At 41.4% G+C, this 72,089-nt stretch overlaps 1 protein-coding gene and 2 pseudogenes across 1 annotated transcript; 2 read left to right on the forward strand and 1 right to left on the reverse strand.

Moving 5' to 3' along the window:
- The first annotated feature begins 15,151 nt into the window (after positions 1-15,151).
- Positions 15,152-27,093, forward strand: LOC122449315 (annotated as a pseudogene).
- A 15,876-nt stretch (positions 27,094-42,969) lies between these two features.
- LOC122450220 lies at positions 42,970-43,895 on the reverse strand (annotated as a pseudogene).
- Positions 43,896-61,364: 17,469 nt separating this feature from the next.
- On the forward strand, positions 61,365-62,312 carry LOC122449412 (putative olfactory receptor 52P1). Its single transcript, XM_043480922.1, has one exon. The coding sequence runs from the start codon at positions 61,365-61,367 to the stop codon at positions 62,310-62,312; it is 948 nt and encodes a 315-aa protein (XP_043336857.1).
- The last annotated feature ends 9,777 nt before the right edge of the window (positions 62,313-72,089 follow it).

Here is a 72,089-nt window from a genome sequence, read left to right on the forward strand (position 1 = left end):
CATGGGGCCTGAAGCATGTGAGGACTCCATGGAAAGGAAATCCTTGCCCTTGCCACAAAAACTCTTATTAACCCTGATCCATCTGTAGGATCCCTGATCAAAATATGTTGTTTAGAAAGATCACAAAATAAAGGGATGTGTGCTAGCATTTCTAGAAGCATTGACTTTACCCTCCAGATTAAGTAGCAGCTCAATATCTAGAAAATGGCTGATATATAGCACTTAGCTATCAATTGAAAAAGTCACTAATGTAATTCTTACAACCACACTGTAAAGGCAGAAATTACTATACCTTGCAAGTGAGGAAACATGCTCCCAGAAGTGACATAAACCAAGTGAACTTGGGGAATTGAGATGTTTGTTTCTAATGTTAAAGCTTTTAGCCTTTTTGATCCTCCTTTACTTCAATTGGGAAGGAGCTGAAGACTACCTTCCAACATCAGATGTACATGTGCTCAGTCACTCAGTTATGTCTGACTCTGACTCCATGGACTGTAGCCTGCCAGGCTCCTCTGTTCATGGGATTCTCCAGGTGAGAATACTGGAGCGAGTTGCCATTTCTCCCCCAGGGGATCTTCCCAACCCAGGGCCCTTGTCTCTTGGGCTTCCTGCATCGGTAGGCAGATTTTTTACCACATTCTTCAATGGTTTTCCAAGGTCAGATGATTATGCATTTAACATTCCTAACACAACAGCTATTAACTATAACCATTATTCTCAGAAACTGGAGAGCACAGATCACCAAAGTAGTCTCCTCTCAGAGCAGAGGGTAGAACTGGATTCTATCAATGTCCAATGACAAGCTCCACAATTCCATAAAATAAAATAGGCAAGAAGATATTGAATATACTAAGCTTCATGTATACAAACTATCACTGGGCCTGATATAAATGGAAGTAGTCAGATGCAAAGAAAAGATCACTTCATGAGAATCAGAAAATATGACCTTTCAGTTTTGCTTTGGCTATCCCAATTAATTGGAATAATTCCACTTAATTTGAATAAGTGGAGTATTAGCTATCTACTGAGATATCTAGAATATGTTCTAATTAAGAGTTTGAATTACATTCATATTTCCTCTAGCATCTCTAACTTCCATTCCATCACTCCATCATGGCATTTATTGTTCCTGAGTCTTATGTCTGAGTTTGGAGTCAAATGCTCTTAACTATAAATGAAAAAGTAATCATAAGCAAAGTTCTGTTTTACTCATTCCCACCATGATTGGGAGCCAGGGGAAAATGTTTATAGGGCCAAGTATATGTTCACAGGCTCCCAGGGACATTTCTGTGGAGCACAAGAAAGGGCAAGACTCAGAACTCAGAACCACCTCTAAAACTAGTTTTAATATATCATCATACCACCAAGTTAACCTTAGGAGAAAAGTTAGAAACATTCTCCTTCAGTGCAGAACATTTTCTGAGAGTATCCTCAAGGGAGTTAGACAATTTGAACCCAACTTATGGCATTCTTCCTCTGGAATTCAGGCTAGGAAGCGAGTTGGTGGCCATTGACAATGATACATACTTATTCTGGGTGTGGATTTGCCTTTCTTGCCAACAGAGCCTTGGCCAGCACTTCTATTTGAAGGCTTCCTGAGTGTGATTCACAAGCAGGACATACCCCATGACATAGTACACAAAGAATAGACACTTCAGACAAGCAGGATAGGGCTCATGACCATGGGACCTACTGGAAGTATTACATTTCCTCACCAGCCAGAAGCAGCTGGCCTCACAAAATGCCAGAGCCATCTTAAAACACAGCTAAAAAGCAGTTCAACAGGCAACACTTCACAGGGCACTTTGCAGAAGTAGAGTCCCAATCTTTAGGACACAGCCTATGAACTGAACCAGACATCTACATGGTGCTAGCTCCCCAGTAGGAAGAATACAGGAGTCTAGGAACAAAGGGGTAGATGCAGAAGTATTCCATGTATCACTCCCAATGATCCATTATGGGAGTTTTTCTTCCTTTCCCTACAAATCTTGGTCCTACAGGATTAGAAGTCCTGGTTCTCAAAAGGTAGAGACTATTGCCAAGGGACACAGCAAGGGTTCTCCTGAGCTACAAGTTACAGCTTACCATCGGGCTCCTCTGGACCCCTATGTCCAGGAACAAACCGCTGAGAATGGGAATTAACATACTGGCAGGAGTAACTGAATTGACGAGAGAGGACTGCTCATATAGCGTGTGCCAGAAAAAATTTGTATGTGCAGAAGTCAGGTCATCCCCTGAGGCATTTTGTCATGCTCCCTCACTTAATTGTAACCATGAGTGTACATATGCAATAATCCCCAAATAAGAACCTGAATAAGGATTCTGCCCCCTCAGGAATGAAGGTTTGGATCACTCTGCAGGCAAGCCATCAAAATTCATGATGTTGACAACTAAGGGTGAAGGAATTCCAAATAGGAGAGAATGAGTTAACAGTTGTGGCTCTGAGCAGAATTTTAAGAAATGGGAGCTACAGAGTTCATCCATAGCAAGAAAGGCCTATGGAAACTATGGTGAAACTTCTCCTAAAATCTGAAGTAGATCTGTGCAATGTAAGAATGCATTGCAGTGGCCGTAAAACAAATGCATTTCAGATTTGACTGCAAGGAGCATATCTAATTGACAGCCTCAGTCATTGTGCTCTGGAGTTTATGGCATTGCCTAACCTCTGGTTATGAGCTGCTTCCAACCATTGGATAAGCACAGCGCTAATAAGGCACAGGTCTATTGTAGTGTGATACTGGATTCTTCATGAGCTCTATTGGCTCAAGACTTACACGCAGCTTTGCCAAAGTGGTCTTAGAAATGATAGCTTATGGTGAACGATGTCAGATTCATGATCTCTGAAGAAGATTTAGCTTCGGGACCAGAGACCAGGCTTGACCACTCAGGTCTCTTGTATGGCAAAAGTTTTATTACAGTGAAGAGAGACAGAGAAAGCCTCTGACATAGACACCAGGAGGTCGATGGAGTATGTCCCTTGGCATTGGCAGGTCTGTATAAACCCCCGCCAAGTCTCCCCTTTATGGGGCTGCCTTCAGTCATTACAAATCACCATGAAACCGCAGAGCAGGGCTCATCACTTGCTTCACACAGAGTATGTCACTCATTCACACAAGGACACTATAGAGTTAATAAAGTGGAAAATGTATACTGAAAAAGCAGAGGCTAGAGCTCCAAGTGTTCTTACCATGTCCTGAAGATCCCAGACAAGCCCCCAAGATGATAGCTTATGGTGAATGGCATCGGATTCATGATCTCTGAAGAAGATTTAGCTTCCGGACCAGGGACCAGGCTTGATCACTTAAGAGCTTTTGTGTAGCAGAGTTTTATTAAAGTGAAAAGGGACAGAAAGCTTCTGACACAGACATCAGACATCAGAAGGGGAATGGAGAGTGCCCCCCTCATTAGCCTTAGCAAGGGAATTATATACTTTAGTTATTACAATAAATCAAAAGAATGTCTCAAGGTTGTAGAGATCTTACCAGACCCACTCCCACAATTTACATTTTACGATATCAGAATTAGTCAGAAGGTTTTCAAGAAAGAGAAACTGTCCTCAAGAAGGATACATTGTTTTTATATAATCCTTAGGAATGAATGTAGGGGAAAAAAAGTTTGTCCTTTCCTCCTCCTCAAGAATTCCAGACTCCTGTCTCCTCCTTGTGAGCCCCAGGCCCCTTTCTCCTTCAGGGACCCCAGACTTATCAACCTGCCTAGGAATTGACTCTCATTAATACACTCAAGTCTAAGACTTTTCTTCTATTCTTTCCTCCTTCCCTCTGCATTGTGATTTCATGGTTCCTCCAGCCTCAGGATCCCTCTATCTTACTTCATGGGCATTTAGATGTGTCTACTTCTGACACATCAAATTAATTTAATGTACCCTCAGAGGGCAAATTCTAATGCAATTATGGTAACTCCAACTGAAAAATCAACTTGTTAGTCCTGTGGGGAAAGCTAATGCCTCTGACTATACACCTGATGGAGAAAATGTTTACATATTGAAGTATAGGGAAGTTTTTTTGGCTTATACATGGTTCAGCTTGAATACAGTGTGAACTAAGACAACCTCATTCATGACCTATGAAACACACAGCACATGACCTTTAACCATTAAGGGAAAGAATGTCCATTTCAAAGCAAAGGATGATTCCCTTCCTGTGGTTTTCATGTTAACTGTCCTTCAAAGGTAAGGTTTCCTTCCCAGACACCAGGATTCTGCTATCTCACTGTATACATACTGTCTCTTTTGAAACTTTGAAGAAATATTTGCATGTCACATTTAAACCTTATCAGATCAGAAAAAGGAACATGAAACTATGTGGAAACACACAAACTGAGCAGTTTCTCATATGGAGATGAGAGGCTATCTCCTAGGCTACAGTCCTCAGTTTGGCTCAAGAAACTCTTTCCTGTTTTAGGTTATTTATTGATTACATCCATCAATAAGCTCCTGATGAGATCCTTCTCAAAGACTCCTCTCAGACCTTGGAAAATGAAAGCTGTGTGACTGTCATGATCCTCAATACATAGATTACCAATGTTTTTTTTCCTTACCCTGAAACAGAAAATATGAGGGATATTCTAGTGCAGATAAATCTTAAGGATTTTGTGTCAAAAGTGTCCTCAATGTCCTCAGGCATTCAAATTCAATGTATAACCGAAGCAGAGCAGCTACCTTGAACTTAACAGGCATTTTCACCACTCACCTGGTGACTCAGATGGTAAAGAATCTGCCTGCAATGTGGAAGACCTGGGTTCAATCCCTGGGTTGGGAAGATCCCCTGGAGAAGGAACAGCTACCCACTCCAGTATTTTGGCTGGAGAATTCCATGGGGTCACAAAGAGTCAGACACCACTGAGCAACTTTCACTTTCACTATTCACAGTGCCTTATAACAGGGGTCCCCAACCTCTGGGATCTAATGCCTCATGATCTGAGGTGAAGCTGATGTAATAACAGAAATAAAGTGCACAATAAATGTAATGCTCTTGAATCATCCCAAATCATCCCCCACCCTGTCCATAGAAAAATTGTCTTCCAGGAAACTGGTCAATGGTGCCCAAAAGTTGGGGATCACTGCCTTATTAGAAGGGAGGCAGTGACAAGAATAGCTTGAGACTGCTCTAGATTAGCAGACTGAGGAAACTGAGCTGAGACAATGTCAGTTTTCCCCATAACAACTTATTTTTAAGTGTCTGGTTACTACCATTGAGTTACCACTTTGAGTTTTCATTCATAAGTTGCTCCTCCCTCTCACTCCCATCTCTTGTATGCAGAACATATGGGAAGAGAGTATAAAGGATATATTACTAACTGCTTGGCCCTTGTTGGGACAAGACTTCTGAACAGCTCTGGGTCTTTTAGTGAGGCAGACTAAAATACTGCTGGAGGCACCTCAGCAAGTTGTGTGGATGACCAGTGTGAGTTGTTTGGACTTTCTTCTGACATGGAGGCCTCTTTCTCCATCTGTTCTCAGAGCTTTGCCCTGTCCTCATCTCTACTGAGCCTATTCTGAAAGTGCCTGTTACTTATTTAATAGCTATTACCTAAAGGAACACTCAGCCCCAAACTTACACTTAGATATTAGAACATTTATAACTCATAGAATGATCTTCATCCATTTTGGTTCACAACCACAAGTATTAGTGCCCCCAGCCTTCTTATACTCTTTAGGACTGACAAGTTACACAAGGACATTTCTGTCCCCAAGTCTGCTTTCTATTAGACCTAGGGTTTATTTTGTTTTGTGGGGAAAGGGAAGATTTACTGTGTTTTTGGTGCCTCACTCTTCATCCTAGCTTGACAGCTGCAGCTTTAGAATTCTCAGCCTCAATAATTGCATAAACCAGTTCCTTGTAATAGCTTTCATATGCTTACTTTATTGAACCTGTTCCCTGGGGAGTAATCCACACTATGGTAATTATAATAATTTAAATTGCATGCCCACACAGAGCCCTTTCTATTTTCTGTTGTTGAACTTCTTTCAATCCAGATAAGTCCCTATGACCCCAAATACCCTATTCTGGTCTTTTAGGATGAGCAACTTTTGATTCCCCTTTTTCCTCTCTTGGTTGAGGACCAGTTTGATGGAGAGAAAACTAGGAAGAGGACTCCTAATTTTCTGAGACTCAAGTTTAGTTTGTTTTCAATTAAAAGTGTAGGAATTTTAAGTTTATACCTTTAACACACTGTATGTTAACAACTGGGTTTGTTCTTTGGTTTCTAGACCTCACTTCCTTTGATCTTGCAGGTTCAGACTTATATGTAAGGAAGTCACCCATTGACTTCAAGCACCAGTCAAAAGATGGAGTCTGTTATCCCTGGTCAGGGTTTTCATTCAACACAGGTTTCTCAATGAGGACACTGAGTTCAACTTCAGATCTCAATGAGGACATTGAGATCAACTTAAGCCCAACAAGATTACCCAGCTATTGAGACAGATGTCTACATGGTAGAAAGTTCTTTTCCTTTTTTAAAGAAATTTTTATAACTATTTTGTATTGAGGTATAGCCGATTAACAATGTCATGATAGTTGCAGGTAAACAGCGAAGGGACTCAGTCATACATATACATGTATCCCTTCTCCCCCAAACTCCCCTCCCATCCAGCCTGGCACATAATATTGAGCAGAGTTCCAGGTGCCATATAGTAAGTAGGTCCTTGTTGGTTATCCACTTTAAATACAGCAGTGTGTATATGCTCATCCCAAACTCCCTAACTACCCCTTCCCCATGCACTTTCCCCTGGAAACAATTAGCTCTTTCTTGAAATCTGTGAGTCTGTTTCTGTTTTGTAAGTCCATTTGTATCATATTTCTTTTTAGATTTCACATATAAGGGGTGTCATATAATATTTCTCCTTCTCAGACTGATATTTCTGAGTCTCCACATTTATAGTGAGGCAGTGGTTTCAGAAATAGTTCATTTCATGAACTTCATTGAAAAAATTGGAATCCCTTATTGCTGAATGAGGACTCACGATCAGGTGTGAAGGCTGAGCAGAACGGCAATCGGGTACATAACTAGATTCCTTAACCATGTCATTCCCCAAATGCAGTCTATCCTATGAGTCTGTCAACCAAATTCCCTGAGCTGGTTCAATTTTCCTTCTAACTGGCAGAGTAACTACCACGTTGCCAGTGTTAATTTGGCATTGCTTCCTAGGGTAGAATTCTTGGACATAGAGGCTTTTTCTAAACCCCCACTATATCAAGAAACTCCAGACTCAAAACTAAAACCTTCCTGCATCTGAATGCCAGCTCAAACTCAGTGCTGCCTTTGCTCTCACCTGGAACATGGTTACTTTCATCCTTGATTCTCAACCCTCTCTGTTCAGGGGATCCCACATTCTCTATTTTTTCTATGAGTTGTTCTTTAGCTCAACACACTGAGGTATGTTCTGCTACTAGAATGTTTTAGCTATTGTTCATACAAAGGTGAACACATTTCTCAATATAACTTAGCAGTCTAGCAGAAGAAAGGACCACAAAGATATCCATTCAAGCATGAATCATGAATTCAATCATGAATTCAAGCATGAATCACTAAGACGAAGTTGAGCTGATAGTTAAGTGATAAAGGACATAACTGCACCTAAAGAACATAACTGAAACCTAAAGAGAAGTCTAAGTTGAAAAAACTGGAAATGGAAAGATATTGAGACAGAGAGGAGAGTTTGGTATTATCCAGGAAAGAAAGGTGGTGTAGATGGTCTGTAGGAGTTAAGAACTGTGGTTTCTAAGCTCTAGTTATGTTCACTTCTCCTATAGGTATTAAATAAAGCCTTGGAGCTAAGTAAATATTTTAGTGCCTGACAACCATTTAACACTTCTAAGCTCTTTAGATTTGTTTGCTTCCTTAGTTTTCATAACCACCTTACAATATAAGTACTGTTACCCTCGTTTAGGGGCTTCCCAAGTGGTGCTAGTGATAAAGAAGCCCCCTGATGATGCAGGAGATGCAAGAGATGCAGGTTCAATCCCTGGGTGGGGAAGATCCCCTGGAGAAGGAAATGCCAACCCACTCAAGTATTCTTGCCTGGAAAATCCCATGGCCAGAGGAGCTTGGTGGGCTCTAGTCTATGGGGTCACAAAGAGTCAAACAACTGAGCACTCACACACGCACCCTCATTTTACAGGCAAGGAAATACTGAGGAATATAGAGGTTAAGTATTGATAGATTCAGAGGACACACAGGTACTAAGTGGTAGGGCCATGTGTTAAACACAGATTTATCTCATCACGGCAGAAGTTGAAATATTGATTTGGTTGATTAAACTGAATTGGAATATAGGACCAAGATTTAAAACTGTCATTACTTGCTCCGTCTCAATCCGAAGTGGTATACTGATAGACTGAGTATAGACATTTGCTGCGGCCAGCACAGCAGGTAGGGATTGAAAGTGGTCAACACACAGTTTGGCAGAAAGAAACTAGAGACAGAATTTAAGTTTTAAAGATGGAAATGGGGGACTCAAGACCTCTTGGACCAACAGCCCTGTCCCTTGGAGCCACATCACTTTTATTTAGTGCCTTGGCACACAGAAAGTATCTGTTGTGCTACGATAAAATCAGCCTCCTCTGTCCCCAGTCACATCTCTTATTTTATTGATTACTTGGAACCATCTGTTATTTTCTTGTACAAGAGGTATCACCCAGCTATAGGTCGTAGACCCACATATGCCTTGGGAAAATATCTTGGTGTGTGCACAAGCAGTGTTCTGAACTTGCATTGACCCAGTGTTCCAAGGTCCACATTATGTTTTTCCATAGCTTAACAGGGCATGATGACCCCAATTAATAACCTGATGTACTTTTGCTTAGATTATACTGTATTGCTATGTTTTGCTTTTATTATTTTTCCATGGTGTTTTTCTCATGGCTTAGCCAGAGCAACAGGTGGCTGATTATTAACCTTTATGAAGAAAAATCCATTTTTCACCTGCAGGCTACAGAAAGCCACAGGATTAAAGACAACTACTCAGTAAAAAGAATGGGCAAGTAGTATTTGCTGTTCCTAATCTCCATTAAAGAGATGGGTCATTATGCATCGCTTGAGAAGGGACTATTAAGATATGGAGAGAGGAGTCAGAAGTGTTTCTTCTAATTCTGCCCCCTTCAGGGGAGTAGCCAAGTCCTTGCATGAAAACAGGGAAGTTAAGCTGCTCCCTTCACACTGATCAAGCAGTAGAAACCAGCAGAAACAGAAGCTACAACACAAGAAGTGTTGGTCAGGAACTAAAACGCAAGATTTTAAAGCTATCTGGGTAAGTTGGAAAATGGCTTTGAGGGCAAGGACAAGAAACCTTTTTCAATGTTAGGCAGACATTAGTGGGGAAGGTGACTGCTCCCAAAAGCTACTTTGTCTGAGAGATCGATGTTTATGGCTTGTTATTTGACAGCCAAGTTGAAAAATGATTCTCTACAAACATGTATTAGTTGGTGGTCATTGCCAAAGAGAAATATTAGTGCTGACCAAGAGATAAAAAGTAACAGCAGCTAGAAGGGGAAAACGCATGTACTGACTTTGAATTAACCGCTCCAACATCCCCATTTTTTGGCTATTGATGCCACCACCTCTATAAAGAACATGGAGTAAGGCAGCCAAGAAGAAGTCTGCTTATAGGAAAAAGGAAGATAATAGCTTGTACCCTGTTACATGCATCCTTAACTCATGTACAGTAAATCCAGACTTAACTGTTCACAGAAGGATTGCTTCCTACCTAGATCTACCCCCAGAGAATTCTTGATAACATAGGACAGGCAAATCCAGGAGAAGCCCCACATGGGGGCCCAGACTCCTGAGTGACAGAACACAGTAATGCAAAGAAACAGAAGATGCAGTTACCCTGTCGTGTGCTTTTCCGAGGAATGACAACTATCCCTGCTCTGACCTGGACAGCTTCCACAATACCAGACAGCCTAAGTGTAAGATTGCTTAAAATCATTTCACATTGAACCCAGCTCCAGAGCTGTCCTGTAACCATAAACAAGAAGTTCCCAGGTGATCCGAGTAGTCTTCAGTTAGAAGAACAATTAGGCTCACAAATCATGTGGACAGCTGTGAGCCATCAACCTGTAGTTCCTTTGGGACAAAAGTCCTAAAACGAGCCCAAAGAAATACTGCTAGTGAAGCCAGGATATATGAAGCTCTCCACTAGGATTTAATGTTGTGTCTAGACACCAGATTCTGAAAAGTAGTAACTTCTGACTTAGGGCTGAGCTCAACATGTTAGGTTGAGCAGCAACTCCTGTACCCATAGGATTACTGCAAACACCTGAGTCACTTTGGGGCTTATTATATTCTTTGCAGCCAAAGATGGAGAAGCTCTATACAGTCAGCAAAAACAAGACCAGGAGCTGACTGTGGCTCAGATCATGAACTCCTTATTGCCAAATTCAGACTTAAACTGAAGAAAGTAGGGAAAACCACTAGACCATTCAGGTATGACGTAATCAAATCCCTTATGACTATACAGTGGAAGTGAGAAATAGATTTAAGGGACTAGATCTGATAGACAGAGAGCCTGATGAACTATGGACAGAGGTTTGTGACATTGTACAGGAGACAGGGATCAAGACCATCCCCATGGAAAAGAAATGCAAAAAGGCAAAATGGTTGTCTGAGGAGGCTTTACAAATAGCTGTGAAAAGAGAAGCGAAAAGCAAAGGAGAAAAGGAAAGATATTCCCATTTGAATGCAGAGTTCCAAAGAATAGCCAGGAGAGATAAGAAAGCCTTCCTCAGTGATCAGTGCAAAGAAATAGAGGAAAGCAACAGAATGGGAAAGACTAGAGATCTCTTCAAGAAAATTAGAGATACCAATGGAACATTTCATGCAAAGATGGGTTCAATAAAGGACAGAAATGGTATGGACCTAACAGAAGCAGAAGATATTAAGACAACGTGGAAAGAATACACAGAAGAACTGTACAAAAAAGATCTTCATGACCCAGATAATCACGATGGTGTGAGCACTTACCTAGAGCCAGACATCCTGGAATGTGAAGTCAAGTGGGCCTTAGAAAGTATCACTGCAAACAAAGCTAGTGGAGGTGATGGAATTCCAGTTGAGCTATTTCAAATCTTGAAAGATAATGCTGTGAAAGTGCTGCACTCAATATGCCAGCAAATTTGGAAACTCAGCAGTGGCCACAGGACTGGAAGAGGTCAGTTTTCATTCCAATCCCAAATAAAGGCAATCCCCAAAAATGCTCAAACTACTGTACAATTGCACTCATCTCACACGCTAGTAAAGTAATGTTCAAAATTCTCCAAGCCAGGCTTCAGCAATACATGAACCATGAACTTCCAGATGTTCAAGCTGGTTTTAGAAAAGGCAGAGGAATCAGAGGTCAAATTGCCAATATCCGCTGGATCATCGAAAAAGCAAGAGAGTTCCAGAAAAACATCTGTTTCTGCTTTATTGACTATGCCAAAGCCTTTGACTGTGTTGATCACAATAAACTGTGGAAAATTCTGAAGGAGATGGGCATACCAGACCATCTGACCTCCCTCTTGAGAAACCTATATTCAGGTCAGGAAGCAACAGTTAGAACTGGACATGGAATAGCAGACTAGTCCTAATAGGAAAAGGAGGACATCAAGGCTGTATTTGTCACCCTACTTATTTAACTTATATGCAGAGTACATCATGAGAAACACTGGGCTAGATGAAGCACAAGCTGGAATCAAGATTGCCGGGAGAAATATCAATAATCTCAGATATGCAGATGACACCACCCTTATGGCAGAAAGTGAAGAGGAACTAAAAAGCCTCTTGATGAAAATGAAAGAGGAGAGTGAAAAAGTTGACTGAAAGCTCAACATTCAGAAAACTAAGATCATGGCATCTGGTCCCATCACTTCATGGCAAATAGATGGGAAACAGTGGAAACAGTATCAGACTTTATTTTTGGGGGCTCCAAAATCACTGCAGGTGGTGATTACAGCCATGAAATTAAAAGACGCTTACTCCTTGGAAGGAAAGTTATGACCAACCTAGATAGCATATTAAAAAGCAGAGACATTACTTTGCCAACAAAGGTCCATCTAGTCAAGGCTATGGTTTTTCCAGTGGTCATGTACGATGTGAGAGTTGGACTGTGAAGAAAGCTGAGCGCCAAAGAATTGATGCTTGTGAACTGTGGCATTGGAGAAGACTCTTGAGAGTCTCTTGGACTGCAAGGAGATCCAATCAGTCCATCCTAAAGCATATCAGTCCTGGGTGTTCATTGGAAGGACTGATGCTGAAGCTGAAACTCCAATACTATGACCACCTCATGTGAAGCATTGACTCATTGGAAAAGACCCTGATGCTGGGAGGGATTGGGGGGCAGGAGGAGAAGGGGACGACGGAAGATGAGATGGCTGGATGGCATCACCGACTCTATGGACATGTGTTTGAGTAAACTCCAGGCGTTTGTGATGGACAGAGAGGCCTGGCGTGCTGTGATTCATGGGGTTGCAAAGAGTTGGACACAACTGAGTGACTGAACTGAGTGGTAAAGAACATGCCTGCGGGGACTTCCCTGGTGGTTCAGTGGCTAAGACTCTGTGCTTCCAATGCAGGGGGCCCGGGTTCACACCCTGGTCAGGGAACAAGATCCCATGTGCTGTAACTAAGACCTCATGCAGTCAAATAAATAAATAAATAAATAAATTAAAAAAAAGAACATGCCTGCTAACTCAGGGGATGTAAGAGACAAAGGCTTCATCCCTGGGTCAGGATGGCATGGCAGAGGAAGGAAGAGGGCATGGCAACACACCCCAGTACTCTTGCCTGGAGAACCCCATGGACAGAGGAGCCTGGTGAGCTGCGGTCCACAGGGTCGCCGCACAGAGTCAGACACGACTGAAGTGACTTAGCATGCATACACGTCATTATTGCAAGGAGCACTTCTCCTGAGTCGAGCAGTTCTCGTTAGTTGTCCCTGCTCTCATCTTCCCTGGTGCAAACTTCCTTCCTCATCCTTTTATCCAGGCTTTGACCAGTTACCCCCACTCCAATATGATAGCTGCCATTTTTACACCAATTGGCATTGTTATTGGGTTTTTTACCTACCCTGTGACATCCTTAAGAATTCTGAAAGGGACAATAGGAAACAGCATCCTAAGATTCTCTTTCATGTTGTGATGGACCAAGGGAGGGATTAAGGGTCTTTATTTTTGTACACAAATGAAAAGAATCACTCTAGAGGAAGCCAGCCACAGGTGAGGCTCTTTAATCCTCCTGCACTGCCTTGTTCATAAGCAATGAACAGCATCTGTGAGATTCTGAATGAAGCACATAGCTTAGCCCTTAGTCAGAAATTACTACTCATGCACTAAGGAAAACTTAAATTTAAGCAATAGACAAATTGAAATAGCAGGACCCTGTGGTCTTCCCCCTCCCCCACATGTTATCTGCTTGCCTTTTGACTGTGGAAAAACTTTAACCAAAGAATAAATTTTAATCAGAGTGAGAAAACGAAGAAACAAAGGAAAACAGTCAAAGAAAACCCAATAATAGCTTAGCCACTAAGCAAAGTTAAGAACCTCTAGTTCCTCCTCAGGGACTATATATAATATTCCAAGCCATGCCCTGTGAGTTGTCTTATAGACAGTGAAAAACCCACCAGGTAGAAGTTAACTACATGACCCAACTGTGGTCATGACATAAGCTGCCACAATTCAGAGAACTGGCATCAAGGACATGGGGACAAACCGCCTGGAACTGAAGATTAATTGTACTTAAAATCAGGACGATGCTGGTCAGAACACATGACCATTTCAAGATGACTCTCAGAGCTGACTCTGCTGTTTCTGCAAGTAGCCCCCTCCCTCAGTCTATGAAAGCTATTTCCCCCTGACTGTAGAGGAGGGTGTCAGTCTTTGGACAGCAGTCCCCCTGACCCCAGGTGCTAGCATCCAAAATAAAGCAAACTGTCCTTTCCACCAGTCTGGCCTCTTTATTGGCTTCTTAGTGGCGAGCAGCTGGACCCAACTTTCAATGACAATGTTGAGTGCTTTAGGAAGTGCACTTTGATATCAAAAGGTTGTCAATTAATTTCAGGCACTGGAATGAGTTTTAGGTTGTTGGATTAACAATCTGAGTTGTTCAAACTTTTTGATGCCCAGGTCCCTTTCTCCATCTGTTCCCTGAAGTTTGGCCTATCCTCATCTCTGAGCCCACTCTTAGAAAGTCTGTTAGGCATTTAATAGGTATTGTCTAAAGGGACTGTCCATCCTTGACTACAGCTTTGTTATTAAGACATAGCTCATAGCTAGTGTCTTTGCCCATTTTGATGACAAAGAGTTTAATATATTTCATAGATGGTATGAAAATAGTTTCCTGCTCAGACTAAGCTTCTATCCCCGGTGTGCTACTCATTTGTGCTAAGACTTTGGGATGTTAGGATAGCCAATGGGATTTGCTGAATGACTTAGGGAATTCAAAGCAGGGCCTTGTAACAACCTAGAGGGCTGGGATGGAGGCTCAGGAGGGAGGGCAGATACCTATGGTTAATTCATGCCGATGTTTGGCAGAAACCAACACAATACCTAAGGCTAATTCATGTTGATGTTTGGCAGAAATCAATACTGTAAAGCAATTATCTTCTTATTAAAAGATTTTAGGATGTTAAGAGGTATATGGAGACATCTAGCAATTGGAAGTATTTTTCTAAGTTCTTCTATAATGCAATACCTCCCACATGGAGAAGTCATAAGTGGGCCTAGTAAAATCACAAGGGTAAACAAAAAAATGTTTCAAGACTGGGCCCTGAGCATCTTTCATGGACTCCTTTCTGGGTATGAAATTCAACATGTTGTTCATGTCAAGTTTAAACTAATGAACTAATAACCAGCTGGCCCCCTTTCCTAATGATCAAGCCCAAAGATTCCCACATAGGGGAAACTCTAAAATGAGTTAAGACTCTGGGAGAGATTGGACTGGAAAAGAACTGGTAAGTTTATGAAGCAGTGGCTTTGGCCTGAGAAAAGACATCCAAACACTGCAATGGGAATGATACAACAGAAAATAAATGTGGAGTTTGGGTCTTGTTCCTCCCTCGCGTTGATTTGCAACAAGCAGTGTCTACTTAACATTTGTGCTGACTCAGATATACTCAAGTCATGATAACCGAGCAGCTCTGTGCTCATGAGAAACCATGAGGAACAGGTAAGATACAGCTACATGCAGTTCATGTCCTAACTCCTCTTACATTCTCAGAGCTGACATATTATGCAAAGACATTTCTACTCCCAAAGTCTGCTTAACCCTCGTGGACATAGGTTTTTTATTTTGTTTGCCAGTGAGGGAGAAGATTTACTATCTGTATTTGGTGCTATGGGCTCTTCATCCAAGGTATTCCTACATTCTTTGATATAGGGGATTGTGCTGTACATATTCTTTGTCCTATAGTAGTTAATATCTCCAGGAGATGTTAACACAGGACAGAACAAAATTGAGAAACTTAAAAAAAAAAAAGACCCCAGTGAATGAGACTATCAGAAGGGGAATTACTAGAACAGATGGATTGCTACCAGCAGTGGTCATGTATTTGGATTAGTATGCTCATAAGATGCAATAGGCTTTAACTTGGCATAAAGTTGGCTTAGCTTTGTAGAAGTAAACAGAACAGGAAATAGAACAGTCCTCCATCCTCAGTCCCATTGGGGAGGCCCTGAACTATGCAGCCTCTTGGACCCCTCATCCCTGTAGACATGAAGAGGAGAGGGGATGAGGCTAACATGAGTTATACTTCACCTTACAGAAGCTCCTGTGGTGATATCCTATTGGGGTCCTGCCTTTTCAATTATATATGTCCAGGACCAGTGCCCCAGACCCCTGGGTCCAGGTACAGTCTCACAGACAAGAGGGTGCTATCAGAAGTTAACATGATTTCATTGGCTTGATGAAAACAATGTGCATTTTTAATGTAACTCAGATTTTTTAAATAGCTAGCCTTGAAATCCACTTAAAATTTGACTTGAGGATCCTTAACTGTGGGATTTCATGGCTAATTCATAGTTCTTAATATTAATAGTTTTTGAGCTATTTTAGAGAAAGTTTTAAAATGAGAACAGATGAATTGACCTTACCCAAACTGAGGGCTGACTCTTTCTCTGATTTCTTGGAACATGATCTCTAAGATTTTGGAATGCCATGGCTGATAAGAGTCTCTGTTTACCTGGGGGCTTTGGGCCACAACAAATAGTCCAGCAGTGTGGTGGTTACATGGTATTCACTTGACATCTGGAAGAGCTGGAGAGAAGTTAGCCATGTGAACAGTCAACCAGGTCTGAGATGCCCAAGCCCCAGTCAAGTCTCTGGACACAAGATGAGCATCCCTGGAAGAAGATATTCCATGGATGGTCTCATACTGTTGCCAGGTGACTCCACTGGGAGAAGATAACTGGAAGCTCTGTGCATTGCATCTTTCAGCATTTCTGCCCATGCTGATTTTACTATGCATTCTTTCACTGTAATACAGTGTGGCCATGAGTATAACAGCTACTAGTGAGTTCAGAGTCCTTCAAACAATTACCTAATTTGAGGGTGCTATTAAGAGATCTCTTCAGAGAAAGGGTGGTTTTGTAGACCCCAAACTCTAGTTAGGATCAGAAGTAGAGTGGTCTTTGGGCTTCTCTTCACCTTCACAGAAATTCAATTCCTTCTATCAGAGATGTTTTCTGTTTAAGTTCCAAGTTAGCACTTTAGTTTAACTTAACCCAATATCCAGGTTCTTTCATTGGGAAATCTTGATTTGAGTGATTTCCTTTAACTTTTCATGAGGTCATAGACACCTCACAGTAAGAATGTAAAGTCTTACATTTAGTTTTGTATCTCAAAACTAAAATAGAGCTACCCTCTCAAGTTTATGATCTGATACACATTTTTATTGTGGTGCTTTAGGCACTTGTTTTTCTCTAAGTTAGCTTTCAGTTAGGAAAATCCAGTGCAAAAACTTTGGAATAGCTTTCCTTTGCTTTCAGTTAGGAAAATCAAGACCACTGACATAAATGTGCTAAGAAGGAAATGTATCTGTTCATTTCTTCCAATTGGTATTAGTAGTGTTGAGCCTATACACTTTCACTTTCCCTAAGCAAGATGCTGAGTGGAAAAATTTGACTCTAATTGGTGTCATTTTCTACCATGTGCTCTATACCCAAAGGAAGCAGGGTTGTGGTTTTTAAAAAAAGTGGAGATGTCTAATTTGGTGGGGTTTGAGTTTCAGATAAAGACATTTGCTATTGACATTACTTTGAAAGCATAAAGATATAATATGATTTATTTCACTTTTAAAAATAATCATGGCTCAGGTGTTATCTGCTTTAAAAGTTAGACCTTAACACCTCCTACATGTTTAAGTCTAGAAACCCTCGACATCTGGTGGTCATCATGCTTCATGTCATGTTAAGCACCGGTCACAAGACAATTGAGAAGGTTTTCAGTTCCTACAGAGAAGTGCTAATTGCTTCTTAAAAAGCAAATTTTTCATCATCACATTATTGAAACCACCTGATACACAGCGTTACACTATTCTAAGGCACCTAGCAAATTGCTTTCTTTAGAAGTCTAAACATTGACATTTCAGCCATCTGATCTGTTTGTTCTGAAATCAAATTAGACTTACTAACAAGGGGACAATCTTTCTCTTTAATCGAGGTTAGAAACTGATCAAGACTAGGGATAGAAAATCTAAGAATATAGTCAGAGGAAAAAAAAAGGAGTCAGTTCTGATCAAGGACTTGGCAGAAGACTGTCTTTGTTTTCTTCAGAGGTAAACAAGAGTATAGTTGCAGGACAGTAGGTGAAGTTGTGGTCAGCAAGTGGTTGGTAGAAGTTAAGGAACCAATAGTCTGAGTCTAAAACACAGTAGTACAGCCAAGTTTGAGGAAGAATGCTATAGTACATACTTCTCAGAGTGCTTGTCACTCTTGGGAAAAAATCTCATCTCCATGGGAAAGGAGCATAATTTCCCATGTCCTCCTCATGATGATCCCCAACTGGAACAGACTTGAAACCATGAAGCACCAGAAGCCAGTGATGGAGCTATTCCAAGATGCATATGATAACGTATAATACCTTCAAGTCTTAGATGCCCAGTGTGAAACACACTGAGGTTTGGCAACAAGTTTGTGTCCTTTTTCTTAGGAAGAAAGTCTTTAGAGATACAGTTTCCAGAATGTAGTCTTTAAGTTAGCTGCTTACTGCTTCTCCCAAAGAGAAGGGGCTCCAGATGAATGGGTTGATAACTAGTGGAAATATCCCAGTGTTAAAAAAAAAAAAGTGGAATAGCAAGGAAGATTTCCACTGAGAAACCAGATCCTATAAAGAGTTTTCCTAAACTTTATGCTCTGCTGATGAAATATATATGTCAGTAGTGAGAATCTTATAGCTTATAAAAATACACTTGTATTACTTCAATGGGGAAGGCAATTCTGCATTTGATGAGGGTGCAGTTGGATGTGGAAAAGAATAAGTCATTTCCCTGCCACAGAAAAGACTTCAGCTATAGCCTGAATATCCTTTCCCAGATGGCACTAGTAGTAAAGAGCCTTCCTGCCAATGCAGGATACACGAGAGGCAGGTTTGATCCCTGGGTCAGGAAGATCCCCCTAGAGGCAGCCATGGCAACCCACTCCAGTATTCTTGCCTAGAGAATCCCATTGACAGAGGAGCCTGGAGGGCCACAGCCCGTAGAGTCACAAAGAGTTGGGAAACGACTGAGGTGACTTAGTATGCACCCTTCATTGGGGCCATTATAGGAGGCAAGAACCATCTTTCATATTTCTAATATCTAAGCAATGTTCTCCCCATTTAGACCCAGAAACAAGGTACAAGATGAAAAATTCACCCAGGAGATTAACCTGAGGTTTGTTGTTGTTTTTAACTAGTCCCTGAAGCAGAGGCTTACTTCCATTTCATAAAACCTGATCAAACTGGCTTAGGTTTACCTGGATAATAGAAAATCATTAATTGGCATGCATCAGTTTATGGTTGGCTAAATATTAATACAATAGCATGGAAGCAAGTTCTTAAGGAATGCTTAAGGAGATTGCCTGAGGAGATTAAGGGATAGGTACTGAAATTCTGCTTCAGTAATATCATGTATTAATGTTACCAAGTGTACATGAAGTAAGGCCTCATGTCAGAGAAGGACTAAAAGGAGCAGTGGGAGAGAAGTGAGGTGAAGGGAGATGGCTGTCTTCTGAAAGCGACTTGGGGAGTCCCCACTCCTCTCACCTAAGCCTATCCATGGCCCTTCTACCAACAGGTCTCCTGAAATGCCATCTGCCTGTGACCATTCCCTATCTCTCTTCAGCTGATATGAGGAGGTGGGAGAGAAGGGGCAGGAGAAGGCAGGGTAGGGAGGACTTTTTATAGATAAGGACTTTCCACAGGTCAAGAGTCTACTACATCAGGAGTAAAGAATCCGACAAAACCCATATTTAGGCCCCTGAGGAACCTTACTGGTCCCCATACCAAAAAAAGACAAAGCCAATAGATTGTCTAAACTTAATTTTACTACTTTTCTTGACCCATAAAGAATATCATGGACATTTTATATCCCTTTCCAATCATACATACAAGGATTGACGTATTTGAGTTAGGATGGTTTTTGAAAAAAAATTTAGACCTTCAAATTATTCATGAAGTCACATGTCTAGAATTCTGACTGAATTCAAGGAGCCTAAGAAATTTGAGGTTTAAGGTCTAAGACAGGAGGTTTGCAGGTCTCCCATGGTCAAGTGTAGCGGACACTGGTCAGCCACCCTGATTTCCTTCAGTGAAGCACTTGAGCCCCAGCTGCTGCTACCAAGCAGCCTTTATTTGTTGGCCTCCCCAAGAGTTGTCTCAACATCAGAAACTTCAATGCATATGTCTTCCAGAGCAGCCCAATGCTGTGGTTATTGTGACCCAAACTAAAGAGAAAGCTGAAAGGCCATTCTAGAAAGAGTTCTTGGAGTAGCCAAGGCTATGTTGGATCTGTACTATAGTTCAATTTCTCCCTGCCTTCTTTCCTTATATGGGGTATAGAGGGCATGTTTTCTTTTTAATTTGGGGTTTTTTTTTTTTATTTTTTTTGGCCATGCAGCAATGCATGTGGGGGATCTCGGTTCCCTGACCAGGGATCAAACCCATGCCCCCTGCAGTGGAAATGCAGAGTCTTAACCACTGGACCTCCAGGGAGCTCCCAGAGTACTCCTTAAGCATTGCTGCAAAACTAGTATTCAGTACTGTCTAACTCAGTGGCCACTATGTACACATAACTATTGAACACTTGAACTGTAGCTGCTGTGTTGGGGCCACTGGGAGGAAGGAGGGCAAGACGGATTCCATCTTGAAGATTGTCAGCCATCTTAAGGCAGAATGTGAATGGGGCCTGAAACCTGCTCTGGAATGAGGAAACCATCTTTAAAGAAAAAACAGGTCTCCTTGGAAACCCCCTCCTCACAGATGGAAAACAAGGATTGAAAGTAAAGGTCAGGTTGTCTCAGATTAATGATAGTGCCTGTACCTGCATGTTGTAATTGTTAGTTTTACAACATGCAGATGCAGGAAGAATTAAGTAAATTACTAATGTGTAACCAGTCAGAGCCGGCGTATAAAACCTAGTCCTCAGAAATTGGGGTCCTTGTTGAGAACTGATTCCCCTTGGGCCCACTGGCATAATAAACTGTACTCCACTGTCTTGAGTGTCCTCCGAGGTGTATATTGTGACTATGGATTCCACAACAGCTGGAGGCCTTGTTAACTCACATGCATTCCAGAACATGAGAAATATTAAGAAAATGCCAGGATTGATTCACGGATAGGTATACTTAAGAGCATAAGCCAAATATGAATGTCTGAACAACCCCACTCAAGGTATCCTTGGGTGGCAGAGGAGAGGGAGTAGTCCTCCTAACGGGCCTAGCTTTGCCAGTACACCTGGTTATTCATTGTGTGGGGGGGTGGGGGGGTGGGGAGGAATCTCCACTTTGAGGGTTAAATACATACATCTGATGAATAGCGGCAAGACTAGACTGCTGGTCAGAGGCCTGGAAGAGAAAAACTGAAGATGATATGGAGTAGAGGCATGCAGATGGGAGTAGAGCAAGGTATCTTCATAGAGCACATGAACACCCAAGAACACTGGTCAAGTAGACACTGTATGAAGATACTGCAATATTTAGCAATTTGGAAATAAGCACTTCATGTCATATACCATTAGAGATCAAAAGAACAATGTGCCCAGAGGGTTAAGATGACTACCAGCTACCAAATTAGACTTAAGGTTATATTAAAGTCCATGACATTACTGTTGTATCTATGAAGTTTGAGACACTGAGAAGTCAATAGAATACATACCTAGAAACCATAGGGGTGATAAATTCCCCATAGATATAAAAGATAAAAAGCGCAGCCAACTATACAGCTATCTGCAAACACAAACCTGCTTTTGTTAACAAGAAAGCATGACCAAATCTGCCCAGGTACATTGTTCTGATAGGTAGTTCTTAGATTCAGGAAATATAGATTCCATTGGAAATGGTTCAGGATAACAAGGTCTTCAAAGGGTTAGAAAAAAATAAAACTAAATGAAACAGTAGAGCTCTAGAAAAAGGCACTAGATTTAGAAGATGAGTGACATGGAAATCCAATTCACCAGACTATCTTGGCTTCTTTAGTTTCTGCTCATCTTCACAGGTTTTTTGAGGTTCTTTGAGGCTCTTAGGACATTTCAATCCAGTCTTAAGACACAGGTCCAGATGCATTAAGGATATACCTGCTGGAGTTCATCTCCGTTTTTGACTCAGCTTTAGAGAAGGACAACCAGATTGACATGATAAGCCCTACTGTGCCACATACCAACTGCTGGAGAAATGGAAAATATTCGCTTAATACCCTCTTGACAATGATAGACATCTTGAGAGCAGGGAATTTTGTTAGAAATGCTACTGTCTTAATTCTATTATCCCAAAGTTCTTAGGCCCAGGTAGAGTAGACACGAAGATTTGTGCATTGGAGCTGCAATAAACATGTGTTCTGAAGCTTCAAGATAATGTTTCAAAGTATATTTTGTCATTTTGAATTTGGTACACTTAGTAAGTCCTCCATTCCTTGTCTTACTACTTTATTCTTGGCCTCCTTGCCTGAGCAGACAAGAAGAGACTAGCCTCTCATTTCCCAGCTCAGTCACTGTACTGGGTCGTCTCTATGTTCCAGTCTAGTGCCTGGTCTCTTCTGTTCAGTCATTGATCTCTCTGGGGCCTTTAGGTACCTTCTACATCTTGAGTTACCGGATTCTATGCCCTCAGATCTACCACGTGATGGTCAGTTGTATATGAAAACTTGACTAAACAAGTGTCCAGTCACCCCATGGCTCAGACATTGAAATTCTGTCTGTGGGTGTATATGGATGAGAGGAACAGTTGAATGGCAGACACCTTCCCTAGGGCTGGTGAACCCCATCCAATCTGCTGGAGGCCTGAGCAGAACAAAGGCTGAGTAGGAAGGAACTCCTCCTGTCTGACCACCCTGAGCCAGGACGCCGGTCTTGCCCTGCCTCTGGACTAATTGAAACGTGGCCTCTTCTTGGGTCTCATTCTTCCAGGCTTTCAGACCAGAGTTTACACTATAGGCTCTCTGGTTTGCAGGCTTTTGAACTTGGATTGGAACTACACATCAGCTCTCCTGTGCCTTTAGTTTGACAGTTACAGGTTAAGAGTTCTCAGCCTCCATAATTGTACAAACCAATTCCTTGTAATAGCTTTCAAATTGCATACCCTGGTGGTCCTGCTTCCCTGCAGAACTGAGTGATCCACACTATGACAACTACCTTAATTTGCATGCTCACACGGAGCCCTTTCTGTTCTCTATGTCTGTCCTTGGACTTCTCTCAATCCAGCTAAGTCCCTATTCTGAATACCCTATTCTGGTCTTAGTCTGAGCAACTTTTGATTCACCTTTGCTCTCCTCACTGAGGACCAGTTTTGATGGAGAGGGAACTGAGAAGAGGACTCCCAATTTTCTGAGTCACAAGTTTAGTTGTTTTCATAAAGGCACAAATACAAACTATCTACCCTTTTTAACATATGCACTATGTATGCTATCCAAATACTGGTTTTTGATTTTTGATCCCTAGAGTTCTCTTTTCACCCTGTGAATTCAGACTTAGGTTAAGGAAATCTTTCACGGAGTTCAGGCACCAATCATAAGATAGTCTTCCTGTTACCCTTACCAAGGGGCTTGTAATTGTCATTATCTGACACATGCTTCTGCAATAGGGACACAACCCCTGAAGTAGTCCAGTCTAAGTGTGACAAGATAAAGCCAGCATTTGAGACAGTCTTCTACATGATAGAAAGTTCCCATAGCATCTGTGTACAGGTAAATTGTGGGAAGAGATAGAATTGGTACTGAATGATAAACACTACCTGGAGACAAATGATTTAGCTAATGATAGAAGCATGTAATCCTGGGAGACTGTGGGATTTAACAGAAGTTGGGACACACCCCACTGATGCACATATGATTATGATTCCAGGTTACAGGATAGCACTGACTCATCAATAGTAAAGGTAGGAAATCAGATATCCTAGGTTTATCCCCAGAAATCAGACAGAACATGATCACTGAGTACATACAAGTGTTATGACAATTTGGAATATGGCACCAAGATCTAAAGCCATCATTAGTTGCTGACTTCTCAATCCAATATGGTATTCTGATGGACTGAGTCAGCACTAAACCAGCTTCATTAAGAAACACCTCTTTTTCACCTGTAAACTATAGAGCCACAGATTAGAGACAACTATTCAGAAAAACATGGAGAGGAGTATTTGTTGTTCAGTCTCCATTAAACAGATATGGAGAGAGGAGTCAGAAGTGTTTCTTCTAATTCTGGTCCCTTCAGGTCTGCAATTAAGTTCCTTTATGGAAACAGGGAGATTAAGCTGCTTTCTTTACATTGATCAAGCTATAAAAACAAGCACAACAGGATTCCTATGCTACAACACCACGAGCTTTTGGTTTCCATGAAACTGGACTGTTCCAGTTTCAGGAACCAAGATGCAAGGTTTTAAAAGGAACCTGGATAAACGTGAACGTTGTCTTTGAGGGCAAGGATAGGAGTCTCTTTGAACATACGGCAGACACTGGTAGGAAAGATGACTGCTTACAAGAGGTATTCTGTCAGAGGGATGGATGTTTACGGCAGTTATTGAACATCCAGGGTTAAGGGCGATTCTTTAAAAATGAGTCGTCTGCAGTGGTCAAGCCAGAAACACCTCCCCTTGTCCCTGAGCTGTGTTGAGCACCCCATTTGTCCTTGAGGGGGTTTCAGCTGCCCCTGAAGTCTGAGAGTCCAGTTCCTGCTCAGAGGAAAGATGATGAAAGCTCAAGGAGCATCTGGTAAGAAAAAATTTTTGCATACAAACAGGAAGATCAGGTATTATCAGTGGTAGAGCTTGGAGAGTGAAGATATATGAAGGCCAGGTCCAAGAAGAGACAAAAGTTCTGAAAACTTAAGACAAAAATGGCTGATAAAGAATGTCAGTGGACCTACTAAATCAAATATATAACAATGGAAAAAGCTATTCCCTTAAAACCTTCTGATAAATTAGCTAAGGTCTATCAATCACTAAATTCTGAGGATAAAACTCTGCCATTGTTACCAATTAAAGATGACCCTCAACATCAACGTATGACATTAAACCAAACATTTTTCACCTTAAAAATAGTAAAAACAAAACTACAGAAAAGACAAAGCAAGATGCTAACATGCCCAAGAAACCTGTGCTTGGATTTTTTTGTGGCCTGGTTGTTCAGTCCAAGATTAATTCTTTTTAAAAACCTCTGTAAGTAAAAGATGAGTTCTGCAACAACCAAGAAACTTCCAACCAGTCTCTAAATTCACAAAACCTCAGCCTGTAGACACCAGCAGTGTAACAGTGAAAAGTGATAGAACCTCTCATGATGACTACAACTAAAGTTGGGAGCACCACATCTCAGAGCAGACAACTTGTGCTACCTCCTATTAGAAGTCACCACAGCGGTGCCTGATACACGGTGGGTGCTCAGTTTGAGTCCCCTCCTCTCCCCTATTCTTGTATTCCCCCTCTTGCAGATTTCCTGAAGTCTTATTTGAGGACCGTGCTTTATTTCCCCCTTTCAGTCCTGTCACACTCACTTTAGACGCCCAGCTAGATACAGAAACTAAGTTTGTGTAAAATATGTTGATACACACGAACAGAGTTTATTTTGGCTATAATGTGTGAACTAATTGTTGACTTTCAACATTTGCATCTTATCTCACAAAGGTGTATATTCAAATAATTTTCATTTGTCTCAATTCATGTAGCTATTTAAACTGGGGTACACTTGGACTGAGCAATCTGTTTCCCAATCCTCTGAAAAGTCTTAGTTTTGTTTCTTTTTTAAATCTCTTCTAATTTACAAGAGGAAAAGTTCTTTTAGCTGAACTTTGGTATGTGATTGAGCTTTGTAACTGTTTTGTCCTCCATGAAAATTTATATTTGCCATATTTTTTCTAGTATATTGTTATTTTAACAAAAGATGCTGTTATTTCATGACATGTCGATACAAAATGTTTTGGTCTCACTTCTGTTAAACCTTTAAATAAGTGCCAAGTTATTAACTGAAGACACTTTGTGATCAGTTGAATGAAAATAGTATTGTTTCATTTGATGGGTTTCACGTCATCTTTATTCCTGTTACTATTAACACTATTCAGGATAGTCATTCCGTCTTCCTTTTTGATGAATGTGTATCTCTCCTGACTATATCAGCTTGGAAAAGAGCTTGCCCCTGCTCCTACATGCAGCAATCAAGGGGCGGTGAGAATGACGACTCGTGGTTCTCTGTAGCGCTGAGCGAAAATCCCGCCCCCCCGCCACGCCCTATTTTATCCACCCAGTAAAGAAACCGGATTGATTTTATATAAAGGGAACAGATACTATGTAAAATGACATAGAAAAGAATAATCTCCTTCCCCAAAAAAAGAAGTCACCACAGTAATACCCAAGACACTGTGAAACAAGGCCTCAAGATGTCTACCAATGTTACAATTTGGAAAGGGCCTTGGGATATAGAATTATCACAAATACAGTTTCATCTGGTATCAAAACAGTTGCTTCTCAGGACATAAGACACTTATCAAGAAGCATAACAGCTGAAATGGTAGCCAGGCCTGCTTTGTTTTCTAATACTAAACTAATAGAAAACTCAAAAAGCATTGACCAGCACAGACATACCATGGTGAAAAGCATTTTAGTAGATGGATTCAACCCAAATAAACTGTGGAGGAGAGAAAAGCTCATCTGAATGGAAAACTGACAAAGGAAAAGTGTGAAAAAGCCTCCGAGTTCAGTAGCCACACAGTCTGAGCCCAAAGCACAAAATGAAAAGTCAGTTGGGTCCTCCTGGACTGCCATAGCAGAAAATGAAAAAAAAACTCTTTACTGAAAAAGTAAACTAAATATTTTCTAAATGCCTAAACCTGATTAATGAGAGATTTCCAAGAAGTAGTAGTATTGGTTACGCTGAATGACCTAATTAAAAATATCCCAGACTGATGTCAAAAAAAAGCTTGTTAAATATTGGATATGCCTCACATGTACTAAAACCACTCAAGTCCTACTGAAAATATTGTCACAATCTGAGAAGGCCATTCTGGCAGGAGCTCAGCCTATTGGAGAGATGCAACATGCAATTGTTGACATTCTGACAATAAAGAGTCAAGTTAGATTTGGATAAAACATTGAAGTTTGTGTAAGCAAGAAACAAGTTCAAGAAGCCATCATTGACGATGTAGATGTTGACCTAGGATCAGAAAAACCAGAAATGGAAAATAAGCATCCTAGAAACGTGGTATTTCAAGACTGTGAAAAAGACCAAGATGACAAATATCCAACCAATGATGTTCAAACTCCTAATACAGATATTAGGGCAGAATGCTTAAATGTGTGTCTGCTACTCCATACTTGCAAAGTGTAGAAAAGGATGCAGTTTGATGGGCCAAATTCTGCATTTAAAGAGCTAAAGTTTCTAACACTGGTTAGATGTTCAAGGTCTTCAAAGGGGCTTCTAAATTGCTAGATATGTTAAATGACCATTACCCATAACTCTTCAAGAGAGAGCAGAGTTGGGACAAAGGTAATACTATATCATATGCTGCATTGTACTCAGAGCCTGGCCAGAGAGAAGAGAAGTGAAGCTCTGATAAACACTGGGGTTGTATTTTTCAAGGGGGTTTTGTTGGTTTGTTGTGGCTTCACATATCCTCCTTTAGGTCAAGAGTTGCCAGGTACTTAAGTATTCACAGTAGTCAAAGCTTTTACTAATGTTCACTCTATAGCAGCTGTTGACCTCTGTCCTTTGGAAAGCCAATCCTACCTTATTGATCTTAATAGACTGAGTTTCTAAGGTAAGTTTTGTCAAGGCACTTAGCTTGCATTGTCACCCAGTTCTAGTAGCCCGTATTGCTATGGTCTCCTCTGTCCCTGGGACCTGGCCCCTAGTTCTTGTCACTATCCAGCAATGCCAGCAGGTCAGCAACCTGTAGTCTCTTGGCCTCTTATTGTAGCCAAAGTCTCCAAGAAGGATAATTAACTAACTACTCCATTTCTAAGAGAGGATACTTTGGGTTTAAGAAAAGATGTACAAAACCTATCTGGTATTCAGAACTTTAAGTCTTAGTTCCTTTAAGTTCCATTTCAAATTTGACTATCTAAAATGTTAAAACGTAACTTCTGTTGCTTCATTTGATACAATCAATAGACTATTGTTGTTCACTTAGTCACGTCTGATGCTTTGCAACCACATGGACTGCAGCACACCAGCTCTTCCCCACCCTTCACTATTTCCCAGACTGCTCACACCCACATCCTCTGAGTGGATGATGCCATCCAACGGTCTCATCCTCTATCACCCCCCTTCTCCTCCTGCCCTCTGTCTTTCCAGCATCAGGGTCTTTTCCAATGAGTCAGCTGTTCGCCTCGGGTGGTGAAAGTATTGGAGCTTCAGCCCTTCCAATGAATATTCAGGGTTGATATTCTTTAGGATGAACTGGTTTGATCTCCTTGCAGTCCAAGGGACTCTCAAGAGTCTTCTCCAGCACCACAGTTTGAAAGTATCAATTCATCGGCACTCGGCCTTCTTTATGGTCCAACTGTCATATCCATACACAAATTGGAAACAAACTAAGATCATTCTATTGTTTTAGAGATTGCACCCAAGTACTGCATTTCAGACTCTTGCTGATTAATGAGGACTACTCCATTTCTTCTAAGGGAGTCTTGCCCACAGTAGTAGATATAATGGTCATCTGAATTAAATTTGCCCATTCCCATCCATTTAGGTCACTTTTTCCTAAAATGTCAACATTCACTCTCACCATCTCCTTGTTTGACCACAATTCGCCTTGACTCATGGACCTAAGATTCCAGGTACCTGTGCAGTACTATTCTTCACAACAGACTTTACTTTCACCAGATACATCCAAAACTGGGCATCATTTTCACTTTGGCTCAGCCTCTTCCCTCTTTCTGGAGCTATTTCTCCATCCTTTTCTCCAGAAGTGTATTAGACATCTACTGACCTCATCTTTCACTGTCATATGTTTTTGGCTTTCATACTGTTCATGGGGTTCTCAAGGCAAGAATGCCGACACGGTTTGCCACTCTCTTCTCCAGGGACTGTGTTTTGTCAGAACTCTCTACCATCCACGATCCATCTGCCTTAGGTGGCCCTACACAGCATGGCTCATAGTTTCAGTTACACAAAGCTGTGAATCTACATGATCATTTTGGTTAGTTTTCTTTGATTATGGTTTTCATTCTGTTTGCCCTGTGATAGATGAGGATTAGAGGCCTATGCAAGCTTCCTGATGGGAGGGACTTGCTGTGGGGAAAACTGGGTCATGCTCTGTTGGACAGGGCCATGATCAGTAAATCTTTAATCCAACTTTATGCTGCTGGGCCGGGCTATGCTCCCTCCCTATAGTTCGGCCTGAGGAAGCCCAGTCCTAGAGTTTGCAGTCTCTATGGTAGGCTACAGGCACTATTCTAGGGGTAATGGCAACCTCCTCCAAGAGGACTTATACCAGCACCCCACATGCCTATGTAGGCCTGCTGCTGCCAGTGCCGCTGACCCCACAGCAGGCCACTGTTGACCCACACCTCTGCCAGAAACTTCCAAACATATGCAAGTCTAACTCAGTCTCTTGCAGGGTCATTGCTCCTTTCTTTTCAGTCCTGGAGCATACAAAGCTTTGTTTGTACCAAGAAACTGCTTCCCCAGTCCTGTGGGAGATCTGTAATCAAATCCCCCTGACTTTCAAAAGTCAGATTCCCTGGGGATTCCCAGTCCCTTTGTGGGATCCCCAGGTTGGGAAGTCTGAGGGGGGCCTAGAACTTTTGCTGCAGTGTGTGAACTTCTTTGGTATAATTGTTCTCTAGTTTGTGGATTACCCACCCAGTGCTCTGTAGTGGGGCTAATGGTGACCTCCTCCCGGAGGACTTATGCCACACACACACACCCCAAGACTGCTGATGCCAGTGCCCCTGGTCCCTGATGCAGGCCACGGCAGGCCACAGGAGACCCTCAAACAGTCACGGGCAAATCTGGCTCAGTCTCTTGTGGGAGTTACTGCTCCTTCCCTGGGTCCTGGTGCACACAGGGTTTTGTCTGTGCCCTCTGAGAGTCTGGTGGGTATGAGGTTTGATTTGAAATATGATTGCACCCCTCCTATAGTCATTTTGTGGCTTTTGCTTTGCCCCTGGACACAAGGCTATCTTTTTTTGGTGGGTTCCAACATCCTCCTATCCATGGTTGTTCAGCAGCTAGTTGCAATTTTGGTGTTCTCGCAGGAGAAGATGAGCACACATCCTTCTACTCCTCCATCTTGCTTCAACCCAAATTTGTCTGCACTCCCCGAGGCGGAAGATGAACACAAGGGGCCGCTGCTGTTACAGAAAATATATAGACTATTAGGATGGGGTTACAGAAGTAACACACAATATTTAACAAGTGTCATTCTAGTCTAGGTAGTATTTCTAATACTTAAAATTGATTTCTTCCTCAAAAAAAAAAAAAAAACAGTTAAGTAATGTCTCCTAAAACATGATAGTCATCCACAGTAAGTAGGTCTCTTCCCCCCACATAAACACCAGTAAGATTGTTTTGAAAGTCTCTGAACTAATACTTAAGACGGCATACATCCTTTACCAACTCTCACAGTTTCAAGTAAGGATTTGATCATTGTGAAATGTTAGTATTAAAATTGCATAATATGGATGGGTTTAAAACATTTCTGTTCATTAATTCCATTTGTATAATAGTGTCAATCTTAGTTCTATTTGTCTTATGTTCTAGAATGTTGAATTTTTATTCCTTTTAAACTGTAATATGTATATACAATAAATTTAAATATATATTTTTAAAAATATGTAAAAAGCTGGTGGTCATTACTGAAGAGCTACTACAAACTTCGCTATCCAAAAAAACAAGTCCAAGTAAGAGCAACGAGAAGGAAAAAGCATGTACTGAGTTTACATCAAGCCCCACCAACATATGTTCCCCGACTTTTTCTGGCTGTTGATGCCACCACCTCTGTAAAGAGCTTAGAGGAAGGCAGTCATTCCGAAGTCTGATTATAGGAACAAGGAAACAAGGTAACTTGCATTATGAGGTTTTTTCCGCCTATTACAACTCAATACAGCCAAAAACCAAGCACTTTTGAAGATGAAATAGAAAAGAATTAGAACCTTTATGAGCCGTGTGCTGCCATCATAAGTAAGGTATTCAGGAAATGCAGGTATCTCACTGCAGAAAGGCCTTCAGTAAAACTTTTGTGCAGTGAATCCAAACTTCCCTGTTCCCAAAGAGGACTGTTTTCTACCTAGACCTACTCAATACTTGATACCAACACAGGACATGCAAATCCTGGGGAAGCCCCACTTGGGGGCTTGGACTCCTCAGTGGCGGAACACAGTGCTCTGAGGAAACTGAAGTGCAGTTGCCTTGTCATATGTCCTTTTGAGGGATCACAATTATCCCTGCTCTGACCTGGACGACCTGTCTGGCCTTATGGAAGCTAAGTGTAAGACTCCTTAACATCAAAGTTTAATCCATCTCAGGAGCCATCACATAACCATTAATAGAAAGCTCCCAAGTGATCTGAGTAGGTCTTCACAGTTGGAAGAACTACCATTCACAGGCTCACAGATCTTGTGATCACCACTGAACCATTAACTTCTAGTTCCTGTGAGACAAAATAAGCTCAAGGCAATACTGTCAGCAAAACAGGGACTAAAAATCTGTCCACTAGAATTTAATGTTATGTCTAGATACAAGCTGTTGAAGATACACATTAGGATGAGCAGTGATTCCCGCTCCCTCAGCCCTGCTGTATTCCTGAAAGGGGGTCCTTGAGGCTACAAGCACCTGTGTCACCTTACTGTAAGGAGCGTTCTCCTGCACCTGGTATGTCTCAAAGTGTCCCTGCTCTCATCTTTCCTGGTGTAAATTCCTTCCTTATCCTTTGATCCAAGCTTTGACTGTCTCCTCCCCCCTCCACCCCCATGCAATATGATGGCTGCCACTTTCGCCACACTAACTGGGATTTGTTCGTGGGTGGCCAGTCTGTCCTATGTCATCTTTAGGTTAAAAATTCTGTAATAGTTGATAGAAATGGGATCCTAAGAAATTCTGCTTCATGTTCTGATGTCTCCTGATATGAAAAAAACATTCTACACGGATGAAGACAAGCTCACTCAAGGAAGCCAGCCACAGGTGAGGCTATTTAATCCTGTTGGGTTAATAGTCTTGTTAGTAAGTGATGAACATCTGTGATCTTTTGAATTATAAGAGTTCAGCTCCCAATCAGAGTAACTACTCACACACTAAGGGAAAACCTTCAAATCTCAGCTAAATAATAGGAAAGTAAATGCTACAGAAAGAGCCCTTAGATTTCACCTACTAACATAGTCTCTTTTTTTTTTCCATTTATTTTTATTAGTTGGAGGCTAATTACTTTACAATATTGTAGTGGTTTTTGCCATACATTGACATGAATCAGCCATGGATTTACATGTGTTCCCCATCCCGATCCCCCCTCCCACCTCCCTCCCCACCCCATCCCTCTGGGTCATCCCAGTGCACCAGCCCTGAGCACTTGTCTCATGTATCCAACCTGGGCTGGTGATCTGTTTCACACTTGATAATATACATATTTCAAATGCTACTCCCCCAGATCATCCCACCCTCGCCTTCTCCCACAGAGTCCAAAAGTCTGTTCTATACATCTGTGTCTCTCTTTCTGTCTTGCATATAGGGTCATCATTACCATCTTTCTAAATTCCATATATATGCATTAGTATACTGTATTGGTCTTTATCTTTCTGGCTTACTTCACTCTGTATAATGGGCTCCAGTTTCATCCATCTCATTAGGACTGATTCAAAATGTAATTCTTTTTAATGGCTAGGTAATATTCCATGTGTATATGTCCACAGCTTCCTTATCCATTCGTCTGCTGATGGGCATCTAGGTTGCTTCCATGTCCTGGCTATTATAAACAGTGCGCGATGAACATTGGGTACACATGTCTCTTTAGTTTTCTGGTTTCCAAGAGGCAAGAATATACAATGAAAAAAGACAACCTCTTTAAACAAGTGGTGCTGGGAAAACTGGTCAACCACTTGTAAAAGAATGAAACTAGAACACTTTCTAACACCATACACAAAAATAAACTCAAAATGGATTAAAGATCTAAATGTAAGACCAGAAACTATAAAACTCCTAGAGGAGAACATAGGCAAAACACTCTCCGACATAAATCACAGCAGATCCTCTATGACCCACCTCCCAGAATATTGGAAATAAAGGCAAAAATAAACAAATGGGACCTAATGAAACTTAAAAGCTTTTGCACAACAAAGGAAACTATAAGCAAGGTGAAAAGACAGCCCTCAGAATGGGAGAAAATAATAGCAAATGAAGAAACAGACAAAGGATTAATGTCAAAAATATACAAGCAACTCCTGAGCTCATTCCAAAAAAATAAATGACCAATCAAAAAATGGCCAAAGAAATAGACATTTCTCCAGAGAAGACAGATGGCTAACAAATACATGAAAAGATGCTCAACATCACTCATTATCAGAGAAATGCAAATCAAAACCACAATGAGGTATCATTACACGCCAGTCAGGATGGCTGCTATCCAAAAGTCTACAAGCAATAAATGCTGGAGAGGGTGTGGAGAAAAGGGAACCCTCTTACACTATTGGTGCGAATGCAAGCTAGTACAGCCACTATGGAGAACAGTGTGGAGGTTCCTTAAAAAACTGGAAATAGAACTGCCATATGACCCAGCAATCCCACTTCTGGGCATACACACTGGGGAAACCAGAACTGAAAGAGACACGTGTACCCTAATGTTCATCACCTGTTAACATAGTCTTGATGCACGTCTTTGTTTCCCAACTGTCAGGATTCTTTTTTCCTCCGAGGACAGAAGTAGTGTGAGGGAAGGAGGAAAGCTTCTAGGATCGGTGTCACAGCCCCGTGTAATGCTCCAAAATTCCACCTTCCAGCCCATACACTTTACAGGGATCTTGTTGTTCAATTATGATGTTAATGAGACTCAACTGCAGGCTGAGGAACATCAGCAAACCCTGCCAGAAGATAGGTTTAGAAAATAGAGATTCTTGAATTCAAAGATCTGTAGTTTGGACATGAAGTATGAAAAGAACACTCGGGTTTGGGGTCCCATAAGAAAGCTGCTTCTGTAGTAGCTCAGATGATAAAGAATCCACCTGCAATGCAGATCTGGATTCAAGAAGTATACCCCTGGAGAAGGGAATGGCTAATCCACTCCAGTATTCTTGCCTGGAAAATTTCATGGACAGAGGAGCTAGGCTGGCTATAAGTAAGTCCCTGGGGTCACAAAGAGTCGGACACGACTGAGCGAATAACACACACAAAAAAGCTGCAAATTATTTCAGCTGTGCAGTTATGATTAACTCTAGTCTATAATTGTAGTGCCACAAAAGATACCATTTCAGCGGAAATTAAAGAATTTTGAAGACTAATAGCTAGGGGTCAAAGAACCACTTGCTTCTGTGAAGACAAAAACAAAGACAAGAGTTCGAAAGGTAAAAGAACAGAGCTAAACCGCAGGCATGTGAGGATGTTAATACAGTCTCTCCCCCAGAGTCATTCCTAGCCTTGGGTCTTACCACCCAAATTCCAGCCAAACAGAATCAGAATCTAAATGAACACCAGAGTATCTCCCAGATTTCAAGTTCCCTTAATAAAAAGGCTAAAGAGGAACAGAGAGGATCAGAAAAGTTAAATTCAACTAACAGCCTTTGCATCCTCTTAAAAGGCTTTGTTAAAAAGTCGATCTCAGGACAGACGTCCTAGAGACAAAGTGGACCAGACACTGAATCCTTCCTGCAAGTTTTGGGAGGTTTTGGAGCAGAAGGTAGCTATAAAGCCTAGTGGAAGCACCAGGAAAACAGTGGACTATATTCAGTTTCCTCCTGGTGTTATAAGACAGGAGAGAAAGAAGCCCACTAGCTGCCTTTGTCAGGGATAGTAAGGTTAGTTTTAAGAGATTAAGCTAGAGTTAGAACCAAAGCTTGAGGCAACCACAGAATGTCCTTCTTGCAGCCTTCCATTGTCAGGGACGCCAAGTGGAGAATTAACAATGCCCGTTCCTAAAGAAAGTACAGCTAGTGCTCAGAGCCTAGCCCCTTAGGTAGCACATCATTTTTGAGAGTTATTTCCAGTCTCGGGTTTTCCAAGAGCCCAGGAAAAGCCAAGTAAAGGAAGCAGAAGTAGGAGGAAATAACTCCATCTGAAGAGATAGTTTTTTCAGTATTTGATCAGCCCAAAGCTTTTTTTCAGTTCAGTAGCAAGTTTCACTTTTGCTAGTGAAAGAAAAACTCGTCTCGACCTCTTACAAGTATCTTGTGATTACAAGTAGAAAGGGGAGTAAAATCTAGGTACCTCATTCATTTTTATTTCTACCCCCACCCCTCCCCAAGCAGCAGGAAATTCACTGTCTCTCAAATGAGGCAGAAACAGAAAATCAGAGAGAAACAGACTTTGACAGAAAACAGAAATTAATTTTGAGAACTCCCCCTCTTCCCGCAAGGAGCACTCATCTCCCACCCTGCCTTTGCTTCAGTCCGCTGCAGAAACAGCCAACAGCTACAGAATCGCCCTTAAGTTGAAGGGGAGAGAACCTAATTGGTCAGAGTTGGAGGCTAGACTTGATTGGTCAGGCTGGAGCCAATGAGCTTCCTGAACCTATTAAACCGGAAGTGAAGTGGCACCTGAGGACTGGTGCTTCTTTTTTTGGTTTTTTTGTTTGTTTCAATTGAGAGACTTTTGAGTATGTCCACCTGTAAGTTCTGTATCATAATTCACTCTCCAACAAGGGTGGGAAAGTTGCAACTGTCAGAAATGGGCTAGAATTTTACATTTTTTTAGTAAAAAAAAAAACTCAATAAACTGATTATTAAATCCTTCCAAGTGAAAAAGAATAGTTCATTCCTTAATTATTATAGATGAAGATGCAAGTCGTATCACCTATGTGAGCAGAAACCATTGCTAACTCCCTCTTTTTTTAGAGTCTGTTCTTATAGTCCCAAGGTTTCCCAGGTGGCACTAGTGGTTAAAGAACCCCACCTGCCAGTGCAGGAGACATAAGAGAGGTGGGTTCGATTCCTGGTTTGGAAAGACCCCCTGAAGGCGGGCATGGCAACCCACTCCAGTATTCTTGCCTGGAGAATCCCATGGGCAGAGGAAGTTGGCGGGCTACAGTCCATAGGGTCACATCGAGTCGGACACGACTAAAGCGACTTAATACAGGCACAGGCACTTACAGTCCCAACCCTCTCCCTCTAGAAACATGTTTGAGCAAAACAAGACTGTGTAGCTAGTGGCCAATCACTTCATGGTCTCAACTGTTCCTCTAGATGGTTGATAGCAAAACTCACTTTTCATGTCTGAGAGTTTTTCTCATTAATACATCCTAATCCTCATCTTTGAGCTTAGGAAAATTGCTGAAATCTCTAATAATGACAGCTACAGTGAAGTTATTATGTTTACTCTGGCACTTAGAAGAATGTTTATGCTGTCAGGAGAATATTCATAAGTTTATAAATCTTTCCTCTAGAAGCTGCACCAACAGTATCACCTGAGACATTTTAGAAATGCAAATTCTTAATCATCTGAATTAGAAACTCCTGGAGTCTGACTCTGCGACCCCATGGACAGTAGCCCGCCAGGCTCCTCTGTCCATGGGATTCTCCAGGCAAGAATACTGGAGTGGGAAGCCCTCCTCTAGGGGATCTTCCCAACCCAGGGATTGAACCCTGCATTGGCAGGTGGGTTCCTTACCACTAGTGCCATCTGGGAAGCCTTAATCTTCTGAATTGGAAATTCTTGGGATAGTGGCCAACAATCTGAGGTTTAGCAGGTAGTTTCAGGTGTTTCCAACACATGCTGAAGTTGGAGAACCACTGTTCTATACCAGTCTAGTCAGAATCTGTGGGGGCTCTATTGCTTTTCCAAACACTCAGTGTAGCTTTTCAGAGTTCTCTGGGTGATTTCCATGTGCAGCTAAGGTTGTTAACCACTGCCTTTATTATTCATAAATTGTTTCCATCTTGGTGCAAACTGAAATTTATTACCAAATCCTTACCTCTGGTCCAGACTTCCCTCACTGTGTTCACTCCAGTGTTCTGGCCTGGAGAATTCCATAGACTGTACAGTCCCTGGGATTGCAAAGAGTCAGACACGACTGAGCGAATTTCACTTCACTTTCTTCTCTACTTTCTTCACTTTTAGCCTGGCTAAAAGTTTATCAACTTTGTTTGTCTTTTCAAAAAACCCAGCTCTTCGTTTCACTGACCTTTTCTGGATTTTTTTCATCTATTTTATTTCCTCTCTAATTATTATTTCCTTCCTTCTGCTGATTTTGGGCTTCACTTTGGGGCTTTACTTCTTTTTCTAACTTTTTTAGGTGATAGGTTAGGCTGTTTGACAATTTTCTTATTTTTTGAGATAGCCCAGTGTCACCATGCACTTCCCTCTTAGAACTGCTTTGCTGCATCCCATGGATTGTGGGACTCAAGGCAGCTTCCTCTTTGACTTCTTGGTTGACTTGTTGGTTTTTTAGAGCAGGTTTGTTAGACCCCTTATGTTTGTGTTCCTCTCACTTTTCTTCCTGTAATTCATTTCGAGTTTCACACCATTGCAATCAGAAATGTATACATGCTTTATATAGTTTTATTTATGTCTTAGTGTGAGTCTCTTTGGATCATCTTGTTTTGGATTCCCTGTATCCTATACCTGGAAATCTGTTTCCCTCTTCGGGTTTAGGAAGTGTTCAGCCAAAATGCCATCAAATGTGATTGTTGGGCATCCCTGGTGGCTCAGTAGTAAAGATCTTCCCTGGATGGGGAAGATCCCCTAGAGATGGAAACTGCAACCCACTCCAGTATTCTTGCCTGGGAAATTTCTTGGACAGAGGAGCCTAGTAGGCTAGAGTCCAAGGGATCACACAGAGTCAGACACAACTTAGCCGCTAAACAACAACAAATGTGATTGTAAGTATGTTTCATATACCAGAGTTCCCTTAAATTGTTCTCATTTTTTAAATTCGTTTTTCTACTATTCTGATTGAATAATTTACACTACCCTGTCTCCAGATTGCCAATCCATTCTCCTGCATTCTCTGTCTGTTATTTATTCCTTTTGGTGTATTTTTTCTTTTACTTATTATATTCTTCAGTTTTGTGGGGTTTTTTTTTTCTGTTTGTTGAAGTTCTGAGTTCATCCATTTTTTTTCCCAATCATAAACATATTTATGACAATTATTTGGACCTCTTTATCTGCTAAGTTGCTTATCTCCATTTTATTTAGTTCTTTTTCCAGTGTTTTGTCTTTCTCTTTCATTTAGAGTTTATTCATCTCATTTTGCATAACTCTGTGGGTTTTTTAAATATATATTTATTAGATATATCAGTTACATTGCCAAGTCTTTAATGAGTGATATTATGTAGGTGTCCTATGGGTCCAGTGGTACAACCCCTCCCCCAGCATCAGAGCCAGGATCTCCAAGGATATCTCCATGTGGACTATGTACACCTTCTCTTGGTAGCTGGGTCATGATTGCTGCAGACACACTGGCAGGCAGGGCTGGTCTCTGGCCCAGTTGGCCCCACAGGATTGAGACTGCTGCAGACACCCTGAGTGGAGCAAGTCCCTGTCCCAGTTACCTCTGAGGGTTAGTGGGCGGAACTGGCCCCCAGCCTGGCTGTGTGAGGCCTGGCCACGGCGACCTCAGCAGGGGAACTGGTGGGAGGGGCTGGGCCCCCAGGGTGGGAACTGTTTGTGAGGGCAGCCATGAACTCCGGGGTGGCCCACCAGGCGAGGAAGAAGCTCCACTGGAAGGGCAGCTGGGGCAGGCAGGTTGGGAAGTGTGGGTCCTCAGGATGCACAGTGTTAGCTAGGTTGACTGAGAGTGACAGAAATAGCTCATGAGGATTTTCACACCTATACTCAAAGCGATATTGGCCTACAGTTTTCTTGTGATGTTTTTGTCTGACTTTGGTATTGCAGTAATGCTGGCCTCGTGAGTTTGGAAGTGTTCCCTCTTCTATGATTTTTCAACAAATCTGAGGAGAACTAGTGTTAATTGTTCTTTTAAATATTTGGTGGAATTCATAAATGAGGCCCGCTAGTCTTGTACTTTTCTTTATTGCCAGGTTTTTATTACTGATTAAATTTCCATAGTAATTATGAGTCAGCTTACACTTCCTATTATAATTTAATTTGGTTGGTTATATGTTTTAAAAGCAATCTTAGGCCTCTATACTCCAGTTACACACAGTGTAGCTACTCTTTCTGACAGGAGTATACTACTGAATATAACTTTCTTAACTCTTGGCCCTCAGGTGGTGTGGACTCAGCATTCTTCCATTATGGATGATCTCCTGGGATGTTGAGATAAAGTGAGATTCCTACATAACATCTTTAAATTTGGAACTTAAATTAACTAAGCACAGTAGGGTTGAGGAGAGAGACTATATGAAGGGAACCTGACCTAAACCCCAATGAAACAAAAGCTGGTGTCAAGGGAAAAGCAAGCAAGAGGAAAAAATCAGCTTTGGATTTAGAGAAAGTTCATGAAGGAACAAGAGATCATATTGTTCTCTTAACATTAGATATGTTATGCTTATAGGAAGCAGGGATCTAGGCTATGGGCAGGGAGGCTGTGTTAATATTGGTTTCATTGGTTGGACGACATCACCAATTCAATGGATAAGATCTTGGGCAAACTCCAAGAGATATTGTAGGATAGGGAGACCTGGCATGCTGCAGTCCATGGGGTCACAAAGGATTTGACATGACTTAGGGACTGAACAACAAATAGCTTACAGTCACAATATCCAAGTAAAACCTAGATAAAGTAGGCAGGATTTCAGGGAACAAAGTACCTTATATTACCCCTTGACTCTAGTGTGATGTCATAGGGACAGGAATGAAAGTCACAAGAAATGGGAGTGCCCATGGCTTAGATAACTATTGGAAATAACTGCTAGAATATTACAATATTTAGGATCAATTCCGTTTGCTTCTTGCTCTTTTTTTGTGTGCAGTCAATATTCATTTTTAACTAAAGAACTTACATAATTGAGCACTATTTTTTAATGTCTCTGCATTCTATGATGAGAACAGCACAAAGAGTTGAGGGGAGAAATAAGGAAATGACTAAAGAGGCTCTATAGTAATCCAGAGAGGATGATGTCTCATAACCAAATTGGTGGCATGCATGTACTGAGAAGTCAGCAGGTTTTGTGTGTATCTATAAAATGGACCAGTGGAATTCCTTAAAATATTACATATAAGGTGTGAGAGAAAAGAGATTCAAACACAAGGCTTTTGAATAGCAGGAAAGAAGGAGTCATGAGATTGCTGAGTAGCACTAGGTCCTATACTCAAGCACTGTCCTGACGCTTCATGGATGATAAACAGCTCTGCACACCCATTTGGGATGTTGGCAAGTCCTAATTATTAGGTGACTGGAAATATCATCACTAGACCCAGACCACTGCACCTGGTTTCTTTTTCCTCATCTCCTATTCCTTGTACAATGGTAAAATTTTACATGCCTATAGGCTGCTCATATTTCTCGTTCATGATTTGCTTGTATAAAAAATGAGTGAATACATAAGGTAACTTTCCTTTTGCTGTTTATGACTAATGACTGTTGCTCATGTTAGAGATATTACTTGGCTTTGGGAACCTTATAATATTGGACTTGTACTGGAACCGAGGCCATTACTTCTTCATTGGTGAGGTATATGACCCTCAGGCTGGTGACATTTCTTGTGTAAGGTTAAGGATAAGCAGACTTCTGTTTTTGGAAACAGCTTCTTTTTTTTTTTTTTTTCCATTTATTTTTATTAGTTGGAGGCTAATTACTTTACAATATTGTAGTGGTTTTTGCCATACATTGACATGAATCAGCCATGGATTTACATGTGTTCCCCATCCCGATCCCCCCTCCCACCTCCCTCCCCATCCCATCCCTCTGGGTCTTCCCAGTCCACCAGCCCTAAGCACTTGTCTCATGCATCCAACTTAAGCTAGTGATTTATTTCACCCTTGATAGTATACTTGTTTCCATGCTATTCTCTCAGAACATCCCACCCTCGCCTTCTGCCACAGAGTCCCAAAGTCTGTTCTGTACGTCTGTGTCTCTTTTTCTGTTTTGCATATAGGGTTATCATTACCATCTTTTTAAATTCCATATATATGTGTTAGTATACTGTATTGGTCTTTATCTTTCCGGCTTACTTCACTCTGTATAATGGGCTCCAGTTTCATCCATCTCATTAGAACTGATTCAAATGAATTCTTTTTAATGGCTGAGTAATATTCCATTGTATATATGTACCATAGCTTCCTTATCCATTCATCTGCTGATGGGCATCTAGGTTGCTTCCATGTCCTGGCAATTATAAACAGTGCTGCGATGAACATTGGGGTGCACGTGTCTCTTTCAGATCTAGTTGGAAACAGCTTCTTTTAGGGCATGCTGCACTCTATATTTCTTTATGTATTGTTAGTATTTACTGTTAGTTTCGGGCTTTCCACCCATCCTAACCATGCTCTTAAGAAACAAGCAAGACGTTTTGAACTAAACGTGTAACATCATTTGTGTGTGTGTGTGTGTGTGTGTGTGTGTGTGTGTGTGTGTAAATGTCAGAGGGAATTATAGGAGCAGAGATGGGAAATGAGTGTAAGTCCCTGGTCTCCAGCTACACCCTTCCCTCTGTGACTCCTTCCAACCATCTAACAAGAGCTTAGAGATTCTCTTTCAAAGCTAGTAGTATGAATAGACAGGTATATATAAATAGATATAGAACTAGAGATAGGTAAAGATACATATAATTTCTAAACAGTCTGGGGAAACAAAGGAGTCACAAGATAAACGTAGAAAATGCATATGTGAAAGATTGTAAATAAGGGCTTGTGTGGCCACACAAATGCTAGTTGTCAGGATTAATACTTGAGAATTCTATAGTATGTAAATTTGTATTGGATAGAGGAAAAGAGAGGGAAAAAAGAAAGCATAGGTCAATATCCCCATTTTCTATGGTGACATGAGAAATGACCCCAGATTAAATGTATTTAAAATGGTCTTTAGGGTTTTCTTCGTTCCACATAAGTTACCTTAATAAAACATTTTTATGAAACACTTTGAAAAAACATTTCCATTGCCCATCTGCTTTGCTTACCTATTTATTACTTGATACTGGGCCTTGTGATCGTGAGTTCATAGAACACAACCTATTGCACTTGATATAACACAACCTATTGCACTTGATATTTCCTTCTTTGTCTCAGGACATAAACATAAGTCTAACACCCCTACCATAACAATCCATGTACAGCCCCTAGCATAGATTTAGCACTCAATAATATTTTGTGAATGGACTAGTAAATAAAAGAGGAATTCACATTCTTTGTAAAAACATAAAATACATCTGTGTACAAATAAAGAGTTGCATGATACATAGACAAATGGCAGAAAGATTTGTCTTACCAAAAGTATTTAACGGGTGGGATTGCTCACGGGGACATAGAGGCCAAAAGAAGTCAAACAATAAGCCAACTTTTTTGAAGAAATAAATCTTAACAAGTGAAGCTGTCTATATTGGAGCCTATAATCCTGAAAGATCATGAGCTCCCAAAACTGGTAATATTTAGGCAAAGATGGGGCACAAACTGCAGACTAAAGGGGCTTTCCTGCCTCAGATGAAATGTTGGTCCTTACCCAGATCTTGACTGGATAACTTACCAAATCCACTTCATAAATAACTGCAAAAGCATCTTTGTGTTCTTAGTAATGTTGCCAGCAGGAGAGTGGGTCCAACCTTTGCCTCTGATAGAAGAGTGGGCTTTCTGAGGAGACAGCAAAGTCAGCAGTTTGAGTCCAGAGGTTACCAGACTACACAGAACCTTGAGCCCAGATCAGACTGGTGACTCTGAGTTGCAGGATACCAGCTAGCTTTTTCAGTGTACCAGGAAAGAACTAAGGGCTTCTCAGGTGGTGCTAGTGGTGCCAATGCAGGAGACATAAGAGACAGGGAGTTTGATCCCTGGGTTGGGAAGATCCCCTGAAGAAGGGAATGGCAACCCATTCTAGTATTCTTACCTGGAGAATCCCATGGTCAGAGGAACCTGGTAAGCTATAGTCCATAGGGTCATGAAGAGTCGGACATGACTGAAGTGACTTAGCATGCACGCAAGAAAGAACTGAGCATGGAGACTCTGGCAGCCCCTACTACTTATCATTCCCTCACCCCAACTTCAGCACTCCACCAGTCCCACTCTATCTCCACCTGCCCCTCAACTTCTATGCCTGTCTGATCCAGACATCATTTATACATCCTTTCTCAGGAACAGTCCCAAGACTCCTTCACGAATCTGCTTGGTCTTGACCCCACAGATGATGGGGTTCACCATGGGTGAAAAGAGCAGATAGAAATTGGCAAGGAGGATGTGCACATGTGGAGCAGTCTGGTGAGCAACCCGGTGCATGACTGAGGAGATGACGGGAGGTGTGTAGAAGGTTAAAATGGCACCTATGTGGGACACACATGTCCCAAAGTCTTTGTAGTGAGCCTCCTGAGAGGCAAGCTATAGAACTGCCTGGAGGATGAAGATATAAGACAGGATAACAAGAAGCAGACTGAACGCCACCATGAACATGGCCACAGCAATGCCATAGATGTTGTTGAAGCGAGTGTCCCCACAGGCCAGCCTTACCACAGCCATGTGCTCACAGTAGCAATGGGCAATCACTGGACCTCGGCAGTAGTGGAAGCCTCAGAGCAGAAAGGGGAGCGGAGTCATGAGTGTCACAGCCCGAGTCACAGCAGCCAAGCCGATCTTGGTGATAAGTGGCCCGGTGAGGATGGTGCTGTAGTGCAGTGGCTTGCAGATGGCCACATAGCGGTCAAAGGCCATGGCCAGCTGCACTGCTGACTCCATGATGGAGGAGTGGAGAAAGAACATCTGGACCAGACAGGCATAGAAGTTGATCTCTTGATCCCTGAACCAGAATATGGCCAGCATTTTGGGCACAGTTGAAGAGGAAAGAACTGAATCAGTGGCTGCCAACATGTGGGCTCATACAGGGCTGCATCAGCCTGAATAATGAAGAAGAGGGTGCAGTTGCCAAGCAGAGCCTGTGTATAGGCTGAGGAGAAAGGAATAGAGATCCAGATATGTAGGTGCTACAGGCCTGGGATCCCCACCAACAGGAAGACTGCTGGAATATTTGAGGTGATACTGGAGGCTGACATGGCCAACAGAAATTTCTCTCTCAACAGAAATTCCCTTCCACAGGGCCCTTCTAGAGAGTGCACATTGTCAGCAGGATTATAGTGTTCAGGTTCAAACTCTGATCATTTACATGGAAGGCTTAGCCCTTGTCTTACTTCTGGACCTTAAAAGAAATTAGAAAATAATCCTAATATGAATTGTGGAACATTATATTTCACCTCTGCCCTCAAGGTTCTCATAAAACTATTGAGTGGTCAGGACATTAAATAGCAATAGAGCTAGTAAGGCATCATTCATGAAGGAATTAAGTGGATGAAAGGTTTTTGTGGTCTCTGCATAGTCAAGTTCGGTGCTATGAAGGACACAGATACCTATTTGATTCAAAACTTACCCAAAAACATTCACTGTCTTCCTTTGCCTCCCAACTCAACCTATACTCCTAATTACAAAGGGGTGTTTCTCTCCTGAAATGTAAAGCTTCAATACACAACAAACAATTAAGCCTGATTATTCACTTCCTATGATAATTCACTCCCCTCCAAGTTCTAAATATTTTCTCTAAGAAAGGTTCTTAGAGAACGTCAATATGCCAGCAAATTTGGAAAACTCAGCAGTGGCCACAACTGGAAAAGGTCAGTTTTCATTCCAATCCCAAAGAAAGGCAACGCCTAAGAATGCTCTAACTACCAAACAACTGCACTCATCTCACATGCTAGTAAAGTAATGCTCAAAATTCTCCAAGCCAGACTTCAACAGTACGTAAACCGTGAACTTCCAGATGTTCAAGCTGGATTTAGAAAAGGCACAGGAACCAGAGATCAAATTGCCAACATTCACTGGATGACTGAAAAAGCAAGAGAGTTCCAGAAAAACATCTACTTCTGCTTTGTTGACTATGTCAAAGCCTTTGACTGTGTGGATCACAATAAACTGTGGAAAATTCTGAAAGAGATGGGAATATCAGACCACCTGACCTGCCTCTTGAGAAACATATATGCAAGTCAGGAAGCAACAGTTAGAACTGGACATGGAACAACAGACTGGTTCCAAATAGGGAAAGGAGTACATCAAGGCTGTATATTGTCACCCTGATTATTAACTATATTGCAAGGGAGTACATCATGAGAACATGCTGGGGCTGGATGAAGACAAACACTGGAATCAAATTGCGGAGAGAAATATCAATAACCTCAGATATGCAGATGATACCCCCTTATTGGCCAGAAGGTGAAAGAAGAACTAAAGAGTCTCTTGATGAAGTCTTTGATGAAAATGAAAGAGGAGAGTGAAAAGTTGGATAAAACTCAACATTTCAGAAACAAAAGATCATGGTATCTGGCCCATATTATGGCAAAGTAGATGGGAAAGTGGAAACAGTGGCAGACTTTATTTTTTTGGGCTCAAAATCACTGCAGATGGTAACTGCAAAGCATCAATTAAAAGATGCTTGCTCCTTAGAAGAAAAGCTATGACCAACCTAGATAGCATATTAAAAAGCAGAGACATTACTTGGCCAACAAAGGTCCATCTAGTGAAAGCTATTGTTTTTCCAGTAGTCATGTATGGATGTGAGAGTTGGACTATAAAGATAATTGAGCACTGAAGAATTGATGCTTTTGAACGGTGGTGTTGGAGAAGACACTTGAGAGTCCCTTGGACTGCAAGGAGATCCAACCAGTCCATCCTAAAGGAACTCAGTCCTGAATATTCATTGGAAGGACTGATGCTGAAGCTGAAACTCCAATACTTTGGCCACCTGATACAAAGAACTGACTCATTGGAAAAGACCCTGATGCTGGGAAAGATTGAGGGCAGGAGGAGAAGGGGACAGCAGAGGATGAGATGGTTGGATGGCATCACCAACTCAATGGACATGAGTTTGAGAAAACTCAGGAGTTGGTGCTATACAGGGAGGCCTGGCGTGCTGCAGTCCATGGGGCCGCAAAGAGCCAGACATGACTGAGTGACTGAACTGAACTGAAGAAAGCTTCTAGAGGTCCTTACTTGACACTCAGGAACCTTGCCATAAAGCAAGACTAACCTCTGAATTTCCTGAAATTTTACACCATTCTTCTTCCTTCTGTGATCTTTTATCTCCTTTTTTCTTCTTTGATCATCATTTACTGTGAAAGTGCATGATCATTTGTTTCTAAAATTTTGAACTGTGTCCCATCTCTTATTCTCAATTCCTACATAAAAATTTTCTTCTGAGGGTTAGCTGAGATAATTTTTTAAAACACTTAGCACAGTGAAGGAATGGATAAATAAAATGTGGCATATATACATAACGAAATACTATTCAGCCATAAAAAGGATAAATTCCTGCCATTCCTATGTTGATCCTGTGATGATTTTTTAAACTATCTCTGTTCAGAGAATTTTCAAACACATACCTTCTACTCTCAGTTCCAGACTAGTATATCCTACTACCTGTTGGGTATCTCCACCTAGATATTTCACTGTCATCTCAAACAAAATACAGTGAAAACACATCTTTTCATCTCCTCACAGACTATTTCCTCCCTATGACTTGTCCATCGTAGTACATATTACTGTTGTCCATCTGGTAGTGAGGGCTCCCCAGTGGCGCTAGTGGTAAAGAATCTGCCTGCCAATGCAAGAGACTCAAGATACAGTTTCCATCCCTGGGTCAGGAAGATCCCCTGGAGAAGGAAATGGCACCCCACTCCAGTATTCTTACCTGGAAAATTCCATGGACAGAGCAGCCTGGCAGGCTACAACCCATGGGGCTGAAAAGAGTCAGACATGACTGAACACATCCAGTAGTGAGGTCAGAAACCCAGGGATAATCCTGAGTTTAATCCCTCACCTCTTCCTTTATATCTGGGTAATTAGCAAATCCTATCCATCTACAAAATGTATTTCACTCCCTACCCTTTTTCTTTTCTCCCGCTAACACTCATTTAAACCACCATCTTCTTTCACCCAGATGTTGAAAGCCTCCTAACTGACCTCTGTGGTCTGTCTCTTGGACACTCTATAATCCGTTCTCCATACTACAGCTGAAGAGACTATTAAAAAGACAAATTTATATTATGCCAGGCTATGCCTAAGACCTTCTTGGAATTACTAATATCACCATACTAACGATGGAATCCACACTCCTCACCCTGGTTTACAGGTTCCTGCCGGGTCTAGTCCCTGCCCATTTTTCAGCCTCATCCCTTTCTACATCTCCCTTCTCCATTATGCTTCAGTCATACAGCTTCTGCCAGATCTTTCTCAATAATGTGCCCCAGGGCCCTTTCCCTGAATTCTTTCATGCTGCTTGTCTCCTCTTTCTGCCCTTTTTGTCTTCCTGAAGTCTCATCATCAATTGCTTGTGTTACTAGAAAGCTCTCCCTGTAGTTTTCCACTACCAATCCATCTATTTACCATGGTGTGACAGACCTCCTGAAAACCACTGGAGATCTCATGACTACAAGAAAAATTTCAGACTACTCAACATGGATACAAACTTGGTCTTGCCTATTTTATTAGCCTCACTTCTTACCATTCCTCTATATATTCATCCTAGGTTCAGCCACACTGGAGAATCTGCCACTACCTGAAACAGTCATGCTTGCAACTCGCACTAGTTATCTGGAATACTTTCCCCTGCCTATTTCCACACCTGGCCAAGATCCTGGCACCTTCTTGGTGAAGCCTTTGCAGTCTCCTCCAGGTAGATTTTCTCAGTGTTTTGAAGAAAGACTTATTAATGGGCTGAATTAAATAACATGGGGAGGGTGTGAAGTGTGTTGCTAATGCACCCATTTGTCCATTCACTGGACTGTGAGTGCTTTTAGTAAAAGGATTGTACTTTCTTCATTTCTGTATTCATGGACTCTGTTGAACCTGTTTGGTGCTCAGTAGGTGGTTTTTAAATAAACGCATGAAGGACTCCATTCCTGGGGAATCTTCCTCCTTTCTGCTGCTGGATAATATACCTCTGAGGCAAAGTGAGACTTACTGGCTATCTCTTAAGTGCCTCCACAAATGGAAATTCTCTAAAACCTTCCATCAGCTTTGGCTAACTAGGTCAGAATAAGAAGTGTTTTTGTTGTTGTTGTTTGTTTGTTTTGTTTTTTAATTAGAAATGTCTCCACATCTAATGTATATCTACATTTTCTCTAATACAGCATTGGGACCAACAGCATGGGAAGCCCCATGACACTGGGGCTGTGTTTTTACATTTACTACCAGTATATCCATGGTAGAGAAACGTGCTAATAATTCTTGAATGAATGAAAGAATATCCTCTTCTCTGTGGCATCACCCTTATCCTAAGTGAATGTGCTTTTCCAGTTCCAAACAGGTCTCTCTTCCTCCCTGAGGTCCCACTTCCTAGGAGCTCCATCACAGGCCCTCCAGTTTCTTTGCCCACACAACCTCAGTCTTACTGCTTGACTAGTCTTGTTGAAAATGCCTAATAATCCACCATCTTCCCCCTTTCCAGATTCAACAAAAATATACCTTTAGTGTCATTCACAATCCAACTCTGCTTATCTGGTTTCTTCTCTTTCCTACCACCCTTCCACACACTTGGCAGGCATGTTCTGTCAAGTCCTTACCTGTCATTGTCTTGCTTCTTGCCTCCACAGCAAAAATGTGAGCAAATGACTAAAGAAAGCCTGTGTCATTTATTTCAATGTCTCCCCCAAAATTGTATGTGGCTCCATATCTAGAGAGCATTCAGTCAGTGCAGTAAACTGTTAGGTAGGCTACCTTTTCAATCTGAGAGCATCTCAGAATGATGTATTTGGGAAGCAGAGTCCCCAAGTGATCATGGAGGAAATAAGGGGCCAATGAAGGAATCAATTTCACATCTTCTAACTTTAATGCCAAGATTCAATCTACAGGACCACACTGAAAAGATAGCACTCATTGATGCTGAATCTTTAATAAGTGAGTGTAACTGATCTGTCCCTTCCATCTCCTTATTTTTGATTTCTCCTTTTTTTCTCTAGACTATTTCAGCAGCTGTGACTGAGGCGGGGCCAGACTGAGGCAGGAGGAGTGCAAGTAGCACTCACAGGATGGAGATACTAACCTGGTCTGGGTTACATAGCTAAGATCTGCACGAGGCGGTCCCTAACACATAACACAGGAGCACAGGCCTTGGAGGCCGCAGAGGGTTTCTTCTAATAATAATCAGGACCTGAGGCTTGTAGAAGATCAAGTATTGGGGGATGGGTGGGAGAAGTTCTCCTCTTAGACAAGGACACACATACAAGAATGAGAATGACAGAAGGTGAGAAGTCATGACCTCAAGTCAGGAGATGAGGTCATGCCACAGAGAAGGTATATTTTCTGTCTGGGTATGAGAGTCCATGAGAGGGGGATCTGCCCTGTGGTCCCTAGGCTCATGTCCCTGATCTAACCTGTTCTCCTCAAACATGAAGCACTCTTCTATCCGCTCTTTACTCAAACTTCGTGTCATCCCTCTAGTGATTACTATATAGTCAGGTTTCTGCTGTTATCCTGGTCATTCTGGTTTTCTCTGCCAGCCCCAACTCACTTGGCCTCATTCTTAGATCTGTGTCTCCAGGCCTCTGCTCCAGCCCTCCGGGAGCCAGCTGATCCCAGCAGAAGTCCCGCTCCCAGGTCTGCATGCCTCTCATCCCGGTTGTGCAGCTCCCTTACTGTGCCCTGTGATCTCCTGCCCCCCACCCACCATCCACCACAGGCCATGTGCTCTCACCGCTCAGCATGAGGCTCAATTCATTTTCTGGAGGCCTTAGGACAAATGGTACCATTTTCCTCTGTTAGTGAGGGAAGGGTGGGAAAGAGGGTTTTATAAAGCGGTCTGGCTAATCTTCATGATCAGTTACTCTATTCCCAAAAGAAAAAGGAAACAACAGGCCCTGTCCCTGAGGTGCAGCCAAAAGGGCCCCAAGATGGGCCTGGTATCTTCTCTGGGGTGACTGGGGACATTCTGTCCCTGTCTCCAGTCCTCTTGGGCCCCTCCCCGGCTCCCCTCACATCCTATTGCATCAGGCACATCTCCCTGGAGGCAGAGCATCCTGTGATCTCAGTGACCACTGTACCCCTCTCCACCCTCACCTTCCTTCCTGCAGGGCCTGCTGAGGACACAGCCTCCCCTGAAGGTGCAAACAGCTGCCTGATGTGTGTGCTTTCTGAGTGTGACTTATTTAAATAGGAATCAGCCACAACTGGGTAAAGGTTTGCTATTCATTTTGTGTTTGACTTAATCTGGAGTTTTGATTTTATGCTGTATTGTGGACAGAACTGTGAGTTAAGGTTATGAGTGAGAAATTAGGTTTGAGTCCCAGTCTGTGACTTTGATGAGGCTGTTAACCTCTCTGCTCCTTGGACTGTTTCCTTATCTATCATGTGGGGACCTTCATCCCAGTCCTGCCTACCTCTCATGATTTAGGGAAGATCCAATGTGATCATTGGAGAATAACTATCAATGTCATTATTATTGCTTCAGGTCAGTTCAGTTCAGTCGCTCAGTCGTGTCCGACTCTTTGCGACCCCATGAATTGCAGCATGCCAGGCCTCCCTGTCCATCACAAACTCCCGGAGTTTACCCAAACCCATGCCCATCGAGTCGGTGATGCCATCCAGCCATCTCATCCTCTGTCGTCCCCTTCTCCTCCCGCCCCCAATCCCTCCCAGCATCAGGGTCTTTTCCAAAGAGTCAACTCTTCGCATGAGGTGGCCAAAGTATTAGAGTTTCAGCTTCAGCATCAGGCCTTCCAATGAACACCCAGGACTGATCTCCTTTAGGATGGACTGGTTGGACCTCCTTGCAGTCCAAGGGACTCTCAAGAATCTTCTCCAGCACCATAGTTCAAAAGCATCAATTTTTCAGTGCTCAGCTTTCTTCACAGTCCATCTCTCACATCCATACATGACCACTGGAAAAACCATAGCCTTGACCAGATGGACCTTTGTTGGCCAAGTAATATCTCTGCTTTTGAATATGCTATCTAGGTTGGTCAAAACTTTCCTTCCAAGGGGTAAGCATCTTTTAATTTCATGGCTGCAATCACCATCAGCAGTGATTCTGGAGCCCAAAAAAATCAAGTCTGACACGATTTCCACTGTCTCCCCATCTATTTCCCATGAAGTGATGGAACCAGATGTCATGATCTTAGTTTTCTGAATGTTAAGCTTTAAGCCAACTTTTTCACTCTCATCTTTCACTTTCATCAAGAGGCTCTTTAGTTCCTCTTCACTTTCTGCCATAAGGGTGGTGTCATCATCATATCTGAGGTTATTGATATTTCTCCTGGCTATCTTGATTCCAGCTTGTGCTTCATCCAGCCCAGCGTTTCTCATCTTAACCATTAATAACAATACTAAAGGGAGCTCTTTACTACTGTGACTGTTCTCAGCATCCGCTATTTTGCCATGGTCCTAGAGGGGAGGCTGGTTTTCCCAATGGCAAGCTCTGTCTTTTAACCTGAACTCACTCTATGAACCATCCCGAAAGCTCCTACTGAGCCATCCCGACATCTCCTACTGTATCCTGCAGGCCACCCCTCTCTTCCCACAAAGACATCAGGATCCTCCTCAGATGTCCTGATGTTTGTCCCTAAGGGAAAATGACTCACCTCTCTCTCCTGGAGTCTTCAGAACACACTGGGTTGAGGCAGACCTTCTACACAGAGCCTGTATCAGTAGAGTCTGAGTTAGGCTGAGGAGACAAAGTCTATCTGGAGGTTTCCATGATCCAGACTTAAGGTTCACATGCTGATGTTGGGAGCAGTCTGGAAGATACCTAGGTTGAGTTAGAAAAAGATCATGGTAATTCTATGTTTACTTTTTAAAGGAACTACCATGCCATTTTCCACAGTGGCTGTACCATTTTGTAGTCCCATCAACAATGGGCAGGGTTCCAATTTTAGCACTTCCACTGACACTTGTTATTATCTGTTTTTTATAATAGTCATCCTAACAGATATGAAATGGTAGCCCATTGTGTTATGATTTGCTTTTCCCTAATGATTAGTGAGGTTGTGTATCTTATGCTTATTGGCCATTTAGATTCAAATCTTTTGCCCATTGTGAACTGCATTATTTTTTTCTAGATATTGCATACATTTTGCATATGAATTGCATACATTTTCTAGATATTAATCTCTTACCAGCAAATGATTTTCAAATGCTTTCCCCATACTGTAAGGTACTTTTTCATTCTCTTAATAGTGTCCTTTGATGAACAAAGGTTTTTTATTTTCATGATGTTCAGTTTATTTATCTGTTTTTCTTTTGGTGCCTGCACTTTAGATTTTGCAATGATTTCTTGGCTATGACACCCCATGTCATGAAGCTTTTCTTCTGAATTTTATAATTTCAGATCTTCTGTTTAGGTCTTTGGGCAATTTGAGTTAACTTTTGTATATGGTATGAGAGAATATATTTATCTTGAATGTGGATATCTAGTTTCTCTGGTGCAGTTTATTGAAGCATCAATAATCAATCTTCCCATTTTTAATTGAAGTATAATTAATAACTTAGAATTGTATATACTTAAGGTCTACAGCTTGATGTTTTGGTGCACATCTACATTGTGAAATAGTTACCACAATCAAGTTGAGTAATATATCTATTACCATTTTCTTTTTTTCTTTTTCCCATCAAGATACCACTCAAGATCTGTCATCTTAGCAGATGTCAAGTTTATGACACAGTGTTGTTAACTATCAATAATTCTTAAACACCATCTTACTCAATTCTCTGGTGACATCAAACACTCCCTACTTCCTGGTTTCCTAAATAACACTCTCTGAAGGTTTTCTCCCTATCTTATTATGTCTTCTTCTGAGTATCCTTTAGTGTCTAGTTCATCTCTTCCTAGCCTCTTATGGTGGAGTCTCTTCTCTAGCTGTACTCATTCTTTAGGTGATTTACTAATTTCTCATGGCTCTAACTATCTATTCTGTGATGAATCCCAAATGTCAATCTTCAACTCAGATATCTTTCCTGAACTTCAAATTGGTAAATATAACTTGTTAACCTGGTATCTGGAGAAGTGGGAAAGGCTACCCACTCCAGTATTTGGCCTAGAGAATTCCATGGACTACAGTCCATGAGGTCACAAAGAGGCGGACATGAATGAGTGACTTTTACTTCACCTGATATCTATGCTTGAATATCTAATATTAACATATATTTCCAAGCTCACACATCCAAGTCAGAACTCTGATTAGTTTCCTTTCTTCCTCCACCCTTATAAACCTACTTTAATCTCAGTATTTCCCATTGCACTAAACCCTTCTAATTCACCCAATTCCTCAGGCTGGAAGTCTCCAACTGAAGTTCATCATATTCTCATAATCCTGCATCCAGTCCATCCATTAATAAATCCTATATGCTTCATCTTCAAAGCATATTCCAAACATAATCACTTTTCATTACCTCTACAATTAATCCTCTGACTCAAACTATCATTTCACTCTTTGAATATAATAATAACTTTCAAATTAGCTTCTCTCTTTTATCTTTGTCCCCCTATATATAGAACTCAGGGTAGAACTTTTAAAACTTAAGTCACAGCATAACAGAATCCTTTGCAAAGTCACCCAGTATCTTCCCACCTCATATCAAATGAATTCTAGTTTTCATCATGGCTTACCACCTATTATCTGGTTGCTGGCTACCCTTCCCAATTCCTACCTTCTCCTCTTAATCACTTCACTCCAGCAACTGTCCTGATGCTGTCCCTCAGATTCACCAATCACATTTCAGACCTCAAGACCTGTCCATCTGCTGGTCCCTCTGCCTGGCACACTGTCCTTCATATAGCTGCATGTCTTGTTCACATGTCCCATCAAGATCTCTACTTAAATGTCACCTCTGCAGAAAGGCCAACCATGACCAATCTATCCAAAATTGTGCTCCATGTCATTTTCTATCTTCTTACCCTATTATTTTCTTCTTAACACTTATCAGTACCTATTTGTGTCATGTATTATTTTTTAAAAAAATTAAAGTCTCTCCACAGACATAAAGAACAAACATGTAGACACCAAGGGAGTAAGGGGTGGAGGTGGGATAAATTAGGAGATTGGGATTGACATATATACACTGTTGATACACAACTGAGAACCTACTGTATAGCTCAGGGAACTTTACCTCATGCTCTCTGGTGACCTAGTGTTAGTCGCTCAGTCATGTCCAACTCTTTGCGATCCCATGGGCTGTAGCCCGCCAGGCTCCACTGTCTGTGAAATTCTCCAGGCAAAAATGCTGAAGTGGGTTGCCATTTCTTTCTCAGAAATGGTGAGCTAAATGGGAAGGAAATCCAAAAAAGAGGTGATATGCATAGCTGATTCACTTTGCTGTACAACAGAAACTAACACAACTAACACAACATTGCAAAGCAACTATACACCAATAAAAATTTAATTAAAAATTAGATTAAAAAACAAAGCAAACACTAAATAAAGTCTCTCTTACTAGCCCAGAAGTTCCAAGAGAACAAGGATTTTGTCTTCTTTGTTCACCACTTAGTTGAATAAAGCTCTGCCCAATGACATCCCAAGTTAATAATGAGTGGCCATGCCTATCCCTGAGGCACATCAAGATAAGGAAGATCATAAGCTTAGCTCTGAGCACTGTGATACTGGAATAAAATCTAGGAGTCAGCTCATGAATCTGCTATTGCCACTTATTCTCTTTATTAGAATCAAATGTGTCTCTGGAAGAACTAAATGAGAGAATAGGCAAAACTCAGGGTCTCAGAAACTTAATTCCTGAAGTATGAGGCTCCTATGAGCTCCTCTGGGAATCCATACGCTGAGAACAAAGCCTACACCACCTTTCTCTCTGTCATCTGGGCCATGCCATCTCCCACTACTTCATCCCTCCACCATCTGCATTTAAAGCTACTTAAAGTGGGATTCTTTTCAGTTCTTCATATCTCCAAGACAAGGTCAGATACATACTAAGTAAAGAATATACATTTGTTGACTTACTGGTTGTCTAAAATAAGTTTCATGTCTACCTGGCCTACATTTGATTAGAATATCACTGGACAAGCTGCTCATTCAACAGCTTTCTCTCCAAACCTAAAATCACACAATCTCATTTTAAGCACCATCAGAGAAAAAGATGGATTCACCATGGCATTTGACTTCACAAACCATTGTGTAGGAAGATGACTGAAAAAGAATAATGTAGAATTGGTAACAATACTCTATTAAGAACTTATTATGACCCAGGCACTGTGTTAAACATCTTATGTGTAATATGACAACTCTTCCCATATTTAAAAAGGCTAAGAAGAGGTTATTTAATTTATCTAAGGTAACACTAGGTCATTCATGTATGACCTAAATGAAATCCCCTATGATTATACAGTGGAAGTGACAAATAGATTCAAGAGATTAGATCTGATAGACAGAGTCCCTGAAGAACTATGGAGGAGGTTCATAATAGTGTACAAGGGTCAGTGATCAAAACCATCCCCAAGAAAAAGAAATGCAAAAAGGCAAAATGGTTGTCTGAGGAGGTCTTACAAATAGCTGAGAAAAGAAGGGACGTGAAAGGCAAAGGAGAAAAGGAAAGATACACCCATCTGAATGCCAAAGAGTTCCAAAGAATAGCAAAGAGAAATAAGAAAGCCTTCCTCAGAGATCAATGTGAAGAAATAGAGGAAAACAATAGAATGGGAAAGACAAGAGATCTCTTCAAGAAAATTAGAGATACCAGGGGAACATTCCATGCAAAGATGGGCACAATAAAGGACAGAAATGGTATGGACCTAACAGAAGCAGAAGATATTAAGAAGAGGTGGCAAGAATACACAGAAGAACTATACAAAAAAGGTCTTGATGACCCAGATAACCATGTGATCACTTACCTAGAGCCAGATATCTTGGAGTGCAAAGTCAAGTGAGCCTTAGGAAGTATCACTAAGCTAGTGGAAGTGATGAAATTCCAGTTGAGCTATTTCAAATCCTAAAAGACGATGCTGTTAACATGCTGCACTCAATACGCCAGCAATTTTGGAAAACTGAGCAGTGGCCACAAGACTGGAAAAGGTCCGTTTTCATTCCAATCCCAAAGAAAGGCAATGACAAAGAATGTTCAAATTACCACACAGTTGCACTCATTTCACAAGCTAAAAAAATAATGCTCAAAATTCACCAAGCTAGGCTTCAACAATATGTGAAGCAAGAACTTCCAGATGTTCAAGCTGGATTTAGGAAAGGCAGAGGAACCAGAGATCAAACTGTCAACATCCGCAGGATGATAGAAAAAGCAGTAAATTCCAGAAAAACATCTGCTTCATTGACTAGGCTAAAAGTCTTTGACTGTGTGGATCACAACAAACTGTGGAAATTCTTAAAGATATGGGAATACCAGACCACCTCGTCTGCCTCCTTATCAACCTGTATGCAGGTCAAGAAGCAACAGTGGGAACCAGACATGGAACAATGGACTGGTTCCAAATTAGGAGAGGGGTACGTCAAGGCTGTACATTGTCACCCTGCTTATTTAACTCATATGCAGAGTACATTATGCAAAATACAAGGCTGGATGAAGCACAAGCTGGAATCAAGACTGCCAGGAGAAATATCAATAACCTCAGATATGCAGATGACACCACCATTATGACAGAAAGCAAAGAGGAACTAAAGAACCTCTTGATGATGGTGAAATAAGAGTAAAAAAGCTGGCTTAAAAGTCAACATTCAGAAAACTAAGATCATGGCATCTGGCCCCATCACTTCATAGCAAATAGATGGGGAAACAATGGAAACAGTGACAGACTTTATTTTGAGGGGCTCCAAAAGTATCATGGATGGTGACTGTAGCAATGAAATTAAAAGACGCTTGAAGAAAAGCTATGACAAACTTAGACAGCATATTAAAAAGCAGAGATGGAGAAGGAAATGGCAACCCACTCTAGTATTCTTGCCTGGAAAAGTCCATGGACAGAGGAGCCTGGTGGGCTTCAGCCCATGCAGTTACATGACTGAGCATGTGTGCACAAGGGTGGAGGGGATGGGTTGGTAGCAATAAAGTGGTAGAACTAAAAAAAAAAAAAGCAGAGAGATTACTTTGCCAACAAAGGTCTCTGTATAGTCAAAGCTATGGTTTTTCCAGTAGACATGTATGGATGTGAGTGTTGAACCATAAAGAAAGCTGAGCACCAAAGAATTGATGCTTTTGAACTGTGGTGTTGGAGAAGACTTTTGAGAGTCCCTTGGACTGCAAGGAGGTCAAACCAATCAATCCTAAAGGAAATCAATCCTGAATATTCATTGGAAGGACCGATGTTGAATATTGATGCTGAAGCTCCAATACTTTGACCAGCTGATGTGAAGAGCTGACACATTGGAAAAGACCTCATGCTGGGAAAGATTGAAGGCAGGAAAAGAAGGGGATGACAGAGGATGAGATGGTTGGATGGCATCACCGACTCAATGGATATGAGTTTGAGCAAACCCCGGGAGACGGCGGAGGACAGGGAAGCCTGGAGTGCTGCTGTCTGTGGAGTTGCAAAGAGTTGGACACAACTGAGCAACTGAACAACAACAAGGTAACACCAAAGAGATTTAAAGTAGACACTATAACACAAGCAGCATTTGATAAGATATTGTGTGGACACTCATTGTGGCTCTGAGGATCAGAGACGATTCAGAAAAATAGAAACTTTGATTTGGGCTTCAGAGGTTTCCAGGAAATGCTCATTATACCTTATTTGTCATGTTTTACACATGCTGTCTTCTCTCCCTCATATTCCCCTTTCTCCAAGCCCACCTTGTACTTCTAAACCTGAAACGCTTGACCCTAATTCCCTGCTAAATGAGCCTCTGTGTCTTTTTTATGTCTATACATATCTTATTGAATTAATTAACTTTTATATGTCTACCCATTCTCCAAACCAGGGTAAGACCTCCTTGAATACAGGGGCACACTCTTTCAACTCTGTGCCCTAACATCTTGCATAGTTCTTTGCATATAATAGATTCTCAACCAGTGATCACTAAATTGGATAAAATAATAAAAACTCTTACTTTTTATTGAGAGTTTGGCATAAACCAAGCAAAATGTTCTAGGCCCTGAATATATCGTCTCATTTAATATTCCTTGCCTCCTTGTTTTATAAAGAAATGACATTCAGAGAAGTAGCTTGCTCCACCCCAACCCCCAAAAAAAACCACTGATAAACAAATTGGATTTGGAACAGACGGAAGGGACCAGGAGGGAAAGCAATATTAGTTTTATATATATCCTACAATGCATTCCTATGCCAAAAACCTTTAGGATTACTTGTGCTCGGGGGTCTCTCCACCTACCCACCTCCTACCCACACTGAACTTGCAGGGTAGATCTTCTTTGGTGCCCTATCCTTCCCTCCTACTCCATCAAAGCCTAAATTTCCTAACTTCAATTTTCTGGCTCTTTGCAGCATCCCAGAGGTCTTTTTAAGTGCCTTCATCCCCAGGGAATTTTTCACTCTCAGCTAAGGCCCAAATAACAAGATAAATACTCCAGCTCTTTTGGTCCCCACACTCCAAGCCCTGCAGGACCTGAGGCTCTGTTACCACTTCCTCCCCCAGACCTGGTAAGCCTGTGTGTTCATTCCTACAACAGGCACAGTACTCAGCAGATCAAAGCCCAGACAGCTACTAAGATAGTTTTTTCCTGAGGTATTCTCCACTTCAGACGAAAAGGGCTTAGGAATGCATCACACCTTTTGATCATCGCTCTGAAGTGGTCTTATTGCTCTTCAGATACGTGTCTCCCGTAATGATTCCTCGTAGTAGTCCCTGACACAGGAATCATCCCCTCCAAATCACAGATGAGAGAGCAGGTGGAGAGAGGTTGGGTGACGACTGAGATCACACAGCTTGGCAGGGAACTTCCAGGTGCTTATGAGCACCTCTAGTGACACAGAACTTGCTCTTTCCTTGTAAGACAGCCTTGTTCCTATACTTTAGCTTCTAGTCTTGTATATTTTAAAGTAAAGGTTTTCTCATCCCAAATACGAAGATAATTAGGAATAAAGAGAGGTGAGGGGCATTTTGTTTTTGTTGAATCCCCATTTGCATAGTGGGGAAAATGAAGTTGGAATATTTTTTGTTAAGCACAAGAAATGCTCAGATTCCAGGAAAGAGGTCAAGGTGAAGGTGAGGGCTTTAGGATCCTCACTTTCTGGCCCTCTCACTAATATTTGAGTTAGATCCCATGAAAACCAGGAGGGGAAGATTGCAGGACTTTGGGAAATAATGCAAGGCAGGAAGTGGGTTATCATCACCAGCATTCAGATGAGCTCTTGCTGCTTTAGTAAACAGTAAAAGTGGCACAATTTTGAGTGACAGCTTAGGAACTGAGGAAACTTGATTCAATTATTAAAAGACTGAGTGGGGGAAGGAAAACATGGAAAGGAAAGAAAACAAGATTGCTCCACTTAAACCTGGATTATTCAACTCCCGATTGCCTCCACACCAAAGAAAAGGCCCTGAAGCAAGCACACTCCAAAAACAAAGTCTTACCTGGCTACATGGACCCACATCTTCTGAATACAGCCTTGCACATGTACTTTGCACAACATATACAGACACACACAATCACACACTCGGCCAAACACACAGTATTCCCATTCATAGCATGGAACAGTTTTACATATACCATCTCATGAAATCCCACCACCCAGATATTTCTCTGTCCCTGACCCTTCAGCCACCACCCAAATTAAATCCCTTCTAGATCTGTTTGGGTTCAAGATGGGTGGTGAAAACTTGGGGAAGAAGATAGCACAGAAGAGAAAGTAGGGAATACATGGAGAAAAGGAGGAAGAGACAGAAGGACACAGGGTGTTTCATTCAATACCACAGTAACAGCCACAGTTGGCACAGCTGTGGAAAATCAGGCATCCTGATCCAGGATTCCTTCCCCCAGATCACACTGGAAGACCTCGCCCTTTCTCTTCTCTTTCACTCTGTCTCTGGGTTTGGACAGCTGGTGCAAGCGATTACAAGGAATATTGCCATTTAAGTTTAGGGATACACATGGGCTATCTCCAGAGGATCCAATCAGTTTCACACTCTCTGTCCCAACTAGCAATCAGAACATTGTCACATCTGTTGTCTTAGAAACCAGGGTGTGCCAGGTAGCTTTGTCTCTCTCCACTCTCTTCTACTCTCTCCTCTGTCCATTTCTGATTCTTACTCTCCTTTTCATCCTTATCTCCTCTCCATCTAGTATCTCTCCTTGTTGAATTTTTAAATTTAATCTCCCCTCTTTCTCAGATTCTCAATTACTGGCTAGCTAGTGGCTAAGAGAGAAATAAGAAGGCACATGTAAGAGAGAGGAAATCAGGGGATACAGAGAGTGTGAGTAGTGGACAGTGATGGGGAGGAGATGTGTAAGAGGTCAGTACTATCATTAGACCAACCTTCGTCTCTCTATTTGTTTACAGTGAAGAGAGTCTATTATTCTGGTGATGATTAAAATTCACTTCTTGTCCCCTCTTTTTTTCCCATGTAATTTTGATTTTTATGAGAGACTATACTTTGTCTGCAATTGTCTCTCAGTAACTATATCAGATCACCCATTATGGCCAAATCCCCTGACATCTACCATTGACAAATTCTGCATGATTTCCCCTGTTTTCTAGCAGCATCCGTACAGGACACCTAAGGCAAGCACAGGATCCCAGTATTAACATTACTCAGGCAGTGTTGTGGCTGTAACAGTGTGCAAGAGACCCAGCCCCTCAACATGTGCTTCACTTTTCCTGATCTGAACCCATTTTTTTTTTAATTTTTTAAAAAAATTTTTGGTGGGGCCACACAGCACATGGGATCTTAGTTCCCTTATCAGAGATCAAACCTGTACCTCTTACATTGGAAGCATGGAGTCTTAACCACTGGGCTGCCAGGGAAGTCCCCTCAACCCAGATTTTGAGCCTTATCTGTGAGTAATCATAGGCTCGATGGATGGAAAAATCCATTGATGATTTCCTTGCTCTCCCTTCTCTTCCCTTCAGTCCTGATCTTCCCATCATGAAAAGTAACCACATCTGATTCATTTGACCATGACATTACCCTTATATATATATTGTCACCCAGGCAGATGACTCAGAGCAAGTAGGTGGATATAGGCAGAGTATAGGCAGAAGATGATTCACAGGCAGGAAAAGAAAGAAACTATAAGAGTTTCTAGCTGCTCATCTTCACCATGAAGAGGGTTCTACACCCATTCCACTCACCCTTCACCCTCTAAGATAGACATTATCAAATCAGACATAAGAGGAAAGGGCTCCTTTGAATGAATCCTGATCATGATAACTTCACCTCTTGCCTTGCATCATTTCCCAGCACTCTATAATCTTCTCACACTGGATATTTTTCATGATATCTAACTCAAATATTTCCTGCTGCCATTTCTGTTTCAGTCATAGCATAAGGATGCATCCCAAATGCTTCATCTCTCAGCACTTCCTAGAGTTCAGATCAAGACAATAATTTCTCTACCCACCCTACCTTGACTTAGCCATGAAATTCACAAACCACAGCCAGCAGAATCCAACCTCCTTCCTGCTCATGGGAATTCCTGGCCTGGAGGCCTCCCACTTTTGGATTGCATTTCCATTCTGCTCCATGTACACCCTGGCAGTACTCGGCAACACGGCAGTGCTGTTGGTGGTGTACTCGGAGCCTGAGCTGCACCAGCCCATGTACCTGTTCCTATGCATGCTGTCCATCATCGATCTGGTGCTCTGCACCTCCACTGTGCCCAAGCTCCTTGCACTCTTTTGGGCAAATGCTGCTGAGATTGCCTTTGGGGCCTGTGCCACCCAGATGTTCTTCATCCATGGCTTCTCAGCTGTAGAATCTGGCATCTTGCTAGCAATGGCCTTTGACCGCTACTTGGCCATCTGCCGGCCCCTGCATTATGGGTCACTGCTGCCGCTAGAGGCTGTGGGCAAGTTGGGGGCTGCTGCTGTGTTTCGTGGCTTGGGACTCATGACCCCACTCACCTGCTTACTGGCAAGACTGAGCTACTGTGGCCGAGTGGTGGCCCACTCCTACTGTGAGCACATGGCTGTGGTGAAGCTGGCATGTGGGGGCACACAGCCAAACAACATCTATGGCATCACCGCTGCCACATTGGTGGTGGGTACTGACTCCATCTGCATTGCTATATCCTATGCACTCATCCTCCGGGCTGTGCTAGGCCTCGCCTCCAAGGAGGCAAGGGCTAAGACCTTTGGCACTTGTGGCTCCCACCTGGGCGTCATCCTTCTGTTCTATACACCGGGACTCTTCTCGTTCTACACTCAGCGCTTTGGCCAGCATGTGCCCCGGCACATCCACATCCTCTTGGCTGACCTCTACCTTGTCATGCCACCCATGCTCAATCCCCTCATCTATGGCATGAAGACCAAGCAGATCCGGGATGGGGCCCTCCGACTGCTGAAGCGGAGTGTTGTCCAGTCATAAAGTCTTCAACCCCACCCGGAGACCCTATCCTATTCTTCTCTTAGCCTTTGGGCAATGTCTTAAGAGATCAGTGGTTCCCAGCATGATGGAGAGACAGAAACCTACATTCAAAGGTATCCTTCCTTTGATAAGGAGGCACAGCACAGGCGGGATGGGAGAAGAACCATCAGGTGTTTCCCACTTGTGATGTGGCTGTGGTTACAATGCCCTGGGAGCCTCTGTGCAATGGGAAACATGGTTACCAAGCAGAAGACGGCCTCCAGGGAATCCCACTCTGCTGTTCTGACATGGTTCCTGCCTTCCAGAAGACCTTGATAAAGTGAGAAAGATGTGACTAGAGGTCTGACAAGGGGAAATAACCTTCATCCATAGTCAGGTGTTCCTACTCTGATGGGGATATGTGGATACCTCTCTCAGTGAGCACTAAATCTGATGGGAGAAACACACAGAATTTAGAGGGGCAGAAAGACACAGAGGCAGAGGAGTCAGCAGTGGGCCAAAGGGACAACAACAACAGCAAATAAGAATCAAGGGCAAACCGTCCATTGAACAGAGGACTAAGTAACAATATTACTGCCAATCTAGGAAGGTTCTCTGAAAGATGAGAGCTTTTATTTTTTCACTGAACATGCTATGAGCCAAATATCTTGCTAAAATCTAGGGGTATGGCCTTGATTAGGTCAAAAGTCCCCTCACGATGACTGCTCTCTATTAGAGGAAACATACCTGTGAGGCGAGAACAGCTAATCCAAATAACACTAATATAATTATGATTATTACCCAGAGGGACTGTGGGTACTAAGTAAGGACACCTAACTTAATCAGGGGGAATGAGTTCTCTGGGCCCAACTCATCTCTGCATGGATAGGAAAGGCCCTGCCAGATATAAGATGTGGGAACAAAGTCTCAGGTTGGATAATGTCAAGTCTGAACATCCTTAGTCTTTCTTTCTGTTCCCTGGGAGTAACCCCATGGAGCTATCACTAAATCGCAAAGGTTTAAGGAGATCACGCGTCTTGTTTGGAGAGGCAATCCAATGGGACCTCCTGAGCAGGTTTACAAAAATGATAGTGATGGCTGCAACTAGAAGGCCCCTTAGGGTCCAAAGTTCTCAGGGGCTCTGGGTCTGCCTCCCTGCTCAGAATCAGCAGGCAGATTGATAATATGCCCCGGTAAAGCATATTAATAAGCTAGGAAAGAATTTACATAGGAAAGCTTCTCTAGCAGGTTCAGGGTGACCTACGTCCCCAGAACTATATCCAGAAGCAGCAACAGATTAGCTCAACACTGCAGTGCACCAAGAGGATGTGCATCAACTTACTGTAGTCTCAGAACCATCTGATGGGAACATGTGATTAACCACAGACACTATGGAGACAGAGGTGGAAGGTTAGGAAGGCAGTAAATTATCCAAGAAGCAAGTAAATATTAGAGCCAGAAATCAAACCCAGATCTTTCTAATTCCAAATCCCTTGCTCTTTACTCTTCACCAGGTGAGTTCTTATAAATCTAGGCCCAATGACCAAGAATCTAATAAGGCTTAATCTAGGAGTGAGGGGATAATTCTTTCTCTAAATCACTGACATTTCTGAGAACATGCAACATGCCAAACACTATTCCAGAGGCTTTGAGATGTAATGGTGATTCAGGAAGATAAAATCTCTGACAACTTTATTATGAGACCTCAGCAAAATCCCCCTCTATACTCCCAGTGACTTTCATGTTACCATAATCCTTCCTTCACTCCAGGGCTCAGCACACATGAAATTGATAGTTTTAATTTGCCAATTCAGAGACCTCAAACTGACCAATAAAATCTAATCTCCAGAATATTTCATTCAAACTATGAGGGAAGTCAAGAGAATCAACTCCATCCTATTTGGGACTACACTGGTTATGGTTAGATTTATTTTTCCCAAACCATTTTTTTTTTGATGAGGTATAATTTACCTAAATGAAGTACACATATTAAGTGTATAGTCTGATGATTTCTGACAAATGGATAACTATCAGGATAACCATCACCTTAAATGAGATACAGAATATTTTCATAACCCCAGAAAGTTCCTTTGTGCTCCTTCCAAGCCATACGCCTGCTCTCGCATTGAGACAACTGTTTGATTTTTATTACCTTGGATTAAACTGACACAGTATGTACTCTTGACTCAGCATTATGTGTTTGAGATTCATTTGTGTTTTTGTGAATACTTTTTTACTGTTAAGAAGCATTTCATTGTCTGAATATACCAAAGTTTAGCTATTTGTTTTTAGATATTGGGTTATATCCTATTTTTGGCTATGATGAATAAAGCTGCTATGAACATTTCTTCACCTAGGAGAGGAAATTCTAGGTTATATGGGAGGGGCAAAATAACAGTTTGGAATTAAGAGATACAAACTATGATGTACAAAATAAATAAGCAACAAGGATATATTATACAGCACAAGGAGATATAGTAATTATTTTGTAATAACTTTCAATGTGATGTACAAAATAAATAAGCAACAAGGATACAGTATACAGCACAAGGAGATATAGTGATTATTTTGTAATAACTTTCAATGGAGTATAGTCTATGAAAATACTGAATTACTACATTGTACACCTGAAGTTAATATAATATACTATATGTCAATAAAAATAAAGGTTAGTGTATGGTTAATAAAACCCGCCAAATGGTTTTCCAAAGTAATCATATCATTTTACACTCTCACTAGCCATGTGTGACAGTTCCTATTTGCTCCACATCCTAGTCAACTCTTGATACTGTCATTCTTTTTTTTAATTTTATCCATTCTAATACACATATGGTAGAAAGTTGTGGTTTTAATTTGCATTTTTCTGATGCCTAATGATGTTGAGCAACTTTTTGTGCATTTACTGTTCATGCATACACCTTCTGTGACATGTTTGTTAAAATCTTTTGTCCATTTTAATCAAATTTTTTGCTTTGTTATTGATTTGTACTAGCTATTTATGTATTCTGAATACAAGTTGTCTTACATACACGGTGAAAATATTTTTTCCAATTTTGTGTCTTGCCATTCAATTTTCTTACTGGTCTGTTTTAATGAAAAAAAATTTTAGTTGTGATAAAGTCAAAACAATCAATTTTTATTCTCTGTTTTATAGATTTAGCTTTTAATTTTATGTCTGTCTTCCAACACAAATAATAATTGTGTATGATGTGAAGTAGAAGTCAAGATTTATTTTTTCATATATGGATATCCCGCTATTCCAGCATTATTTGTCTAAAAGGCATTTTTTGCAAATTGAATTTCCTAGGCAACTTTATCAAAAATCAGGCAGCTCTTTATATGTGAATGTATTTCTAGATTTTTTTTTAATTATTTTTTTAAGGTCCTGAAAAGAGCATTTGGGTTAAGTAGAAAGATATTTAGTTGGAGCTAGTGGACTTGTTGATGGCCTTGGTGCCCTTGAATATGGTGTTCTTGGCCAGCTCCCCAGGCAGCAGTGGGCACATGGCCATCTGGATCTCCCTAGAAGTAATTATTGAACCCTTATTGTAATAGGCCAAGCGCAATGCCTCCCTGTGATACTGTCAAAGATATCAGAGACAAAAGAGTTCATGATGCTCATGGCTTTCAATGAGATACTGTTGTATGGATGACTTGTTTCAGCACTTTGTAGATGTAAATCAAATAGCCCTCTTTCAGCATCTCTAATGCTTTTTCCCTTCCTTTTTCAGAGTTTTAGTTACAGCTTTCTAGAATCCTTTCTTGAAAGATAGTTCCAGCATGGTTAGTGTTTGCTCTATAAAACTGCAACTCTAGAGTTATAGCTCTGTAGTTCCAATCCACACCAAGTAAGTAAAGACCTCCGTAATTTTTTTTTATGGAATCAAATGTATCAAGTGCATCAATACTATGCATTCATGCATGCTAAGTCGCTTCAGTCGTGTCCGACTCTGTGTGACCCCATGGACAGCAGCCCACCAAGCTCCTCTGTCCACAGGATTCTCCAGGCAAGAATACTGGAGTGGGTTGCCATTTCCTTCTCCATCAATACTATATTGCTTTATTAATGATAACTTTATAATGAGTCTCAAAATGAAGTAGTGTAAGTCATTCAACACTGTACTTCGGCACTGGTTCTTATTATTCTATGTCCTTTGCATTCCTATATTTTAGAATCCATGTTTTAATTTCTGTAAAGATTATTGCTATGGTTTTGATTATATGAATCTTATTTCTTTCTCTGATCTTAATGTCCTGATTAGAACCTCCAACATAATGTTCAATAGAATTAGTAAGGCAAGCATCCTTGCCTTGTCTCTAATCTCAGGAAGCATTCAATCTTTCATCATTAAGTATCATGTTAACTATAGGCTTTTTATAGTGTACCCTTTACCAATTGTTGAAAGTTTTTATCCAAATGGTACTGAGTTTAGTAAATTAACTTTTCTTTATATAATTAGGTAATCATTTTGTTTTTCCCCTTCATTCTGTTAATGGGGTATACTATATTGACTTCTCTTTAAATGTCAAACTGCCTTGCATTCCTGGAATACACAACACTTGATCATGATGTATTATCATATTTGTATATTACTAGAGCTAATATTTTGATAAGAATATAGTATCAATGTTCATAATAGATATTTATCTTATAATTTTCTTTCTTAAAATTTCCTTATCAGGTTTTTATATCAGGGTTTTGCTTGCCTCATAAACATATTAGAAAGTATTCCTTACTGCTTTATTTTTGGAAAATGTAATATTTATTTTATTTATTCCTAAAATATTTGATAGACTTCTACAGGAAATATCTGGATCTGACATTTCTTTTTTTGTTTTGTTATTTTACATTCAATTTTTCATAAATATAGGTATATTCAGATTTTCTATTTTCACAAGCTCTCCAATTTTCCCTAAATTACCAAAATAATATAATTGTCAATATAATATACTAATATATTACAAAATTGTTTATAACTTCCTCTTATTCTCTCAGTTCTGTACCTGTCACTTCTTTTATTTCTGATATAGGTTTTTGTGTGAGTTTGCCCTGTTCTATCATGCCAGTGGGGGTCAGGGGGAAGGGAGAGAAATGTATCAATTTTATTAATTTTTAGAACCAATTTGTAGATTTGTTGATTTTTCTTTATTGTTTGCTTTTTCTTTCATTGATTTTTGCTCTTTTTTATTTCCATTCTTCTGTTTACTCTGGGTTTAGTCTGCGCTTCTCTTTTAGTGGCCAGGATCATTGCGCTCTCCCCTTTCTTCTTCTCCAACTGATCCCTCATCACATGTACTGCTCCATTGTCTCATCTTCTCAGGCCCACCACTTTCCTTCATCTGAGGGTCAGTTTTCTGGCCCTTTTGGTTCCTTTATCCTTTCTGACACCCACTTTTTAAGCATTCTCCCAGCAATATTAGGAATCCAAGACTTTCTCACTACACCACTTTTCTCTTTTTTGTAAATCCAATAGGCCAGGGGCTAACATCGTATCTTATTTAAATCAGTGATTGCTGCTGCTAAGTCGCTTCAGTCGTGTCTGACTCTGTGCGACCCCATAGACGACAGCCCACCAGGCTCCCCCCTCCCTGGGATTCTCCAGGCAAGAACACTGGAGTGGGTTGCCATTACCTTTTCCAATGCATGAAAGTGAAAAGTGAAAGTGAAGCCGCTCAGTCATGTTGGACTCTTAGTGACCCCATGGACTGCAGCCTACCAGGTTCCTCCGTCCATGGGATTTTCCAGGCAAGAGTACTAGAGTGGGTTGCCATTGCCTTCTCCGTGAAATGAGTGATTAGATGGGCTTAAACAAGTGACTGACACTAATATATACTTTGAAGCAAGGAATGACTGTAAGATGACTGCCTCAGCCGTCTCATGTCAGAAGACACTAGATATCTTGGTGGCTGGAACCAGAAGAATGTCCTTGTGAACTGGGTTGTAACAACTTCCATTGAGTTTTTCCAAGAATGAAGATAGCTTGCAAAGTCGTAAGATTGGTATACAGACCCTGAGCCACCCAGGGTACAAAGTCAGAAGAGGAAAATACTGTAAAGAAAAAAAGAAATTGATGAAATAAAAGTGTGTATAGGGGAGACAGATGAAAGTGATGAAGAGAACATAGAGCTCACCTCTTCCCATAGATACATCAAAAATACATCTACACAAGGAACAATTCTCACAGAATACCTACTGAACACCAGCCGATCTCGTACAACTGAAGCTGCAGGAAGGATCATAACAAGCAGAACAAAAGAAAGAAAAAGAAATGGGGAAAGGACCTGCACCTCTGGGAGGGAGCTGTGGAAGAGAATGTCTCCTAGAAACTGCCTTCACTGGCTAGATCAGCTGGGATAAAGAGAGTGCGTTAGAGATTCAGAGGAGAGTGTGGCAACTGGCTTGAGGCAGGCAGAACAGAGAGAGACCAGCATAGATGGTCGTAGGCACCTCACTGCACTCCCCAGGCTGAGACATAGATCTGCTGATGCACAAAGCGGCCGGGTGCTGAAACTGGGACTTCAGTGCAGAGACCCAGGGATGTCCGCTCCTGAAGTTGTGTGTGTCTGCACAGCTGTGTTGCTTGGCGGGTTTATTCCACAGGGGTCTCTATGAGCTCAGTGCCTAGAGGACATCCAAGCAGACCACTGAGGCTCCTGAGACTGGGGTGGGTCTGGCGTGAGCAGCTGCAGGCTTTACAGGCACGCACATGCAGAGACAGGGCTGGGTCTGGGCTGATTCTGTAGCTCCAGTGCATGAATCTGTCAGGTCCCAATGCCTGACTTCAGCAGATGTGCACTGGCGGATATGCACCAGTGGCATTGTGAGCACAGCTCCTGAGGGATATCCAGGGTAATTGATTGTGCTACCAGGTTGAGGCAGGTATGAGAGTAATGCCAACAACAGTGTACTTGTGAGCCCACAAAACAGGTAACAGGTGACGCCAAAGAGAGCACCTCCAGATGGACAACTCCTGTGAAGGGGTGCTTAGGTGCTCCTCTCCCAGCAAAAGTATTACAGTCCAGCCAGCATTACACTGCAGCTCAGAAATGGGTCTGGGGGCTTCTCCTCCAACAACGGGAGCAAACTCTGCCCCCCATAGGGCTGTTACAACCACAGAGCAAAGAGGAGGCCCCACCCAACCTCCAGAGCAGTCTCTTGTCACCACACCAATTGGAATTCCTATCAAAAGGATAATGACCAGCACACACTGAGGAAAGATATGGCAGACCACCATACTAAAAACAGCCCTCGTAACAAAAGTATCAGGCTCTAACAGGCTACACAGGGACACTCTTATATAAAAACAGCCCTTCAAGACCACAGTAGATCATTGTTTCTCCCAAATTCATAGTCAGAGAAATAAAACTAAAATGAAGAAAAGGAACCACTCCCAACTAAAAAAAATAAGTGACATTTCCTGAAAGAACAATGAAACAGATATCTCCAAGCTACCAGATTCTGAGTTCAAAAAGGAGATAATTAAAATACTGAAGGAATTAAGAAAGACTTTTGATAGAAATGTGGATCACTGTAACAAGGAACTAGAAATTATAAAGAGGAGCCAATTAGAAGGTTCATTTTCCAAGAAAAAAGTCAAGTTAAAAGCAATAAATAACAAACTAAATAATGCAGAAGAATGAGTAAGGGATCCAAAAGACAGAATATGGAAACATCCAATAAGAAGAGCAGACAGAAAAGCAAATGAAAGCAATATATGAGCTCTATGGCACAATATAAACTTAGACAATATACTCATAATACGAATCCCAAGAGAAGAAAGAGAAAAGGAGGGTTGAAAATGTATCTGAAAAAATTATAGCTGAAAAATTCCCCAAACTAAGGAATGAAACAGATATTTAAGTACAGGAAGGACAGAGGGTCCCAAATAAAATGAACTCAAACAAACCTACACCAAGATATATTATAATTAAAGTGGCAAAAGTGAAAGATAAAGAGAAGATTCTAAAGGCAGCAAGAGAAAAAGACTTAGTTCAACTAATTTCTCTACAGAAATACTGCAGGCGACAGTGAGTGACAAAATATATTCAAGTCCTGAAAGGAAATAACCTGCAGTCTAGGGTACTCCCACCAACAAGATCATGCAATTAAGTGTCACCTCATATGGGTCAGAGTGGCTACCATCAAAACATCTATAAACAATAAATGCTGGAGAAGGTATGGAGAAAAGGGAACCCTCCTGCACTGCTGGTGGCATGTAAATTGATGCAGCGACAATAGAGAATGTTATGAGTGTTTCTTAAAAAACTACAGATGCAGTTGCCATATGATCCAACAATTCCATCCATGGGCATATACCCAGAAAGAAGTCTAATTCAAAAAGATACATGCACCATAATGATTATTGCAGCACTATTTAAAATAGCCAAGATATGAAAGCAACCTAAATGTCCATCAACATATGAATGGATAAAGATGTGGTATACACACACACACACAGAGGAATACTTTTTAGCTATTAAAAGTAATAAAATAATGCCATTTACAGCAACATGAATGGACCTAGAGATTATCATACTAATGAAGTAATTCAGATGAAGAAAAATAACATATGATATAACTTATATGTTGAATGTAAAAATGCAATACAAATGAATTTATTCATAAAATAGAAAGAGACTCAAAGACATAGTAAACAAATATGGTTACCAAAGGGAGATGGGGTGGAGGGATAAATTTGGAGGATGAAGAATGATTTTCAAACTAGATAAACAACAAGGTCCTACTATACAGCATACTATATTCAATATCTTGTAATAAATTCCACTGGAAAAGAATATGAAATAAAAGGTATGTATGTACAACCAATCCCAAAGCAGGGCAATGCCAAATAATGTTCAAACTACTGCACAATTGCACTCATTTCACATACTAGCAAAGTAATGCTCAACATCCTTCAAGCTAGGCTTCAACAGTATGTGAACTGAGAACTTCAGATATACAAGCTGGATTTAGAATAGGCAGAAGAACCAGAAATCAAATTGTCAACATCAGTTGGATCATAGATAAAGCAAGAGAATTCCAGAAAAAAACATCTGCTTCATTGACTATGCTAAAGCCTTTGACTAATGGCTCACACCACCCTTTATGGCAGAAATCAAGAAGATCTAAAGAGCTTCTTGGTGAAAGTAAAAGAGGAGACTGAAAAAGTTGGCTTAAAACTCAACATTCAGAAAACTAAGATCATGTCATCTAGTCCCATCACTTCATGGCGTATAGATGGGGAAACAATGGAAACAGTGAGAGACTTTATTTTGGGGGACTCCAAAGTCACTGCAGATGGTAACTGCAGCCATGAAATTAAAAGACACTTGCTCCTTGGAAGAAAAGCTATGACCAACCTAGACAGCATATTAAAAAGCAGAGACATTACTTTGCTAACAAAGGTCCATCTAGTCAAAGCTATGGTTTTTCCAGTAGCCACGTATGGATGTGAGAGTTGGATTATAAAGAAAGCTGAGCACCAAAGAATTGATGCTTTTGAACTGTGGTGTTGGAGAAGACTCTTGAGAGTCCCTTGGACTGCAAGGAGATCCAATCAGTCCATCCTAAAGGAAATCAACCTTGAATATTCATTGGAAGGACTGATGCTGAAGCTGAAATGCCAATACTTTCACCACCTGATGCAAAGAACTGATTCATTTGAAAAGACCCCAATGCTGGGAAAGATTGGAGGCAGGAGGAGAAGGGGACAACAGAGGATGAGATGGTTGGATGGCATCACCAACTCAATGGACATGAGTCTGAGTAAACTCCAGGAGTTGGTGACAGTTAGGGAG

The sequence above is a fragment of the Cervus canadensis genome, chromosome 11, assembly GCF_019320065.1.
Source record: "Cervus canadensis isolate Bull #8, Minnesota chromosome 11, ASM1932006v1, whole genome shotgun sequence".
In the NCBI taxonomy this organism is placed as follows: domain Eukaryota; kingdom Metazoa; phylum Chordata; class Mammalia; order Artiodactyla; family Cervidae; genus Cervus; species Cervus canadensis.

Coding starts and splice junctions, on each gene's coding strand:
- LOC122449412 (XM_043480922.1), top strand. CDS start 61,365: ATGAAATTCACAAACCACAGCCAGCAGAATCCAACCTCCTTCCTGCTC.